The 60948-nt window shown below is 40.1% G+C and overlaps 5 protein-coding genes and 1 long non-coding RNA gene across 12 annotated transcripts in view; 2 read left to right on the forward strand and 4 right to left on the reverse strand.

Annotated features, from left to right (window-relative positions):
• The window catches only part of LOC119483654, a 14604-nt gene extending 8287 nt beyond the window's left edge, over positions 1-6317 (reverse strand). For 2 of the 6 annotated variants that reach the window (XM_037762007.1, XM_037762006.1), the window contains exons 1-5: positions 5958-6314; positions 5328-5762; positions 3565-5173; positions 3034-3297; positions 1305-1736 (exon numbers count right to left, since the gene is read on the reverse strand). In XM_037762007.1, the coding sequence (XP_037617935.1) occupies positions 1305-1736; positions 3034-3297; positions 3565-5173; positions 5328-5715 (2693 nt within the window). In that variant the 5' untranslated portion in view covers positions 5716-5762; positions 5958-6314. Of the gene's footprint in view, positions 383-1304; positions 1737-3033; positions 3298-3564; positions 5174-5327; positions 5882-5957 lie in introns of those variants that run through there. The other 4 variants (XM_037762001.1, XM_037762005.1, XM_037762003.1 and 1 more) reach the window with 4 other exon arrangements.
• Positions 1-22086, reverse strand: part of LOC119483661 (H(+)/Cl(-) exchange transporter 4) — a 46621-nt gene extending 24535 nt beyond the window's left edge. The window contains exons 1-2 of the mRNA XM_037762015.1: positions 21928-22086; positions 21701-21800 (exon numbers count right to left, since the gene is read on the reverse strand). Coding sequence (XP_037617943.1) covers positions 21701-21800; positions 21928-22053 — 226 coding nt within the window. The 5' untranslated portion in view covers positions 22054-22086. The remainder of the gene's footprint in view (positions 1-21700; positions 21801-21927) is intronic.
• LOC119483665 lies at positions 6370-9011 on the reverse strand. Its single transcript, XR_005205765.1, has 3 exons — positions 8984-9011; positions 7870-8071; positions 6370-6400 (listed from the first exon to the last, which is right to left on the reverse strand). It is a non-coding gene; the product is annotated as an uncharacterized LOC119483665 (long non-coding RNA).
• Positions 9056-15982, forward strand: LOC119483657 (bifunctional epoxide hydrolase 2-like). Its single transcript, XM_037762011.1, has 18 exons — positions 9056-9271; positions 10097-10175; positions 10447-10609; positions 10810-11000; positions 11131-11253; positions 11527-11598; positions 11838-11933; positions 12022-12100; positions 12519-12553; positions 12819-12845; positions 13031-13116; positions 13226-13337; positions 13812-13886; positions 13981-14023; positions 14098-14200; positions 15088-15157; positions 15624-15704; positions 15814-15982. The coding sequence occupies exons 1-18, from the start codon at positions 9081-9083 to the stop codon at positions 15958-15960; spliced, it is 1773 nt and encodes a 590-aa protein (XP_037617939.1). The 5' UTR covers positions 9056-9080; the 3' UTR covers positions 15961-15982.
• A 12495-nt stretch (positions 22087-34581) lies between the features above and the next one.
• Positions 34582-51998, reverse strand: LOC119483655. 2 transcript variants are annotated; one of them, XM_037762008.1, is made up of 17 exons: positions 51767-51998; positions 50653-50854; positions 49173-49241; positions 48169-48603; positions 46404-48012; positions 45870-46133; positions 44140-44571; positions 42517-42957; positions 39527-39970; positions 38915-39178; positions 38569-38823; positions 38227-38472; positions 37836-38093; positions 36590-36883; positions 36227-36496; positions 35712-35795; positions 34582-35596 (listed from the first exon to the last, which is right to left on the reverse strand). In XM_037762008.1, the coding sequence occupies exons 4-17, from the start codon at positions 48554-48556 to the stop codon at positions 35530-35532; spliced, it is 5316 nt and encodes a 1771-aa protein (XP_037617936.1). In that variant the 5' UTR covers positions 48557-48603; positions 49173-49241; positions 50653-50854; positions 51767-51998; the 3' UTR covers positions 34582-35529. The 2 variants fall into 2 exon arrangements, with proteins under 2 accessions (XP_037617936.1, XP_037617937.1); XM_037762009.1 differs by lacking the exon at positions 39527-39970 and having other exon boundaries at positions 51767-51891.
• LOC119483658 (bifunctional epoxide hydrolase 2-like) lies at positions 51837-58689 on the forward strand. Its single transcript, XM_037762012.1, has 18 exons — positions 51837-52053; positions 52880-52958; positions 53253-53415; positions 53616-53806; positions 53936-54058; positions 54332-54403; positions 54563-54658; positions 54747-54825; positions 55244-55278; positions 55544-55570; positions 55756-55841; positions 55944-56055; positions 56541-56615; positions 56702-56744; positions 56819-56921; positions 57811-57880; positions 58353-58433; positions 58543-58689. Exons 1-18 carry the CDS (start codon positions 51863-51865, stop codon positions 58687-58689), a joined length of 1773 nt encoding a protein of 590 aa, XP_037617940.1. The 5' UTR covers positions 51837-51862.
• Positions 58690-60948: the final 2259 nt, after the last annotated feature.

Below are 60948 nucleotides of genomic sequence, written 5' to 3' on the forward strand. Positions count from 1 at the left end.
CAGCTCCACTGGTTTCTTCTCTGGTTGGAGTTTCAGCACTTCCAGGAGGATGGAGGTCTTTCTCTCTGAGAGGTTTATGAGCCAGACTGCAGGAGCTGACTGGAAAACTGACTGTAATGATGGAAGGACACTCAGGCCTGTTCTAGTCTCATAGTCCTTCAGGTGGGAGTACAGATCCAGCAGGACATCACACTGATATACCTCGTCATCTTCATCATAAAACATGTATCTCTCATTTAAAGGGAATGTTGTGTATCTGCACACTGATGATAGCAGCTCTAGTATCTTCTCTCCTGTCTGCTGTTCTCTCTCTGCTGCTGCACAGAACAGATTCACAAAGAACCTGACTCGTTTTGAATGATGTGACCATCGAGGATCAAAACTGAAATAATAAAGGAAACATTTAGTGATGATCTGATCTCAGCTGCATAAACACAACAACACACTACTGATGGACTCCATCTTGTACATGCCTGTCCTGTATAAAATCTAATGACATCTTGACTGAACATCATTTTCTGACTTGTACTGACTCACAACACAAACACTAATCCTGTGTGTGAAATCACTGCATATTAGCTTCCTAGTGGTGATGTTCCCTTTATGTCATTTTACTGTGTGTGAGTTTAAAATGTTAAATATATTCACAATATATAAATATACATAGTGGAAGAAGAAAATCTAGAGTCACTATCATGTACAACAGTTACAGAAAATCCCATCATGCAATGCTTCACTTTGCTCCTGAGATCACAGACGTGTAAATTACAGTTATGCTACATTACATCTGTCAGTGATGATGAATCAGATGTCTGAATTCACAATCTGCTGCTCTCTATACAGTTGGTAGAGTTTTCATCACAGTCAGTAAAGTTCCCTCCAGTCTTCAGTTCAAAAGGCAGATCAATGCAGAATTCACTGTTGGTCATTTCTTTTTATGTTTCTACAGTTTATTTTTAGGCTGCTGAGACATTAAAAGTCCATTACCAGTTTTAACTGCAGTTTGTTTTTCACTTGTGTATGATGTGTTTATATGTCTGTATGAGGAGGTATTAGCAGGGCTGCGTTGTTGTTCTTATTATTATTCACATTATTTAATTATTCTCATACAGGTAGAGGGCTGTGATACTAAATAATAACTGAACTGAGAAATTGTATTCATCTTTATCTACACTGTGTTGTTCATTTGAGAACAACAATCTACTCTTTTGGAAACACCGGCGACTGTAAGATGAATTTTTTTAAACAAACCTCTTCTGAAGGAAGCCACATATTATTAAATAAACTGTATTTGTCTGACTTACCTGAGCTGTGAGATATAAGGCAGACACTGTAGGAAACTCCTCACTTCACTCTCTTCATCTGAGAAGCCTGTCAGCACCACTGGTTTCTTCTCTGGTTGGAGTTTCAGCACTTCCAGGAGGATGGAGGTCTTTCTCTTTGAGAGGTCTATGAACCAGACTGCAGGAGCTGACTGGAAAAGTGACCTCAGTTTTGGAATGACACCTGAAAACCCTCTACTCTGGACGTGTTGATAAAAATCAAGGATGGAGTTTAAGTCAGTGTTAACAGAAAACAAAGAGAGCAGCCTATTCACTACATTGTGAGAGCTTCCTCCCTCGTCAAGTGCTGCTTTCAGGCATAAATCCATTAGCAGCTGCTTTTTGTTCCTCTCCAGTGTCTCGTGGCATTGCTTCTGGTCCTGTGATCCTGGATCTCTGTAGGACATCCTTAAGCTGCATGATAACAAACAGATGTATCAGACAGTGTATGTACTGTAAAACCTCATCAAATGAAAATCTAAACACATACAGTGTTAACACTGTGCTCATGTTAGATATGAAGTGCAACTGCAATATTTATTTTTCTACATCTTTAGCAGAGTTTATGAAAAGAGTGTATTATAGAAAAAGGGGGAAATCATCTGGGTGACAACGCAAGTTCAGAAGTTTAATAATTAACTTTATTAGTAGTTTATGATTCCAGACTAACCTGATCACTGCATAGCCATGTGAACTCTGCTAGCTCCCAACTTTAAACAGGTTTAGTACTTTAAACTGCTGAAATCTAAAATCGGAGATGTTTACAGAAAGGTATGAAATGGAATTTAACTCTGAGGTTGGTACTTCTTCTATTTGTGCAGTTTTTACATGATATGTGTCAGCAGTATTCCCACAGTGTATGGAGGCTGTTAGAAGCTGTGACATCAATTGAAGGACTTTCTTTAAAACAGACTAAACAAACTGCTGGTTAACCCTATTTACATGCTGGTTGTTATACCTATTCCACTGTGTCTTTAGAGGTGCTGACCACTGAGTGTTAAAAGTCAACCAGCTTTAATGCATTAGCCAGTGTTTTGAATTATTGGGGAGCCAAAACAAACCTGAGTTCACCCAGAGGCAACAACATTTGGATTTTGGGGGGTCTTGAAAAACTCATAAATATTAATTAGCATTTGTAATGCTGCAATAAGTGATATAAGAAATACATCAAAGTTTACTTTTCTCTGCTGATCCACATATCAGCATGCAGTTAAGACTTCAGATAAGGATTTTCATTTCAACATTGACGGTTTTACTAAATGATAAAAGTTTAAAGATTTTAGAATAATTTTTCGTTATTCTCATTACATCCTGATAACGATCTACCTGCGTGCACTCTGCCCGTGCACTCATTGCACATCACCTGAGTCTTCCACAGCTGCTAGCATGCCAGCTGTGAGTACTAACAACAGCCATGTTCACCATTCATGTTCATTATGATATGTTTCTGTTCATAATGATAATAGTTGGGGAGTGTCTCTGGATGGAGGCCTGAAGCGACGGACTGTCAGCATTGCTGACTTGGTGACTTTCTCTCTAGATTTAGGGACTTTTGGAGCTTGTGCTGCGAGCTACTTTCATTGGAAAAGAGTTGGCAACACTGGTCTTTTTAAAAATCCAGTGTACTCTTGCTAGTGTCTCGAGATGGCCCACCCTGCCTTTAAGTCTGTGGAAGTGGAATCAGCATCACACAAAAACAAAAGCTACATACCTGAGTGAGCTGATGTGTGGCAAAGCCTCCAAGAGAGACTCGCACAGATTCTGGCAGACGGGAGTTTCCCTTTCCCAGTGGAGGCAGACGTTAACCTTTGTGGTAATCTTCTGCATGATGTTTACTGCTCTTTCAAACAGCTGTTTTTTACCCTCAACTGGGAGGTGCAACTGATTTCCATCAAGGTCAAGTAAGCTCATGTGGTCCATCTGCCCTTCACTGAGGAGCAAGATCTTCGACAGCTGCTGTGGCAGAGGGTCACACCTATAATGTGAAGAATAACCAGAGATCATTTCCTCATTATAGAAGTAATAGAGTAGAAAATAGTAAAGTATAAAAAGTGTTAAGGCAAAGAAGCTACTGCAAAAGTACTACTTCTATTCTCTGATTCTATTCCTATTCTAATTTGTCATCCTAATTACATCTTGGATTTATAAATAGAAATTAGTGGTTACACATTAAATTCTACTTAATTAGATGTGTTGTAGCCTTAGCTGTAATTTGACACTTAAAACACGTTTTCACTCATACCATTGGACGTTTTCAAGACATCCAAATAGTCGTCTCATTCCTTGTTCTGATACCGTGACGTCCTCAAGGTCCAGGCTTATCTTCCTCTCCTTCGACTGACTGACCACATAGGCCACAGCACAGCAAGGGTATGAATGGAGACTCTCTCCACTGAGATCAAGATGGTAGTCCAGCTTGTCCAGAAGGTAGATGCATGCTTCAGGACACTGGGACTCATACATGCACTGGCATAAGAACAGTACACTGAACAGCTCACTGTTGAGAAATGTGGAAATCATTTCCCCAAAGAACCAGCTGGATATATTCTTGAGCTCCTCAGCTGGTATCAGACACTTCATCAAACTGGGGCTCTTGTCAGTCAACAACCTACACATGAAAGGGATCAGATGCTTCATGTGTTTCTTCTCCTCAGTGAGGCATTGCTGAAAAACATCCTTGATTTGATCTGGATTCTTCAAGAGCCACAGTGCTGCAAAAAACTCCTGCATTGTGTAATGGAGAAATGCATGTGTGGTTATTGTCTCAGTAGGGGCGACTCTGATAACAAGCTGTTTCAGGAAGGAGAGGACACAGCTGTCTTCACAGGGACTTTCAGTCAAGTTCACAGTCTTTTCTTCAGTTGCATGAAAAGCAACTTCAGCCAAAGACAGTATTTCATTTCTCTTGTTGCTGATGAAGGAATTTAGATCTTTGATTTTTGTTTTGCTGTTTATTTGAAGGCAATGACGAACAATATTGATGTAGATTTCAGTTATACTGCATGGCTGTGGAGAGTCTTCTGGTGTCTCAAATGAAGAGCAGGCAGCCACCATCAGTGCATACATTGGGACATGGCAAAGAGTCAACAGCTCCACGTTGCTCAAAACATTCTTCTGTTTGTCGCCTAGCATTGCAGATAAGTATGTTTTTATGGTCTGCTCACTAAAGCCTTTGACTTCCATTCTGAGAAAGTCGGCAGAAAGAAACTCTTCTTCGTCATCAGGTCTGCAAGTCACGATGACCTTGGCATCAGGTAGGAGGTCCTTCTTTACAAGTCTCTGCACCACTGGTGGGTGGACAGACAGATCGGTGAGTCCATCAAAAATGAGTGTAACACTGTCAGAGTTCTTTATGTCCTGTAAGACCTCTTCTTTGCCTTCATCTGGCTCACTGAACACACCGAAGAGAAGATCCTCCAAGCTCAGGGCCTTCATGATGTGGGATGTTTCTCTCATGTCAAAGTAAAACATGTAATCAAGGTCCTTGTTGTCTCTTTCTGCCCAGAGTTTCAACATTTCGTGAGTGAGTGCTGTCTTTCCAATCCCAGGCTTACCAACCAAGAGTATGTTTTTATCTGTTTTCAGCAGGTCACTGGGGGACGTTTCTGCTTTGTCCTCAGGGATGTATGTTCTTAGCTTTTTAGATCGACTCTTCTTGATTTTCTTGCTCTTAAATTTCTTTACTTTAGAGAGACTACCCCTTTTTTCTGTGTCTAATACAAGTGACATGTACGACAGATTGTTCTTCTTGTTTTCATCAAACAGATTTTTGTTTGCCATCCAAAACTGATTTGATATGTTTTGTGCTTTTGACTTCAACTTTGCCTGATATCGGTAGCACGGGCTTGTTCCTAAAATAGAAATAACAATGAGTAAATAAATACACCATGAATTAAGTGCTGAGACCTTTCACTAAATAATAGATCAATATTTGCACAGACACAATAAATGCATTATATAAAATCAGCACATCAAAGGTGCTGATCACACTATCAATCAAAATACCTTGTAAGTAGTTTGTATCCATTTGTGTGTCTTCCTTGAAAGAAAAGCAGCTGATCCAGTTGTGCAGGTCAAACTCCTTGGTCTCAATAGAAGCTACAGTCTTTCTCTTAGGGAGAGATGTCCTCCCTAAGGTCTTCTTCCTCGTCGTGTAAATAATCCTGAGGAACTCGTAGCAGGCATCTTCACCCTTTCTCATGACAGAGTCCAGTATTTTTCTGCTTTTATTGAAGTCATTTTTCTCTGCCTCTATTTCACTGACCTCCTCATTACCCAAAACTCTTATATGATTCAAGTTGACCAGAATCACTGAGTGATTTTTTAATCCATTCACAAGGTGAATTCTGGCCTCCTTGACGTAATTTAAGGCAGACCGTGTTGAACAAGCCATGTGTCCGTACTTCTGTATGTTCTGCACACAGACCCAACTTCAATGATCTGGGGAATCAAATAAAAGGTTAAATAAAATGTAAATTACAACAATTATTCTGCCTGTGATGTATTAACTATTACGTACATCTTTCAGAGTAACAGGAATGTTTTTGCAGAATTGTCTAAACATCATGCAGCTGATGCAACATTTAACAGTTTAACATTGATTCTAATGGTCTTTATCAATTTCAACATGGATACCTGTGTCCTTCTGAAGAATGTGAGACCCAAAATGAGACGGTAGGGAATCCAAACAGTCATGTCTCATATTTCCAGATCTATCTCCACACTACATTCATACTGTCTGCAGAACAGGAAAAAGGCCTGGCTGAACCCAGACGTGTTCTCAATGCTGAGCCTTTAACTGAAACACGCTTAAAGAAATGTGTGCCAGACTGATATGTAAAATAGATCAAATATATTCAGGGCAGACAACAGGAGTGGAGGAAGAGTTGGCATCAATGTCAAATCATGCTGCATGTGTAATTTATTGAATAGCATTTCTCGACCAAGCAATAATGACTTTCCTAGACCACATCGTACACAGACACATGCAGACTGTATATCACACTTACACAGAGGCCTCAAAGTCTCCACTGATGATAGACTCCATCAGCTGTTCAGTAACTTTGGTGGTGATTTACCTGATGACAGAAAAACAAAAGATACCATAGAGTCACTCTACAGAGACTCTACTGGAGGCTGGAAAAGTACTTTCACCTATTATGCATGTTCTTCAGGTGAAGAAAACAACCTAAAACGTTGTTTAAAGTTATTATTCTCTTAAAAGGACACTAGTATTGAACATCAACCAACAATAAGACAGTACAGGACAATGCTCTCTTTAATAAAGCTGCAAATATACAACATTATTTATTCCATGGGTCTCTGTCAATGCAACTAAACATTTTAGGTGTGATTAGTACATTAATACTATACATTTACACAGCATTGTATTTTTATACATCCATATTTATGGAAGGCACTATAATAAGTTTCATTTTGTCCTTATGTATGTATTTATTTATTTGGTGGAAGAACCTCTAACTTCACTGCTTACTCCTGAAAACGAACAAGCTACGTTGCTAAGATAGTTTAAGATGCTATAACAGTTAGTCACAAGCTCCCCATAACCGTTACTAGTACAAACTAGGATCATATTTACTTTAATTACCCCTAAAAATGGAATATTTCATTGTTTTGTTCCTCAAAACGTATTTAAACCAACATCGGAGCTGGACATAAAGAAATGATATATATATCCGTGTTGTATATATCCATCTGTCGTTCATCTCCGTACATACAACACAGTTCAACATTGTATAAAGCTAAAATGCTGTGTGTACTATATTTACACTGTATCCCAAAAACATGCATCATTCTGTGACATTTGATGTTTTTGCACAAATTGATGATGTCACTATCATCTCCTCTCTCTGTAATCCTCCAGAGGTGTAACCCCCCATCCATTTCTAACACCTGAGCTCATTGGTATGCATTGCTCCCGGGTCTGACCCAGGTTGTATCTGAATTGTCCTGACCAGGGTTCAACCCGGGTTGACTGGCTTGGTTTGAATTGACAAAAGGAGGGTTGGACCAGGGTAGGTTAACCCTGGTCACACCTTGGTCATTGGTGTGAAAAGGGTATAAGTCACATCCGACTGTTCCTTTCAAAATAAAACCCAGCCACACTTACAGGAAATAACAAAATTAAAAGCCATCAAACAAAATTCACCTAATGCCATTTTTTTTTTTTTTTTACATATCCTTCACAAAACTAACGACATGGGTGATTTTACAGTTTTGATCGTGGATTAACGCTCTGCCATGCTGTCTGAACAGACATGAATATTTCTTTCATATAGTGAGAAGCACTTTGGGAAGAGCTGGGATGTTAGTTAACTGAAAAAGTCCTAAATCTTAAATAGGTGAGCTACTAAAGTAATGAAATAAGATACTGGAGGCCTATTTATAACCATATCATCCACAGGTATATTTCCTTTAAAGTCTTTGTACAATGATAAGTGGAAACAAAGGGTTAAGCCTGCATGGTCTCTTCCTCTTAATCTACCTTAAAGCACTGTTTTGTTCTTCTCTTCTTCCTTGTTCTTACCTGTATGGCACAGTGACAGCTTCTTATCCTTCAGTGAAGTTTAGTGGGTTTCTCTCTGTGTTGGGAGGTTGATGTTTTCATAAATCCAACAGTCCAGCCTCACGCACAATGTCTCAGCGTTTCCTGGTCTGTCTTACTTTCACTTTAGCTGCAGAAGCACACATCCTGTATGAAGAAGAGCTCTCACATCCACAAGATGCCACTATTGGACCAGAAGACACAAACCGAGAGATGAAATCCAGACTCACAACAGGACTACAATCTAAAACAGAAGTTATCCTTTAGTTAATATTGTGTGTTTTAAATGACTAAATTCATTTAAAGTTCAATAAATGCTGTTTCTTATGTAAGAAATCAACCACTTCCTGTTGGTTTATTCAAGTGTGCTACTAGTATACTTCTTTAAACCTAAAATAAGAGAGTATACTTTCAGTTGACTTTTTATGTATTCATCAGATATACTTAACAAAAGTATACTTAAGTATACTTGGCTCATGCTGACAAGAATACAGAAAAGTCTAAGTATATTTGGCTTATAGGCCAACTTGTATTTAATCTTCTGATCGAGATATACTTACAGTAAGTATAATTCAGTATTCTTGAGTCATAGACTTGAGTCCCTGTCTGTGATAAAAAGTGGGCTAAAAGTGTACTTGCAGTATAAAAACTATGAAACTAGTAGTTTACTGAGAGTATACTTTACAGTGTACTTTCATAAACCTTAAAGTGGGCTACAAGTATAAAACTAGTAAACTATCAGTATACTTATAGTATAGTTGCAGTACAAAATAAAACGTAGGTGTAAACTAGTTGTGTACTCAAAGTTTACTATTCATACACTTAAAAGTACACTTAAAAGTATACTTTTATAAACTAAAAAGTGGCCAATTTAGTCCCAAGAAGTATTCAACAAGAAGTAATCAACATGTGTATGTCCAACAAGCCACTCTTTACTGTTATAAATGACATAAATGTTTCTTCTGTACTTTTACTATGGAGTCAAACTTTTCCCCCCAACAGACAATACTGTGAATTAAAGTATCAGTGATCTTCTAGATTGTTTTTAGTGACATAAATTCCTATTCTAACTATTTTTGTGCATCATGAAACTTACAGATATTTGCACGTCCACACAGAGGAGGTGTTCCCTTTAGACAAGTGGGCGGTCCTGCTGTGTTAGTGTGTTCAGAGGTTAAAGCTTCCTCTCACACATGTCAGCACCAGAAGCAGAGGAAACACATTCCTGTTGGAAGACAGAGGCAGACAAATTAAAGATCCTTTCACTCAGGTCAGAGGAGATGGCTGAGAAGAAAGCCATCTTGTTCAACTTCTGGGGAGTTGCTGTCTCTTCCAGACCTCATGACGTTTTCCACAAGTTGGAGGAGTTGCATAACCTGCCAGGGTAAGGAGAGAGACGGCTGTTACGCAACATCTGTGCACTGTTAAAAAAACCTTACCAAAAAGTAGTACACTTCAAGTTTATTTATTAAGTATACTTAAGTAAACTTCAAGTATATATTTACCAAGTATACTTTATGTAATAAGTATACTAGTATACCTTTAAGTATACTACTTTAATACTTCTTTGGACTAAATTGACCCACTTTTTAATTTATAAAAGTATACTTTTATGTGTACTTTAAGTGAAAACTAAACTATAAAGTAAATTAATAGTTTACTGAGAGTATATTTTACAGTGTACTCATAAGCTAAAAAGTGGGCTACAAGTATAAAACTAGTAAACTATCATTATACTTATAGTATAGTTGCAGTACAAAGTAAAACTTAGTTGTAAACTAGTTGTGTACTCAAAGTTTACTATTCATACACTTAAAGTACACTTAAAGTACACTTAAAAGTACACTTAAAAGTATACTTTTATAAACTAAAAAGTGGCCAATTTAGTTCCAAGAAGTATTAACTACTACATAAAGTATACCTGGGAAATATATACTTGAACTTTACTTAAGTATACTTCATAAAATAAACTTGAAGTATACTAGTTTTTCGTGAGGGTAACTATATGCAACCCATGTCCCACATTGTCCCACATTGTCCCACATTGTCCCACATTTGGTTTGTCTGGATCCGGTCAGCCTAGTGACACCCTATGAGACTAGGGTTTGTTCGTTTATGTTTAACTTCCCTTTAATGTCACCATGTAGACTCGTATTACAGACGTATTCATGTTTAAATGTCTTTAATCATGTCTCTCTGTGCTTTTCAGTGGTTTTCTGTCCGGCGTGGCGTCCCAGAAGGACGGCGCCATGAGCCGGGCAGAGAGAGGTCAGATGACCCTTTCTCAGGTGGGTCATGTCATGAGCTATAAAATAATCTACTTTTGATTTACTGCTTCACTTCACTTGTTTCTGTCACTGATGGTGGCTGAATATGAAACCTTTCCTGGGCCCCTTTACTGCCTCCTTCATCCTTGAATCTGTGTTTATCTGTGTGTGTGTGTGTGTGTGTGTGTGTGTGTGTTTGTGTGTGTGTGTGTGTGTGTGTGTGTGTGTGTGTGTGTGTGTGTGTGTGTGTGTGTGTGTGTGTGTGTGTGTGTGTGTGTGTGTGTGTGTGTAGATGATCCCAGCCTTCGGGGCAGAGTGTGTGAAGGAGGCCGAGGTCAAGGGTGTGACCCTGCCGTCTGATTGGTCAGTGAGAGGCCTGCTGGAGGAGCTCAGAGCGGTGATGATGGACGTCCAACCAGCCGTGCTGAAGACCGCTGCCAGCCTGCGTCACAGTGGTACACACGTGCAATCACTGAATCTGTACACAAAACACATAGAGCAGTGGAAGCGGCCCGTGGGCCTCTAACTAAATCTTTTAGCAGACTTACGAAAGCTGAAGTTTTCCTTTTAATTGTTTGCATCAAAACCTTTTACATGATTCTTCATAAATCTATAGATAATGTAAATACAAGGCTTTTTCCTCCCGTCCCATCAGGGCTACTGACAGCTGTTCTGGCCAATCACTGGCTAGATGACGGCGTGGCTGGAGACGGTCCAGCCCGCCTCCTCTCTCTGCTGGGCGGCCACTTTGACCTGGTCCTCCAGTCCTGCCGCTCAGGTCACATGGTCCCAGAGCCTGCCATGTTCAGCTCCGCTCTGCAGCACCTGGGAGTGACATCACAACAGGTAGGACTGTATATCGTACTGTCCCCACAGTGTTGCATGATGGGAGAATACTGTTGAACTTGGATGTTGAATTAGACTAGAGGTAAACTCCAATCAGAACAGTATGTCCAGCATGTCCGTCTCCTTTCAGGCTCTGTGGTTGGATGCAGATGAGGAAGGTGTGAAGGCAGCAGAGGGAGCGGGAATGAAGGCCATCTTGGTGGAAAATCTGGATGACGCTCTGAACAAACTGGCCAACTTTACTGGAGTTCAGGTGTGGACCAGAACAGTTTTATCTTTTACTTCTGGACGTTGGATACAAACAAAAACAAATAAAAAACATTGCATCCAAAATGATGAATAAATGCAGCCTTGAATGTAATTTATAAAATATAAAAATAAAGCTAACATTGTGGTGATGCAGGAAAAGAATATGAACTAAACATCAGCTGGTGCTGGAGGAAAGGTCATGTTGTTACCTAAATCCTCAGACAGCTGTTGGGCTAACATTAGCAAGGTAACATCCAAACGTGAATATGTGTTTCAGGCTGTTGGAGCAGAGAGTCCTCCAGCATCCTGCAGACCTGATGAAGTGTCTCATGGATACGTCACCATCAGGGTAATAATCTGCATCAGTGTCAACACCTGATATCTCTTTAGGAAATCATGGAAGTAACACACAGTTTAAATGGGATTTTCTTGAGACATTAGTAATAATAATTCCTCTTTGTGTGTGTGTGTGTGCGTGTGCGTGTGTGTGTGCGTGTGTGTGTGTGTGTGTGTGTGTGTGTGTGTGTGTGTGTGTGTGTGTGTGTGTGTGTGTGTGTGTGTGTGTGCGTGTGTGTGTGTGTGTGTCAGCCTGGTGTGAGGACTCATTATGTTGAAATGGGCTCAGGTCCACCAGTTGTGCTGTGTCACGGCTTCCCTGAGAGCTGGTACTCCTGGAGGTACCAGGTAACATCCCAACACTGCTAAAGACAAATACTACATTCATGCTCACAGTTATTTTTAAGATGAACGTCCTCCTCTCTGTCTCTGGAAGATCCCAGCCGTGGCAGCAGCAGGATTCAGGGTGTTGGCTCTGGACATGAAGGGATACGGAGAGTCCACAGCACCCCCAGGTGAGCTACCAAACAAAGAGCACCGTAATAATTATTTAGAAATAATCAAGAGATAAACTACATTGGGTACATACTCAAAGGAATACGGAAGAGTATTATAGGGCCAGGCATAAACGAGAGGAGGAGGATTTTATTTATTTATTTAGCATTTCGAGAGTTAAGTTGAAATGTCAAGAATAAAGTCAAAATACCATTTCAAGATTAAGTCAAAGTGTTGAGAATAAACTGGGATTATAATAATAATACTACTTTTACTTAAGTAAGGTTTTGAATGCAAGACTTTAACTTGTGTGGTATCAGTACTTTTACTGAAGTAAAGGATCTGAATACTTCTTCCCCTGCTGCATTTTAACACGTGTTTTTCATGGAAGAATGAAACAGTAAATTCATACTTTAACGGTTGTGTTTCCACTCACAGACATAGAGGAATATTCTCAGGAGCAGCTTTGCAAGGTAAAAACTACTCAGATATTTAAAGAAACAGACATTAGGTGTTGAGGATGATTGTGCTCCCTACACTTTACATCCTCATCAAGGATAACAAACCATCTCCCAAAGGCATACCATCATGAAGACAGTTTGAATTATATTTAAGCTGACTTGCTACCAATGTTTGTTATTGTTACAGTCATGCAACTTAATTTGCAGTAAGACATGTACTATTTAATTATGTTTACATAGAATAATATTAAATGCCATAAAACATGTTTTTCTCCAGGATTTAATCACATTTATGGACAAAATGGTGAGTAAATAACATACAACACACAGTAATTCATGTTAGATTAAATGATGAAACATTGGCATTATTTAATAATGTAATATATAATAATGTATGTACGTTTCTATGTAGTTCATTGCAATTTGACAACAAACTTCAGATTGCAGATGCAGATGGTTTTCTCACTTTATTTGTTGTCCATGTTGCAGTCGATGCCACAGGTCACCCTGGTGGGTCACGACTGGGGCGGTGCTCTGGTGTGGACCATGGCTCAGTATTACCCTGAGAGAGTCAGGTGAACACACACACACACACACACACACACACACACACACACAGAGATATTCAGTGGTACTCAGATACTTTATAGGTGTAGTACAACGTGTTTGTTGTTGTGTGTGAAGGGCTGTGGCGTCTCTGAACACTCCTCTGTTCCGTGCGGATCCTTCTGTAAGTCCAGCAGAGAAACTGAAGGCTGTTCCCATATTTGATTACCAGCTCTACTTCCAAAAACCTGTAAGTCTGCCTGCAGCATGCTTACACGCTAACATGCTTATACAGGTGATCTTTCAGGTGCAGCTTCATACTCATTTACTCTCATACTCCACTACATCTCAGAGTTAAGTACTGAACTGTTTACTGCAGTACATTTTTACAGATTACAGTTTTATATACTCTTCCTGTCCAGCGAAAAACATGTATCTCCAGATGTGTTGATTTTCACTGTAGTAAGGTTCTGGATGCAGTACTTTTACTTGTAGTGGAGTATCCTCACAGTGTGGTATTAGTACTTTCACTTGATGGTTTTGAATGCAGTACTTTTAGTGAAGTATCCTCACAGTGTGGGATAAGTACTTTTACTTGTGTGCTTTAAATAAACACATAAGTGAACCACTCCTTCAAGTATTTCTTGTTTCTCTGTGCACGTGACAATAAAGCATAATACAAACTGTAAACGTGTGTGTGTGTGTGTGTGTGTGTGTGTTGCAGGGCGTAGCAGAGGCCGAGCTGGAGAAAGACTTGGAGAGGACGTTCAAGATTTTCTTTTTCAGCAGTGCTGAAGCGGTGAGGACACACACACACACACACACACACACACACATGATATCCAGCGCGTAGCGGTAGAAAACAGACTAATAAATCCATGTTTTTCTCTCAGGAGAGGCGTCCTGCTATCAGCACTGCAGGAGTCTGTGCTCGAGGTGAATATCACGTCTTAAAGGCACTTTTGAGAGTAAAGTGACCACTGACCTGTGCTGTCTGTGTGGTGTCACAGGTGGTCTTTTTGTGGGTCTGCCGGAGCAGATTCCCCGCAGCTGCATGCTGACGGAGGCCGACCTGCAGTACTACGTCAGCCAGTACAAAGAGCGAGGCTTCAGGTCGCACACCTAACACACTATTTCATTCACACCAAAACTCAACCCTCTCACTAACATTTTAAGCTTCCAGGTGTGAAAATGTTTAAGTTGGTCTAAAACCTTAGCTCTGAGTTCATGCATTGGTTTTCTTATTGATTACCAAGATAGATTCACCGTGATGGATAACAGATACTGACTGTTTGTGCAATACTGTCATTATTGCCTTTAAACTATACTTTTCACAAAATATTATTATTTAATTCTTATTTTACCATTTTGGCATTTAACATTTAATAGATCCCACTTCTCAGCATTCTTTATTTACTTATTTGCACTCTGGTTATTTATGTATTTTGCAAGTTTTCATGCAAATATTTGTACATATTTCTTAATATTCTCATTTTCTTATTTTTATTTTAGTACTTACTTATATTTCTTTAAATATATTGTGTTTATATTGTAGCATTATATATATATATATATATAATTTACATGCTACATACTCCTTTATTTCTATTTTCTTACAAGAGCAACTGTATTTCTGATTCTGATCAGGGGATCTATCTATTGTATAATCACCTGAAAATACCAATCGTGTGTTTTCGTTACCTTAGAATGAGCCGTTTATATTTATATAGTATACAGAGCCGATCATCTTCACGGGTGGCCAAATCCAACGTACAGCTTCTGTTAATATTATATCTAAATTATGTAACTTATCTTATGTCACCTTCTATTTCCACCAAAATAATCAAAAAAAGACAATAATCATTAGGTGCAGCCGGATTTTGACCGATGTAGTCAACATTTTGGGTGTTTTTGTGCAAAAAACGACAAGGAATTGTATCATTATGAGAATGAGAATTACTCTCCAGTGAGTCAATAATCATCTTTGGTTCGTTTCACAGGAGGCCGTTGAATTGGTATCGAAACGGGGATTTGAACTGGAGGTGGATGTGCTCTCGTCCCACCGGAAAGGTTCGTTACAGAGCACAAAAAGCTACATGTACACTAAAACCTGGTTTATACACATCCTGGGAAAATATTCAGTAAAAACCTTCAGAATATAGACAGGAATGAAACTGGAAAGTTTGGTGGATGTAAGTGTAAGATTTCTGGCTCAAAGTATGAGAGAAAAACTCACTTTGAGAAAACGGCCTTTAAAGATATAGATTGTATAGACACTACAGGTGAATAAGATAAAACATTTAACTAATAGATATCACCATGAAACTTCCCCAGTTGATTACTGACATTATGTATTACAAGTTTTCTCAAATGTTATGTTTAAATATGTAAATGAGGCGTTATCTAATACTAACTTTTGGTGAATTTAGCAGAAATCTATTTAGCAGACTATTTTCAGCGGCGGATTAATCCACATAAATGATGTAAGCTTTTAAGGTTGACTTTGTGTGTGTGTGTGTGTGTGTGTGTGTGTTAGCTGCTGATGCCTGCTCTGATGGTGACGACAGGTAAAGACCAGGTGCTGCTGCCGGCCTTCTCCAAGGGGATGGAGGACCTGGTGAGAAAAACAAAAACAGCAGCATGATTATCAATCAGTCCTTCCTGAAGACAGTAGTGATGGTAGATGTACTGGAAATGAATCTGACGTCTCTGTTTATGGACTGCAGATCCCGAACCTGAGCAGAGGACACATTGAGGAGTGTGGACACTGGACTCAGATGGAAAGGCCAGCCGAGACAAACGGCATCCTGATATCGTGGCTCAAAGAAACACTGACGAAGGCCGGAGGCGTTGCCGTGGCACCCAAACTGTGAAGGCGGGAGGATGAAGTCAGAAGAATAAATGATAAATTAAAGAGCTTTTGTGTCTGATTTGAGCAAAATTAAAAACTTTTGTCAAAAACTGAAACAATGAATGAATTATTATATTAGTCAATTAATAGAGAGCTACAGGAATGAGGCATTTCCTGTTCCCACGTCTCAAAGTCGATGGGTTCATTGAATGGGTTTTTAGTTAGATGCCTGAAATAAGTTCTGTGGTTAACACAAGCTGAAGAGATTTAAACATTTTGTTCTACGATATAAAATACCCCACTTGTGAGTTTTGAAGCCTTTACGTGTCTTTAAAAAGGCGGTTACTAACAAGTGTCTAAATGAGACTACTAACGCCAACTCGTCCTCCTTTACAGCCTCGTTGTGTTTACTCACGCTCATGTGACCGTGGTGTAGTTGGTTTATTGCCTAACGTTAGCTTTTAACTTCTGGTGATTGCATTCACACTTCAAGAATCATAAAAGTGGTGTCCATTTGTGGAGATTATCTTAATGAACAAAACGTGTAAGTATCATAAACGTGTGTTTGCCACAGAGATCATTTTCTGCAATAATCCAAAATCCATTGATAAAAATCCCATTGGCTTTTTGTGGAGGGAACCAGGGAGATGCTAACCTCCTGTTGGCCTCAAAACAGCCAAAACCCAAGATGGAGACGGTCTGTTGGTCAGACAAAATAACACATTTGAAGATTTCCTCTTTGAATTATGATGAACATTTTCACTATTTTCTAACATTTATTTTAAAGAAAACAATAATCAATAAATCAGGTATCTAATTGCAGCGAAGGAGCTCGTTGTTGTTTCTGGATTTTTAACAATGAAGACATTTTTTTTTCAGAAAACCCAAACAGAAGACAATGTAAGACAAAAGATTGTACGACCGCTCCCAATAACTTTATTTGTAAAGTAAAGATTGACAATAAAAAGTTGTTAAACTTCTTTTTTTTTTATAATAATGAAATAATAAGAAAAGGAACAGTGAGATGATAAAATGATAATTAAAACTGAAATAAATGAAACCAAGAAGTTGTTTAATTATGAACTATAGCTTCTTTAGTTCAAAGTTTAGCAGGCAGCATTTATCTTTGGCTGAAAACAATTTGATTAAATATGCAGCAATTACAAATACATGCAAAAATTACAGAGGAACATATAAAATAAAATCCTAAAAAGGACAAAGATGTGGATATTTAGGATTTCTACAATACAGTCTAAATATTTTGAGAAAAAAGTCACAATATATACAGAGATTATCTTGTTAAATCATGACTTTATCCTTTTCTTGTCAAATTAATTTATGTAAAATATTACGACTTTTTCTTGTAATATGACCTTTTCTCAGAATCATTACTTTTACATTTTTTCTCAACAGTAGCACTAATACCCAGTTGAATTATTCTGGAAATAAAGTTTAACATTAGCAACTAATCCACCCAATCCAAACATTTATTTTCCTATATATACGCAAACTTTTTCTTGAATTATTATTAAAAAAATATGTCTTTTTCTCTTAATCACGTAACCTTCTTCTTGAAATCAGGAGAACGATGTCGCCCTCCTGTGGTCGAGATGGGAACTGAACATAAAGCAGTTTTCACAGTTTTTTCTCCTCAAACAGTTTCTTCCAGGCCGGCATGATGTGTTCATAAATCCTCTCTATCTGGAACACACAGACACACATTTAAACAGACGTATACACAGCGACCAAAGACTGATCGCCAGTTTTTATTTGAACAGTTTTTAGAATCCCACAGAAGTAAAAGTCTAATTTAGTTCTTTAAAAACTAAAGATTTGATCAAGTTTTTCTTCTTCTTTTCCAACTTGTTCCTGAACTGGTTCTCCACAGACACACAGATGTTTTCACAGCTCACTGAGCCTCTGAGCATTCTGGTTGTTTAGGCATTTATGGGTGAATTTAATCCTGTCAAATTTAACCCTCTGAGACCCACAGTAGAGCCGTTTTAGTCTTTCTTAAGGAGGTACAGGGTCTTTAGGGGGAGATAGCAGGTCAGCAGTAGATGTCACATAGTAGTGGTGTACATCATCTGAAAGCTGGGAACCTGAAGATTAATTTAAGATGCAGCTCAGCACTGTGTGTCAAGATGTTCTGGTGTATAAGGGCTAAGAACATAATAATAGAAGTATACGATGTCCATCCCCATGCTCTATTATGTCTCATACGTTGTTGCAGCAATTTTGGGGTTGATACCATTTGTTACACAGATTCTGTGCTAAATTTAACAATTCTTTACCACTGGAGAATTGATAAAAATGATCAATAATCCCTCCAAAATACCACATTAAGACACCTAGAGCTTGAGGAACACCAGAGAAAAAGACATGCTGTGATTTGGGATCAAAAACGGTTTATAAAATTATTTAAAGTCATATATTTTACTTATAAAATGATCTTAAGTCATATATCTTTTACTAATAACATTATAAAAAGTCATATTTTGTACTTATAAAATTATAAAAAGTCATTTTCTACTTATAAAATTGGCTTGTAACCGGAAGTTCGGCTGACATGCAATAAGCCCAGTTTCCGGTTACATCCTACAAAATAAAACTTATAAAAGACGTGATTGTCGTTTTATTTCAGTTTGAATGCTTCGCTGACAGAATTACGATAAGATTTACTCTGACTTCACTGTAGTGCAGTTAAACTTTCTTCTCCTACTAACCAAAAGTGAGAGAACATTCATTTAGGAGGAAAGTAGCTTTAGCTTCGTTAGCTTCTGCTCATAATGTAAACTAATTGTGACGTACTACGGCGGCCCTGAAGACTCAACAGACTGAAAACACAAACGCTAATCGATAGAGTCGATGGACTGAGAGAAGATGATCGTCGGGTTTAGCTGAGCCTGCTATCTTCTAATATTAGCTCTGATTATTTACTTTATGTAATATCAGTAATATTAAATGTAAAGGTAAACTAGCTACAGCCTCAGGTAAATCTAAATAATATCATTTAGAAAAGGAGTTTTAACGCCCTCCAGTGGACACGGTCGGTAACTACAACTGCATTAATATCAAGTTAGAGGAATTACATATAGGCTATTACTTCCGGTTACATCCTACAAAATAAAAGAGAAAGCGATGTAGTTACGCACTTTGTCCACAGGAGGGCAGTGTGGTTATGATTTTAATTATATCTTTTATAAGTTTTATTTTGAATGATGATCAGAAGTCTTGTAGTTTACCTATACAATGATCTTAAGTCATATTTCTTACTTAAAACATTATTTAAAGTCATATTTTTTACTTATAAAATGATATAGTCATATTTTTTACTTAAAAAATGATCCAAAGTCATATTCTTCACTTATAAAATTATCTTAAGTCACATTTTCTACCTATAAAATTATGTAAAGTCATATTTATTTACTTATAAAGTGATCTAAAGTCATATTTTCTACTTATAAAATTATCTAAAGTCATATTTTGTACCTATAAAGTGATCTAAAGTCATATTTTCTACTTATAAAATTATCTAAAGTCATATTTTGTACCTATAAAGTGATCTAAAGTCATATTTTCTACTTATAAAATTATCTAAAGTCATATTTTGTACCTATAAAGTGATCTAAAGTCATATTTTCTACTTATAAAATTATCCAAAGTCATATTTTTTACTTATAAAATTATCTTAAGTCATATTTTCTACCTATAAAATTATGTAAAGTCATATTTCTTTACTTATGAAGTGATCTAAAGTCATATTTTCTACTTATAAAATGGTCTAGTCATTTTCTTTTACCTATAAAAGTGATCTAAAGTCATATTTTTTACATATAAAATTTTATAGTTATATTTTTTACTTAAAAAATGATTTAGTCATATTTTTTTACTTATAAAGTGATATAAAGTCATATTTTTACTCATAAAATGATTTAAAGTCATATTTTGTACCTATAAAGTGATCTAAAGTCATATTTTCTACTTATAAAATTATCCAAAGTCATATTTTTTACATATAAAATTTTATAGTCATATTTTTTACTTACAAAATTATATAGTCATATTCTTTTACTTATAAAATGATTTAAAGTCGTATTTTTTACTTATAAAATTATATTAAGTCATATTTTTTACTTATAAATTGATTTAAAGTCATATATCTTTTACTAATAAAATTATAAAGTCATATTTTTTACTTATAAAATTATAAAAAATCATATTTTCTACTTATAAAATTATCTAAAGTCATATTTTTTTTACCTATAAAGTGATCTAAAGTCATATTTTCTACTTATAAAATTATCTAAAGTCATATTTTTTTACCTATAAAGTGATCTAAAGTCATATTTTCTACTTATAAAATTATCCAGTCATATTTTTTACTTACAAAGTGATCAAAAGTCATATTTTTTACTTATAAATTGATTTAAAGTCATATTTTTTTTACTAATAACATTATAAAAAGTCATATTTTTTACTTATAAAATTATAAAAAGTCATATATTTTTTACTTATAAAATTATAAAAAGTCATATTTTTTACTTATAAAATTGGCTTGTAACCGGAAGTTCGGCTGACATGCAATAAGCCCAGTTTCCGGTTACATCCTACAAAATAAAACTTATAAAAGAAGTGATTGTCGTTTTATTTCAGTTTGAATGCTTCGCTGACAGAATTACGATAAGATTTACTCTGACTTCACTGTAGTGCAGTTAAACTTTCTTCTCCTACTAACCAAAAGTGAGAGAACATTCATTTAGGAGGAAAGTAGCTTTAGCTTCGTTAGCTTCTGCTCATAATGTAAACTAATTGTGACGTACTACGGCGGCCCTGAAGACTCAACAGACTGAAAACACAAACGCTAATCGATAGAGTCGATGGACTGAGAGAAGATGATCGTCGGGTTTAGCTGAGCCTGCTATCTTCTAATATTAGCTCTGATTGTTTACTTTATGTAATATCAGTAATATTTAAATGTAAAGGTAAACTAGCTACAGCCTCAGGTAAATCTAAATAATATCATTTAGAAAAGGAGTTTTAACGCCCTCCAGTGGACACGGTCGGTAACTACAACGACATTAATATCAAGTTAGAGGAATTACATATAGGCTATTATTTCCGGTTACATCCTACAAAATAAAAGAGAAAGAGATGTACTTACGCACTTTGTCCACAGGAGGGCAGTGTGGTTATGATTTTAATTATAATGATTGTGTCTAACTACAGCTGTTTAGGGTTATCAATAGATCTGATTATTACAGGAGATGCTTGGACAGATTCAGTAGAGACGGTGAATATATTTTATCGGTACATTTGATCAGTAATCTGAGCCGCGCTGTTATTTCCTTGTTTTTTTAAAGGGAGTTCTGCTGATAGAGTCACCAGCTCAGAGCAGGACTGTGGTTCATCACCTGCTTTAATCGTAATTTGTTGACTCCATCCTTCTGGTTATCACCACAGTTTATTTTGTAACCGCCTGCTCCCGCGGGATCCCAGTCCTGATGGCGTCCTCTAAAGCCGACCGCTGCACACATCGACGCAACTCACGGCTCGTATTAAGACATTGTCATTCTTAAAGTAACGGTACTAATAAAACGGGGTGTCGTACCGTTTTTAATGGCAGGGTATCGCCATACCTTTCTAGTATCGGTGTACCGTGCAACGCTACCGCTGACTTGAATCGACAGCTTCAACAACAACAGAACAATAAAGACATATTTCAGGTGTCTTTTGAGTGGGATCAGCTGCTCCTGACTGACCTGAGAGGAGTCCGATGAGCAGCATCACCACCCATCCCGACCAGGCGTCCAGCAGGCTCTTGATCAACTCCCACATGGACTCTTTACTCTTACTGGTGATCTGGTAGACAAACAACACGGAGAGTTTGCATTGCCTAGCTGAGAAGATTTTGTAAGAATCACAGGCCAAATACAGAGACAAAAGAGAGCTTTTTAAACATAGTGAAGTTTTAATGTGCTGCCCAGACCTTGCGGTGGCGGTCCGTGTCTCTGGATTTCTCCCTCAGCCAGTCGATGGTGTGGAAGTCTTCATACGTGCCCACGTCAGGAAAAGGCTCGTCCAGGAAGTCCATCAAGTTTCCAGCTCCGTTCATCTCCTCTGTGGGCGTGGCGCTGGTGACTCCTGGTAGAGAGAGCGAACATCTGAACATCAGTACAACCCTGTTTACTGTAATCAAATGATGTCAGCCTCTAACTTAACTCTGAAATATAGATTTCCCTTCACTCTTCCACCTCTCTAAAGAGGGAAAGCATGTTGGATGTGATTTCTCCATCAGTCTAATCAGTCCACCTCTCCACCATTGAAGAAACTGGAAGATTTGGCTGTTTGTTATTGTTGTTTTCTTATGTTTTGCAGAAATTGTTGCAGGATAATTTCCAGACAGATAAAGAAGAATACAACATGCAACTATTTTGATATTCGATTAATCATTAAAATAATGTTTAAATGGCGTTTCCAGCCTGTTTATATCATATTAAACTGAATATCTTTGGAGTTAAGTTACCATCCTCTCCTCTAGCTGAGTTAGCATCCTCTCCTCTAGCTGAGTTACCATCCCTCCTCTAGCTGAGTTACCATCCTCTCCTCTAGCTGAGTTACCATCCCTCCTCTAGCTGAGTTACCATCCTCTCCTCTAGCTGAGTTACCATCCCTCCTCTAGCTGAGTTAGCATCTTCACCTCTAGCTGAGTTACCATAGTTAACATCCTCTCCTCTAGCTGAGTTAGCATCCTCTCCTCTAGCTGAGTTAACATCCTCTCCTCTAGCTGAGTTACCATAGTTACCATCCTCTCCTCTAGCTGAGTTACCATCCTCTCCTCTAGCTGAGTTACCATAGTTACCATCCTCTCCTCTAGCTGAGTTACCATCCTCTCCTCTAGCTGAGTCAACATAGTTACCATCCTCTCCTCTAGCTGAGTTACCATCCTCTCCTCTAGCTGAGTTAACATCCTCTCCTCTAGCTGAGTTACCATAGTTACCATCCTCTCCTCTAGCTGAGTTACCATCCTCTCCTCTAGCTGAGTTACCATAGTTAACATCCTCTCCTCTAGCTGAGTTACCATAGTTACCATCCTCTCCTCTAGCTGAGTTACCATCCTCTCCTCTAGCTGAGTTAACATCCTCTCCTCTAGCTGAGTTAACATCCTCTCCTCTAGCTGAGTTACCATCCTCTCCTCTAGCTGAGTTACCATCCTCTCCTCTAGCTGAGTTAGCATCCTCTCCTCTAGCTGAGTTACCATCCTCTCCTCTAGCTGAGTTAACATCCTCTCCTCTAGCTGAGTTAACATCCTCTCCTCTAGCTGAGTTAGCATCTTCACCTCTAGATAAGTTACCATAGTTACCATCCTCTCCTCTAGCTGAGTTACCATAGTTAACATCCTCTCCTCTAGCTGAGTTACCATAGTTACCATCCTCTCCTCTAGCTGAGTTAGCATCCTCTCCTCTAGCTGAGTTAACATCCTCTCCTCTAGCTGAGTTACCATAGTTACCATCCTCTCCTCTAGCTGAGTTAACATCCTCTCCTCTAGCTGAGTTACCATCCCTCCTCTAGCTGAGTTAGCATCTTCACCTCTAGATAAGTTACCATAGTTACCATCCTCTCCTCTAGCTGAGTTACCATAGTTACCATCCTCTCCTCTAGCTGAGTTAACATCCTCTCCTCTAGCTGAGTTAACATCCTCTCCTCTAGCTGAGTTAACATCCTCTCCTCTAGCTGAGTTACCATAGTTACCATCCTCTCCTCTAGCTGAGTTACCATCCTCTCCTCTAGCTGAGTTACCATCCCTCCTCTAGCTGAGTTAGCATCTTCACCTCTAGATAAGTTACCATAGTTACCATCCTCTCCTCTAGCTGAGTTACCATAGTTACCATCCTCTCCTCTAGCTGAGTTAGCATCCTCTCCTCTAGCTGAGTTAGCATCCTCTCCTCTAGCTGAGTTAACATCCTCTCCTCTAGCTGAGTTACCATAGTTACCATCCTCTCCTCTAGCTGAGTTACCATCCTCTCCTCTAGCTGAGTTAACATCCTCTCCTCTAGCTGAGTCAACATAGTTACCATCCTCTCCTCTAGCTGAGTTACCATCCTCTCCTCTAGCTGAGTTAACATCCTCTCCTCTAGCTGAGTTACCATCCTCTCCTCTAGCTGAGTTAACATCCTCTCCTCTAGCTGAGTTACCATCCTCTCCTCTAGCTGAGTTAACATCCTCTCCTCTAGCTGAGTTAACATCCTCTCCTCTAGCTGAGTTACCATCCTCTCCTCTAGCTGAGTCAACATCCTCTCCTCTAGCTGAGTCAACATAGTTACCATCCTCTCCTCTAGCTGAGTTACCATCCTCTCCTCTAGCTGAGTTAACATCCTCTCCTCTAGCTGAGTTACCATCCCTCCTCTAGCTGAGTTAGCATCTTCACCTCTAGATAAGTTACCATAGTTACCATCCTCTCCTCTAGCTGAGTTACCATAGTTACCATCCTCTCCTCTAGCTGAGTTAACATCCTCTCCTCTAGCTGAGTTAACATCCTCTCCTCTAGCTGAGTTAACATCCTCTCCTCTAGCTGAGTTACCATAGTTACCATCCTCTCCTCTAGCTGAGTTAACATCCTCTCCTCTAGCTGAGTTACCATCCTCTCCTCTAGCTGAGTTACCATCCCTCCTCTAGCTGAGTTAGCATCCCTCCTCTAGCTGAGTTACCATCCTCTCCTCTAGCTGAGTTACCATCCCTCCTCTAGCTGAGTTAGCATCTTCACCTCTAGCTGAGTTACCATAGTTAACATCCTCTCCTCTAGCTGAGTTACCATCCTCTCCTCTAGCTGAGTTAGCATCCTCTCCTCTAGCTGAGTTAACATCCTCTCCTCTAGCTGAGTTACCATAGTTACCATCCTCTCCTCTAGCTGAGTTACCATCCTCTCCTCTAGCTGAGTTACCATAGTTACCATCCTCTCCTCTAGCTGAGTTACCATCCTCTCCTCTAGCTGAGTCAACATAGTTACCATCCTCTCCTCTAGCTGAGTTACCATCCTCTCCTCTAGCTGAGTTAACATCCTCTCCTCTAGCTGAGTTACCATAGTTACCATCCTCTCCTCTAGCTGAGTTACCATCCTCTCCTCTAGCTGAGTTACCATAGTTAACATCCTCTCCTCTAGCTGAGTTACCATAGTTACCATCCTCTCCTCTAGCTGAGTTACCATCCTCTCCTCTAGCTGAGTTACCATCCTCTCCTCTAGCTGAGTTAACATCCTCTCCTCTAGCTGAGTTACCATCCTCTCCTCTAGCTGAGTTACCATCCTCTCCTCTAGCTGAGTTAGCATCCTCTCCTCTAGCTGAGTTACCATCCTCTCCTCTAGCTGAGTTAACATCCTCTCCTCTAGCTGAGTTAACATCCTCTCCTCTAGCTGAGTTAGCATCTTCACCTCTAGATAAGTTACCATAGTTACCATCCTCTCCTCTAGCTGAGTTACCATAGTTAACATCCTCTCCTCTAGCTGAGTTACCATAGTTACCATCCTCTCCTCTAGCTGAGTTAGCATCCTCTCCTCTAGCTGAGTTAACATCCTCTCCTCTAGCTGAGTTACCATAGTTACCATCCTCTCCTCTAGCTGAGTTAACATCCTCTCCTCTAGCTGAGTTACCATCCCTCCTCTAGCTGAGTTAGCATCTTCACCTCTAGATAAGTTACCATAGTTACCATCCTCTCCTCTAGCTGAGTTACCATAGTTACCATCCTCTCCTCTAGCTGAGTTAACATCCTCTCCTCTAGCTGAGTTAACATCCTCTCCTCTAGCTGAGTTAACATCCTCTCCTCTAGCTGAGTTACCATAGTTACCATCCTCTCCTCTAGCTGAGTTACCATCCTCTCCTCTAGCTGAGTTACCATCCCTCCTCTAGCTGAGTTAGCATCTTCACCTCTAGATAAGTTACCATAGTTACCATCCTCTCCTCTAGCTGAGTTACCATAGTTAACATCCTCTCCTCTAGCTGAGTTAGCATCCTCTCCTCTAGCTGAGTTAGCATCCTCTCCTCTAGCTGAGTTAACATCCTCTCCTCTAGCTGAGTTACCATAGTTACCATCCTCTCCTCTAGCTGAGTTACCATCCTCTCCTCTAGCTGAGTTAACATCCTCTCCTCTAGCTGAGTTACCATCCTCTCCTCTAGCTGAGTCAACATAGTTACCATCCTCTCCTCTAGCTGAGTTACCATCCTCTCCTCTAGCTGAGTTAACATCCTCTCCTCTAGCTGAGTTACCATCCTCTCCTCTAGCTGAGTTACCATCCTCTCCTCTAGCTGAGTCAACATCCTCTCCTCTAGCTGAGTCAACATAGTTACCATCCTCTCCTCTAGCTGAGTTACCATCCTCTCCTCTAGCTGAGTTAACATCCTCTCCTCTAGCTGAGTTACCATCCTCTCCTCTAGCTGAGTTAACATCCTCTCCTCTAGCTGAGTTAACATCCTCTCCTCTAGCTGAGTTACCATCCTCTCCTCTAGCTGAGTCAACATCCTCTCCTCTAGCTGAGTCAACATAGTTACCATCCTCTCCTCTAGCTGAGTTACCATCCTCTCCTCTAGCTGAGTTAACATCCTCTCCTCTAGCTGAGTTACCATCCTCTCCTCTAGCTGAGTTAACATCCTCTCCTCTAGCTGAGTTACCATCCCTCCTCTAGCTGAGTTAGCATCTTCACCTCTAGATAAGTTACCATAGTTACCATCCTCTCCTCTAGCTGAGTTACCATAGTTACCATCCTCTTCCTCTAGCTGAGTTAACATCCTCTCCTCTAGCTGAGTTAACATCCTCTCCTCTAGCTGAGTTAACATCCTCTCCTCTAGCTGAGTTACCATAGTTACCATCCTATCCTCTAGCTGAGTTAACATCCTCTCCTCTAGCTGAGTTACCATCCTCTCCTCTAGCTGAGTTACCATCCCTCCTCTAGCTGAGTTAGCATCTTCACCTCTAGATAAGTTACCATAGTTACCATCCTCTTCCTCTAGCTGAGTTACCATAGTTAACATCCTCTCCTCTAGCTGAGTTAGCATCCTCTCCTCTAGCTGAGTTAGCATCCTCTCCTCTAGCTGAGTTAACATCCTCTCCTCTAGCTGAGTTACCATAGTTACCATCCTCTCCTCTAGCTGAGTTACCATCCTCTCCTCTAGCTGAGTTAACATCCTCTCCTCTAGCTGAGTCAACATAGTTACCATCCTCTCCTCTAGCTGAGTTACCATCCTCTCCTCTAGCTGAGTTAACATCCTCTCCTCTAGCTGAGTTACCATCCTCTCCTCTAGCTGAGTTAACATCCTCTCCTCTAGCTGAGTCAACATCCTGTCCTCTAGCTGAGTTAACATCCTCTCCTCTAGCTGAGTTACCATCCTCTCCTCTAGCTGAGTTAGCATCCTCTCCTCTAGCTGAGTTAACATCCTCTCCTCTAGCTGAGTTACCATAGTTACCATCCTCTCCTCTAGCTGAGTTAACATCCTCTCCTCTAGCTGAGTTAACATCCTCTCCTCTAGCTGAGTTACCATCCTCTCCTCTAGCTGAGTTACCATCCCTCCTCTAGCTGAGTTAGCATCTTCACCTCTAGATAAGTTACCATAGTTACCATCCTCTCCTCTAGCTGAGTTACCATAGTTAACATCCTCTCCTCTAGCTGAGTTAGCATCCTCTCCTCTAGCTGAGTTAGCATCCTCTCCTCTAGCTGAGTTAACATCCTCTCCTCTAGCTGAGTTACCATAGTTACCATCCTCTCCTCTAGCTGAGTTACCATCCTCTCCTCTAGCTGAGTTAACATCCTCTCCTCTAGCTGAGTCAACATAGTTACCATCCTCTCCTCTAGCTGAGTTACCATCCTCTCCTCTAGCTGAGTTAACATCCTCTCCTCTAGCTGAGTTACCATCCTCTCCTCTAGCTGAGTCAACATCCTCTCCTCTAGCTGAGTCAACATAGTTACCATCCTCTCCTCTAGCTGAGTTACCATCCTCTCCTCTAGCTGAGTTAACATCCTCTCCTCTAGCTGAGTTACCATCCTCTCCTCTAGCTGAGTTAACATCCTCTCCTCTAGCTGAGTTACCATAGTTACCATCCTCTCCTCTAGCTGAGTTACCATCCTCTCCTCTAGCTGAGTTACCATCCTCTCCTCTAGCTGAGTTAGCATCCTCTCCTCTAGCTGAGTTACCATCCTCTCCTCTAGCTGAGTTACCATCCTCCTCCTCTAGCTGAGTTACCATCCTCTCCTCTAGCTGAGTTAGCATCCTCTCCTCTAGCTGAGTTACCATCCCTCCTCTAGCTGAGTTACCATCCCTCCTCTAGCTGAGTTAGCATCTTCACCTCTAGATAAGTTACCATAGTTACCATCCTCTCCTCTAGCTGAGTTACCATAGTTAACATCCTCTCCTCTAGCTGAGTTACCATAGTTACCATCCTCTCCTCTAGCTGAGTTACCATCCTCTCCTCTAGCTGAGTTACCATAGTTACCATCCTCTCCTCTAGCTGAGTTACCATAGTTACCATCCTCTCCTCTAGCTGAGTTACCATCCTCTCCTCTAGCTGAGTTAACATCCTCTCCTCTAGCTGAGTTACCATCCCTCCTCTAGCTGAGTTAGCATCTTCACCTCTAGATAAGTTACCATAGTTACCATCCTCTCCTCTAGCTGAGTTACCATAGTTAACATCCTCTCCTCTAGCTGAGTTACCATCCTCTCCTCTAGCTGAGTTACCATCCCTCCTCTAGCTGAGTTAGCATCTTCACCTCTAGATAAGTTACCATAGTTACCATCCTCTCCTCTAGCTGAGTTACCATAGTTAACATCCTCTCCTCTAGCTGAGTTAGCATCCTCTCCTCTAGCTGAGTTAGCATCCTCTCCTCTAGCTGAGTTAACATCCTCTCCTCTAGCTGAGTTACCATAGTTACCATCCTCTCCTCTAGCTGAGTTACCATCCTCTCCTCTAGCTGAGTTAACATCCTCTCCTCTAGCTGAGTCAACATAGTTACCATCCTCTCCTCTAGCTGAGTTAACATCCTCTCCTCTAGCTGAGTTACCATCCTCTCCTCTAGCTGAGTCAACATCCTCTCCTCTAGCTGAGTTAACATCCTCTCCTCTAGCTGAGTTACCATCCTCTCCTCTAGCTGAGTTAACATCCTCTCCTCTAGCTGAGTCAACATAGTTACCATCCTCTCCTCTAGCTGAGTTACCATCCTCTCCTCTAGCTGAGTTAACATCCTCTCCTCTAGCTGAGTTACCATCCTCTCCTCTAGCTGAGTTAACATCCTCTCCTCTAGCTGAGTTAACATCCTCTCCTCTAGCTGAGTTACCATCCTCTCCTCTAGCTGAGTCAACATCCTCTCCTCTAGCTGAGTCAACATAGTTACCATCCTCTCCTCTAGCTGAGTTACCATCCTCTCCTCTAGCTGAGTTAACATCCTCTCCTCTAGCTGAGTTACCATCCTCTCCTCTAGCTGAGTTAACATCCTCTCCTCTAGCTGAGTTACCATCCCTCCTCTAGCTGAGTTAGCATCTTCACCTCTAGATAAGTTACCATAGTTACCATCCTCTCCTCTAGCTGAGTTACCATAGTTACCATCCTCTCCTCTAGCTGAGTTAACATCCTCTCCTCTAGCTGAGTTAACATCCTCTCCTCTAGCTGAGTTAACATCCTCTCCTCTAGCTGAGTTACCATAGTTACCATCCTCTCCTCTAGCTGAGTTAACATCCTCTCCTCTAGCTGAGTTACCATCCTCTCCTCTAGCTGAGTTACCATCCCTCCTCTAGCTGAGTTAGCATCTTCACCTCTAGATAAGTTACCATAGTTACCATCCTCTCCTCTAGCTGAGTTACCATAGTTAACATCCTCTCCTCTAGCTGAGTTACCATCCTCTCCTCTAGCTGAGTTACCATAGTTACCATCCTCTCCTCTAGCTGAGTTACCATCCTCTCCTCTAGCTGAGTTACCATCCTCTCCTCTAGCTGAGTTACCATAGTTACCATCCTCTCCTCTAGCTGAGTTAACATCCTCTCCTCTAGCTGAGTTAACATCCTCTCCTCTAGCTGAGTTAACATCCTCTCCTCTAGCTGAGTTAACATCCTCTCCTCTAGCTGAGTTAACATCCTCTCCTCTAGCTGAGTTACCATAGTTACCATCCTCTCCTCTAGCTGAGTTACCATAGTTACCATCCTCTCCTCTAGCTGAGTTACCATCCTCTCCTCTAGCTGAGTTAACATCCTCTCCTCTAGCTGAGTTACCATCCTCTCCTCTAGCTGAGTTAACATCCTCTCCTCTAGCTGAGTTACCATAGTTACCATCCTCTCCTCTAGCTGAGTTACCATCCTCTCCTCTAGCTGAGTTACCATAGTTACCATCCTCTCCTCTAGCTGAGTTAACATCCTCTCCTCTAGCTGAGTTACCATAGTTACCATCCTCTCCTCTAGCTGAGTTACCATCCTCTCCTCTAGCTGAGTTAACATCCTCTCCTCTAGCTGAGTCAACATAGTTACCATCCTCTCCTCTAGCTGAGTTACCATCCTCTCCTCTAGCTGAGTTAACATCCTCTCCTCTAGCTGAGTTACCATCCTCTCCTCTAGCTGAGTCAACATCCTCTCCTCTAGCTGAGTCAACATAGTTACCATCCTCTCCTCTAGCTGAGTTACCATCCTCTCCTCTAGCTGAGTTAACATCCTCTCCTCTAGCTGAGTTACCATCCTCTCCTCTAGCTGAGTTAACATCCTCTCCTCTAGCTGAGTTACCATAGTTACCATCCTCTCCTCTAGCTGAGTTACCATCCTCTCCTCTAGCTGAGTTACCATCCTCTCCTCTAGCTGAGTTAGCATCCTCTCCTCTAGCTGAGTTACCATCCTCTCCTCTAGCTGAGTTACCATCCTCTCCTCTAGCTGAGTTACCATCCTCTCCTCTAGCTGAGTTAGCATCCTCTCCTCTAGCTGAGTTACCATCCCTCCTCTAGCTGAGTTACCATCCCTCCTCTAGCTGAGTTAGCATCTTCACCTCTAGATAAGTTACCATAGTTACCATCCTCTCCTCTAGCTGAGTTACCATAGTTAACATCCTCTCCTCTAGCTGAGTTACCATAGTTACCATCCTCTCCTCTAGCTGAGTTACCATCCTCTCCTCTAGCTGAGTTACCATAGTTACCATCCTCTCCTCTAGCTGAGTTACCATAGTTACCATCCTCTCCTCTAGCTGAGTTACCATCCTCTCCTCTAGCTGAGTTAACATCCTCTCCTCTAGCTGAGTTACCATCCCTCCTCTAGCTGAGTTAGCATCTTCACCTCTAGATAAGTTACCATAGTTACCATCCTCTCCTCTAGCTGAGTTACCATAGTTAACATCCTCTCCTCTAGCTGAGTTACCATCCTCTCCTCTAGCTGAGTTACCATCCCTCCTCTAGCTGAGTTAGCATCTTCACCTCTAGATAAGTTACCATAGTTACCATCCTCTCCTCTAGCTGAGTTACCATAGTTAACATCCTCTCCTCTAGCTGAGTTAGCATCCTCTCCTCTAGCTGAGTTAGCATCCTCTCCTCTAGCTGAGTTAACATCCTCTCCTCTAGCTGAGTTACCATAGTTACCATCCTCTCCTCTAGCTGAGTTACCATCCTCTCCTCTAGCTGAGTTAACATCCTCTCCTCTAGCTGAGTCAACATAGTTACCATCCTCTCCTCTAGCTGAGTTAACATCCTCTCCTCTAGCTGAGTTACCATCCTCTCCTCTAGCTGAGTCAACATCCTCTCCTCTAGCTGAGTTAACATCCTCTCCTCTAGCTGAGTTACCATCCTCTCCTCTAGCTGAGTTAACATCCTCTCCTCTAGCTGAGTCAACATAGTTACCATCCTCTCCTCTAGCTGAGTTACCATCCTCTCCTCTAGCTGAGTTAACATCCTCTCCTCTAGCTGAGTTACCATCCTCTCCTCTAGCTGAGTTAACATCCTCTCCTCTAGCTGAGTTACCATAGTTACCATCCTCTCCTCTAGCTGAGTTACCATCCTCTCCTCTAGCTGAGTTACCATCCTCTCCTCTAGCTGAGTTAGCATCCTCTCCTCTAGCTGAGTTACCATCCTCTCCTCTAGCTGAGTTACCATCCTCTCCTCTAGCTGAGTTACCATCCTCTCCTCTAGCTGAGTTAGCATCCTCTCCTCTAGCTGAGTTACCATCCCTCCTCTAGCTGAGTTACCATCCCTCCTCTAGCTGAGTTAGCATCTTCACCTCTAGATAAGTTACCATAGTTACCATCCTCTCCTCTAGCTGAGTTACCATAGTTAACATCCTCTCCTCTAGCTGAGTTACCATAGTTACCATCCTCTCCTCTAGCTGAGTTACCATAGTTACCATCCTCTCCTCTAGCTGAGTTACCATCCTCTCCTCTAGCTGAGTTAACATCCTCTCCTCTAGCTGAGTTACCATCCCTCCTCTAGCTGAGTTAGCATCTTCACCTCTAGATAAGTTACCATAGTTACCATCCTCTCCTCTAGCTGAGTTACCATAGTTAACATCCTCTCCTCTAGCTGAGTTACCATCCTCTCCTCTAGCTGAGTTACCATAGTTACCATCCTCTCCTCTAGCTGAGTTACCATCCTCTCCTCTAGCTGAGTTACCATCCTCTCCTCTAGCTGAGTTACCATAGTTACCATCCTCTCCTCTAGCTGAGTTAACATCCTCTCCTCTAGCTGAGTTAACATCCTCTCCTCTAGCTGAGTTAACATCCTCTCCTCTAGCTGAGTTAACATCCTCTCCTCTAGCTGAGTTAACATCCTCTCCTCTAGCTGAGTTACCATAGTTACCATCCTCTCCTCTAGCTGAGTTACCATAGTTACCATCCTCTCCTCTAGCTGAGTTACCATCCTCTCCTCTAGCTGAGTTAACATCCTCTCCTCTAGCTGAGTTACCATCCTCTCCTCTAGCTGAGTTAACATCCTCTCCTCTAGCTGAGTTACCATAGTTACCATCCTCTCCTCTAGCTGAGTTACCATCCTCTCCTCTAGCTGAGTTACCATAGTTACCATCCTCTCCTCTAGCTGAGTTAACATCCTCTCCTCTAGCTGAGTTACCATAGTTACCATCCTCTCCTCTAGCTGAGTTATATATATATTTATATATCTATATATCTATATATATAGCTGAGTTCGGATTAGGGTGTTATTGTAGATAAAGTGGTCTCTTACCTTCTCCAGCCTCCATCATGTTTCAGTCCGTCCTGACGGTCTCTGCTGGAGAATGTTTCTATTGAATTCAGACCTTATTGAATGTCTTCCTTGTTGATCATTGGAGCTGATATATAGATATATATCTCTATATATAGATATATAGAGATATATATAGAGAGAGAATAAAGTGTTGTTAGATGTCAAGAAATAAACAGACAGCGTCAGAGACTGCTTCCCACAATGCACCTTCTCCTTCTTCTCCTCCTTCTTTAAGGTTTATTGGCAAACAATGATTTGGTGCATTACCGCCACCAGCTGGTCTGGAGTGTGGATCATTCTGGCTAATAATTACTATAGCCCAAAAAATGAAGAAAACAAAACAAAACAAACAACCTCATATTTTCCCAATCATATTAATTTGTCTAAGATACTGAACTAATGTTCTATAACACTCATCTAGTGAGTTCTTTTGTAGAATATCCATTAAATCAAAGTGTACTTTAATCTCTTTGAGGCCTTTCTTCCTCATATCTCCCACAATGCAACACAACATGCTCCACCGTTTCCTCTTGTCCACAGTAATCACATCTACCTGAGTCATGTTTACCTGTTTTAAATAGTGTGCTGTTTAGTCCAGTGTGTCTAATCTAAGTCTTGATAGGATTGTCTCATCTCTCCTGTTCCTTCCTACACACCTCATTTCTCCCACTTTCCTCTGAACTCTGTCAAACCACCGTCCTTTCCACAATGCACCTGTTCACAATGCACCTGTTCACAACTCACCTGTTCACAACTCACGTGTTCACAACTCACGTGTTCACAACTCACCTGTTCACAACTCACCTGTTCACAACTCACGTGTTCACAACTCACGTGTTCACAACTCACGTGTTCACAACTCACCTGTTCACAACTCACCTGTTCACAACTCACGTGTTCACAACTCTCCATTATTCCTGTTGCCCTTCAGTAATTAATTAGAAGGTTGTGTACTTTCTTAAACGTCTTTCCTAGCAGATTGTAATATTTCCATCATCTACTCCTGATAGCAATTCCCTTCTTTCTTTGTCATATTTGTTGCACTCTATAAGAACATGCTTGACAGTTTCTGGTTTATTACAGTGCGTGCATAGTCCTTTGGGTGCTTGCCTATTCTCTGGAGTGTTTGGTTTAATCCTGTATGTCCTATTCTCAGACGGGTAATGACCATCTCTTCCCTTTGGGCTCCTACATGTTTCTGAATACTGTACAGATGTCTCCCTGGGTCACTTAAGTCCCAGTATTCTTGCCAGGCTACAGGCGTTGGACTGATAAATATCAGATATCAATAAATATCGAGTATTTATTGAGCATATTTACAGCTGTACATTTCACAGTATTTTAGAACAGTTATTGGATTTACAGAAAATACTAAATTGGGTCACTCAGCTGGTGAACTCATCTTGTATTCTATGCAACCACAAGTCAAGAAAACACTGATTACTGCAGTTTACAGTAAACGAGGTATTTTAATGAGGAAAAGAGAAGGAACAGACACTCATATTTACATTTCAAGATCATTCCCTTGAGATAATTCACTGTCATCTCAACGTATCAAACATGTTTTATGAACTAAACATTCATAGTTACCACAAAATACAAAAATATGAATTATCCCAACAGAACATTATCTCAGGCTGTCAATGCTAAATATGAGCAGCATAAAATAATAATCTACAGCACCTCCAGAACAAGAGAGGAGTCATGATCTCCAGATGATTATCATCAAACACTGCTGAGCTCTGTTTCAGAAAGAGAAAGAGGATTAGTAAAAACTTTGAGTTAGTTAAACCTGAGATGATGTAAACTCTGGATTTTCTCTTCCAGAAAGAGAGATAACTTAAACTCTGGGTCAGTTACCATGGTAACAGAGTCAGTCGCCACGGTAACTCGACCTGCTCCCTGTTACAGAGCCAGACACGCTGCTTTATTTCCTCCTTCATTCAGCGCGCATCGAAGCGGAGGATTAATTAATTAGCGGAGGATGGACAACAATGGACAACACTGAATTAAACTTTAATGTGTTATTGACACTTCTCCCAGCTCTGACTTTTTTAAAGATAAATGTGCGCAGTCAGCATATACATGTACTAATATCTCTACGTTGACTGGATTAAAACGGAGGCCATGTTGCCATGGTGAATCGTGGTATCAGAGCTCTATTGATGATGGCTCAGAGTAGATTGATCGGACTCTGATCAGCTGTTCTGAGTTTCCCTCCTCAGGATGAGTCCACTCAGAGTTCAGGCTTTGTTAAAGCTGAGACCTGAAACGAGGCCCTGGCTGCTCTTGACCTCCATGTGAACAGACCACCTCAAACACAGTATTAGTAGTTGCACTACACTAACATTTTCATCTAATGGTCATCAGACAGAAAACACCACACTGACGACCGCTTCACCATATTTCAAACTTCTTGTCCTTCTTAAAGGACGTTGTGTCCACAATGTTGTTCCTGAAGAGTCTAGAAAAACAGCGAAGCAGAGAGAGCAGACGTCACTCAGCCAGAATAACATGTGAATCATTGAAGTGATGTCAGCCGATGAGCACAGCTGGTGCACTAATGAATGGATGCTCACCGCACGGTGTCAATGGAGGGGTTGGTGGAGACCAGCTGGAGCAACGCGCCGGTTGAAGCATCGGTGATGTTATTGTGACTCAGACTGGAACATGAACACAAACAGAGACACAGAGGAACATTTATTACAGTACATGATATCAGATCAGCCGGCTGCTGCTGGAGGCCGTAGAGGTGACTCAGACTACAACAATAAAAGCTTTAACTTCCTTCTACTTCCACACAGACTCAAATGAAGAGAATAAATCGATTCTGCCATTAAAAAAACTTAAAAAATAAATAAATCATGATAATAAATGAATTCATATAATTGTGGGAAGCCAAAATCATGATGAATATTTGCTGATTAATTGTGCAGCCCAACCTCTCAGCTCATTAAACTGTGAGGAGCTGACATTACTGGCTCTTTTTGAACCTCACACAGACTCCACCTGTTGCTGTGGTATATCTATATATAGACAACACTGCATTAGATGGGTTCTAGGCACATGAAGACATTTACAGTTTGCCACTCACTCCAGGACTTGTACTTTGTGCAGATGTGAGCTGAGTGTGAGCAGCAGCTGGTCAGTGAGCTGACAGTGACTGAGGTCCAGCTCTGTCAGCTCTTCAGAGGAGTCCAGCATCCAGGCCAAAGCTCCACAGACCCTCTGATCCAGTGTGGTGTGACTGAGGTCCAGCTCTCCATCCAGGGCTCTGCAGAGGGACACTGCCCGTCTCACTCTGTCCCTCTCACTGTTCACAGGAACCAGGGACACCAGCTGGAGGAGGACAGCTTTACTGGCTCTAAACAGAGCAGAGAGAAGACCGTTACGCTGCAGAAACATGAATGAAAACAAGCTTCTTCTCAGGTTTCAGTCATGTTGTGGTCTTTCCCACCTGAGGCGGACTCTGTCGAGGACAGGAAACAGCAGGTCCAGTCCGCCGTCCTCCACCTCACAGTCCTGCAGGTTGAGCTCTGTGTCCCGGCTGCTGCGTCTCAGGATGGTGGAGACGGCCCTGCAGTCGTCACCAGTCAGACGGAGAGTGTCCCTCTGATCCAGATCCACACAGGAGGAGCAGGACAGATCCAGCCTGTGCTGCACAGTCCTGAGCAGGCTGACTGCTGCCCCCTGCTGGGCCTCAGAGGCAGCACAGCAGTGGACCAACCTCAGCAGCTGATTCCTGTCAACACTGGGAGGAAACTTCATCTATAGATTAAACTAATATAACCATGTGGTTTCATTGATCAGTCACCAATATGATCTGCAGATTCACATTTACTCCAAACAAAAACTATTAAATACAATAATATTAATTAAAGCCCCCTCCAGTTTATCTTGGCATTTCTATATTTCATATTTATTTGAGTCATTTCCTGACTAACTTGATTAGCCACACTGTTTGCCCAATAACTTAATTTTGTGCTCAAAGTAAAAAAAAAAGAAGGTTGTTAAAATGTGAATATGACGTCTGACTATAGTAGAGGCTGCAGGTCAAAGGTCATCCTCCAAACTGCAACTTATTATCGTAGTTGTGTCCTTCATTTCTACCAGTAATAATAGCATAGAGCCCATCACGTTAATAGCTAAGATCTGGGAACACGGTGACATCACTGATAAGCATTCTGATTGGTCGAGAAACAGAAGCGTCAGACAGGTTGGAAACAAACCTCCTACTTGTGTTAAAGAGACACTAAACAGTAGATTTATGACACAAACAGTCAGCATCACAGTTTAAAGACCAGCTTCCTGCTTCAGCTTGGTCCCACTGTACTGACTGGAGTTTCCTCTGAGGGATCATTACTGACATCTTCTTTCATCACTTTCAGTGTGACCTCCACATAAAGTGGTTTAGAGGATCTGGAAAAGCTGTTGGTTTGTTTCCAACCTGTGTGATCGCTCATGTGATTCCTGATCAGACTTGTTTTCAGCACCGTGCTCACAGATCTCGGTGAGTATGATGTGATTATTACTGATAGAATGATGGACAAAACTACTAAGAACCGATGTGTAATGAACCTCAATGATCCTGTGATGTCATGTATACATTAATACATGTTTTCCAGGGATAGGTGAAGTATATCCTGTGTGGTGGGGCGTACTGATACAGCTACAGCATTGAGACACCATCACTACTGTCTGACCTGAGTTGAGAAACTTTGTCCAGCATAAAGAGGATGGACTCTATTTCCCCTGCTGGGATGGAGGTCCACTGGAGGTCCAGTTTAACTCTGTCACTGTGTTTGAGGGTGAAGAGCAGAGCGGCACAGTCCACCGAGTCCATCTCTCTGCAGGTCAGGCTGATCACATGATCCAATGACCTCAGTAAACTGGGTATAATGGGACCAGCTCCAGCTCTATAGATCTCTCTGATGGCGGTCAACACAAAGCTGGGACAGGGTCTGAAAGCATTAAGTGTATTCACCAGGACACTTTGTTTAGTGAAAACAAGCCTCAACAACACATGTGGAAGTGATTCAAAAAGATAAACTGCATGTCTGTATCTGGTAAAATGTAACAAAATGAATTGATCACCTTTTAAACACAATCCTGTCCAGAAAGGGAAGCAGACGTGCGATGCTCCCCTGTAAGAAGCTGTTCTTCCTCACGTTCACGGTGAAGGTCTGAGCTGATGACTGCAGCAGATAGTGAAGAAGCTCCCAGTTCAGACAGCAGGAGGTCAGGTCTCCACCTACCTTACTCAAGAAGGACCAGGTCAAGTCCTTGTCCTGGACTTCATAAAGGAGGGAGAGTAGCTGATGGAAAGTCTTCTTACTCAGTCTGCAGATAGAAATGTATGAATATATGTTAGAACAGTCAATTATTACCACATTTAGATTCATTAGTGTGTTTATGAGGCTCAGGAAACACTTGTACTTGATTGTTAGAGGGCCATCATGCAGCAGCAGTGGAATGAGACCCTGAACAGGAACACAGAACTCAGTCAGGTCTAACCGACTGACTGTCCAGTATCTCAGCAGGGACGCCAAACTACTGACAAGCTTCAACAGTACTCTTAGTGATGGTGGGGCCGTCTGAGGAGAGAGAGAAAGCTCTTCAATAGTCACCCGACAGTTCTCTCTCTCTCTTCTTACCCATCGACACAGTAGCAAGGCCATGCCGTTAGAAAGCCTGAAAATAAAAGAGCAGCCGTGACATAACTAACTGGAGAAGATGGTGTCACAAGAACAAAAGCCAGTAATTCTATTAAGTAAGTGCGTACCTCAGACTGTGTAGTTGTGTTGTTCGTCTAAAGAGGAGGAAGACTCCTTTGAAAGACATCTTTCTGGGTGTGAGGATGAGATCCACATCAGAGCCACAACGTCTGAGAACTGTCCCCACAGAGCGGCAGCTTGTCCTGGGTAACTCTCCTGTTAACAGCAGGGTGAACCCCAGCAGCTGCAGCAGAGAGGACAGCTGCTCGGCCTCCTCTCTGGATCTCACAGAGATGCATGAACACACTCTCTGGAAGAACTCTGGATCACAGCTGGAACACGACAAGGTGGATCGAGTGTGAAAACAGCAACGGTAAAGACACACTGCATTACAAACCATGTTATGTACAACGTCTTTCATCAAGGGTGGAATTTAGAGAACACACAAACAGTAGGATGAAGTTTTAGTTGTGATGTCACACTATATTAAAATACTGCGTATTAATAAATAATTACTGAACTGAACAATGGCATTCATCTTTATCTACATTATGTTTATGTAACTGAAATGATGAGTTCACTTTTGACAAAACACTGGTGATTATGAGCTGGATCTTTGACGAACCTCTTCTGAAATAAATATACAGTATAATTAAATAAACTATATTTGTCTGATTTACCTGAGCTGTGAGATATAAGGCAGACACTGTAGGAAACTCCTCACTTCACTCTCTTCATCTGACCAGCCTTTCAGCTCCACTGGTTTCTTCTCTGGTTGGAGTTTCAGCACTTCCAGGAGGATGGAGGTCTTTCTCTCTGAGAGGTCCATGAACCAGACTGCAGGAACTGACTGGAGAACTGACTGTAATGATGGAAGGACACTCAGGCCTCCTTTAGTCTCATAGTCCTTCAGGTGGTAGTACAGATCCAGCAGGAAAACACACTGATAATCCTCATAGTCATCATAATAAATGACATTTAAAGGGAATGTTGTGTATCTGCACACTGATGATAGCAGCTCCAGTATCTTCTCTCCTGTCTGCTGTTCTCTCTCTGCTGCTGCACAGAACAGATTCACAAAGAACCTGACTGCTTCTGAATGATCTGACCGTCCAGGATGAAAACTGAAATAATAAAGGAAACATTTAGTGATGATCTGATCTCAGCTGCATAAATACAACAACACACTACTGATGGACTCCATCTTGTACATGCCTGTCCTGTATAAAATCTAATGACATCTTGACTGAACATCATTTTCTGACTTGTACTGACTCACAACACAAACACTAATCCTGTGTGTGAAATCACTGCATATTAGCTTCCTAGTGGTGATGTTCCCTTTATGTCATTTTACTGTGTATGACTTTAAAATGTTAAATATATTCACAATATATAAATATACATAGTGGAAGAAGAAAATCTAGAGTCACTATCATGTACAACAGTTACAGAAAATCCCATCATGCAATGCTTCACTTTGCTCCTGAGATCACAGACGTGTAAATTACAGTTATGCTACATTACATCTGTCAGTGATGATGAATCAGATGTCTGAATTCACAATCTGCTGCTCTCTATACAGTTGGTAGAGTTTTCATCACAGTCAGTAAAGTTCACTCCAGTCTTCAGTTCAAAAGGCAGATCAATGCAGCATTCACTGTTGGTCATTTCTTTTATTAGTTGCTGTGAAATTAAATTGAAGGAGATGCTACTTATTTTATCAGTGCAACAATATTTGTTTTTATATTTCAACTGTATATTTTTAAGCTGCTGAGACATTAAAAAAGACAATACCAGTTTTAACTGCAGGTTGTTTCATTTTAGTATGATGTGCTGTTATGTCTGTCTGAGGAGGTTTTAGCAGAGCTGTGTTGTTCTTCTTATTGTTATTCACATCATCTCTTTATTCTCACACAGGCAGAAGACTGTGACATGTTTCCAAATAGTTGCAGTTCAATATTTCAAATAAGAAGCTGTGTACTCCCACACTCTTTCCTCTGCTTCACTGGGTCGGTCAGACAGTGACCTTCATTAAGACTAGTTAGCTTAACTTCCAGTTAGGTTTCATATTACAAGTCAGAGGACTAAAAACAAGAGTGAGTGGTTTGGCACACAGTGCACTGGAGTAAGAGCATGAAAATACTGCCCCTTTCTACTTATTGAATCCAGAATTATTAATAAATAAAAGAAATCAACAATAATCATGACACCAAATATTGTTAAAAGCAACAGTGAGTTACTGTAGATGTAAGAACTCAACTCCACAAATGTACACTGAAGTCATGTGAAGAACAATTCATTTACCTGAGCTGTGAGATATAAGGCAGACACTGTAGGAAACTCCTCACTTCACTCTCTTCATCTGAGCAGCCTGTCAGCTCCACTGGTTTCTTCTCTGGTTGGAGTTTCAGCACTTCCAGGAGGATGGAGGTCTTTCTCTTTGAGAGGTCTATGGACCAGACTGCAGGAACTGACTGGAGAACTGACTGTAATGATGGAAGGACACTCAGGCCTGTTTTAGTCTCATAGTCCTTCAGGTGGGAGTACAGATCCAGCAGGAAATCACACTGATAATCCTCATCATTATAGTCAACATTAAGAGGGAATGTTTTGTAACTGCACACTGATGATAGCAGCTCCAGTATCTTCTCTCCTGTCTGCTGTTCTCTCTCTGCTGCTGCACAGAACAGATTCACAAAGAACCTGACTGGTTCTGAATGATCATCTGACCACCAAGGAGGAAAACTGAAATAATAAAGGAAACATTTAGTGATGATCTGATCTCAGCTGCATAAATACAACAACACACTACTGATGGACTCCATCTTGTACATGCCTGTCCTGTATAAAATCTAATTACATCTTGACTGAACATCATTTTCTGACTTGTACTGACTCACAACACAAACACTAATCCTGTGTGTGAAATCACTGCATATTAGCTTCCTAGTGGTGATGTTCCCTTTATGTCATTTTACTGTGTATGACTTTAAAATGTTAAATATATTCACAATATATAAATATACATAGTGGAAGAAGAAAATCTAGAGTCACTATCACGTACAACAGTTACAGAAAATCCCATCATGCAATGCTTCACTTTGCTCCTGAGATCACAGACGTGTAAATTACAGTTATGCTACATTACATCTGTCAGTGATGATGAATCAGATGTCTGAATTCACAATCTGCTGCTCTCTATACAGTTGGTAGAGTTTTCATCACAGTCAGTAAAGTTCCCTCCAGTCTTCAGTTCAAAAGGCAGATCAATGCAGCATTCACTGTTGGTCATTTCTTTTTATGTTTCTACAGTTTATTTTTAGGCTGCTGAGACATTAAAAGTTCATTACCAGTTTTAACTGCAGTTTGTTTTTCACTTTTGTATGATGTGTTTATATGTCTGTATGAGGAGGTATTAGCAGGGCTGCGTTGTTCTTCTTATTATTATTCACATCATTTAATTATTCTCATACAGGTAGAGGGCTGTGATACTAAATAATAACGGAACCGAGAAATTGTATTCATCTTTATCTACACTGTGTTGTTCATTTGAGAACAACAATCTACTCTTTTGGAAACACCGGCGACTGTAAGATGGATTTTTTTAAACAAACCTCTTCTGAAGGAAGCCACATATTATTAAATAAACTTTATTTGTCTGACTTACCTGAGCTGTGAGATATAAGGCAGACACTGTAGGAAACTCCTCACTTCACTCTCTTCATCTGAGCAGCCTCTCAGCTCCACTGGTTTCTTCTCTGGTTGGAGTTTCAGCACTTCCAGGAGGATGGAGTCCTTTCTCTTTGAGAGGTTTATGGACCAGACTGCAGGAGCTGACTGGAAAACTGACTGTAATGATGGAAGGACACTCAGGCCTGTTTTAGTCTCATAGTCCTTCAGGTGGGAGTACAGATCCAGCAGGAAATCACACCGATATTCCTCGTCATTATAGTCGACATTAAGAGGGAATGTTTTGTAACTGCACACTGATGATAGCAGCTCCAGTATCTTCTCTCCTGTCTGCTGTTCTCTCTCTGCTGCTGCACAGAACAGATTCACAAAGAACCTGACTGGTTCTGAATGATCATGTGACCACCAAGGAGGAAAACTGAAATAATAAAGGAAACATTTAGTGATGATCTGATCTCAGCTGCATAAACACAACAACACACTACTGATGGACTGCATCTTGTACATGCCTGTCCTGTATAAAATCTAATTACATCTTGACTGAACATCATTTTCTGACTTGTACTGACTCACAACACAAACACTAATCCTGTGTGTGAAATCACTGCATATTAGCTTCCTAGTGGTGATGTTCCCTTTATGTCATTTTACTGTGTATGACTTTAAAATGTTAAATATATTCACAATATATAAATGTACATAGTGGAAGAAGAAAATCTAGAGTCACTATCATGTACAACAGTTACAGAAAATCCCATCATGCAATGCTTCACTTTGCTCCTGAGATCACAGACGTGTAAATTACAGTTATGCTACATTACATCTGTCAGTGATGATGAATCAGATGTCTGAATTCACAATCTGCTGCTCTCTATACAGTTGGTAGAGTTTTCATCACAGTCAGTAAAGTTCACTCCAGTCTTCAGTTCAAAAGGCAGATCAATGCAGCATTCACTGTTGGTCATTTCTTTTATTAATTGCTGTGAAATTAAATTGAAGGAGATGCTACTTATTTTATCAGTGCAACAATATTTGTTTTTATATTTCAACTGTATATTTTAAGCTGCTGAGATATTAAAAAAGACAATACCAGTTTTAACTGCAGGTTGTTTCATTTTCGTATGATGTGCTTTTATGTCTGTCTGAGGAGGTTTTAGCAGAGCTGTGTTGTTCTTCTTATTGTTATTCACATCATTTCTTTATTCTCACACAGGCAGAAGACTGTGACATGTTTCCAAATAGATGCAGTTCAATATTTCAAATAAGAAGCTGTGTACTCCCACACTCTTTCCTCTGCTTCACTGGGTCGGTCAGACAGTGACCTTCATTAAGACAAGTTAGCTTAACTTCCAGTTATGTTTCATATTACAAGTCAGAGGACTAAAAACAAGAGTGAGTGGTTTGGCACACGGAGCACTGGAGTAAGAGCATGAAAATACTGCTCCTTTCTACTTATTGAATCCAGAATTATTAATAAATAAAAGAAATCAACAATAATCATGACACCAAATATTGTTAAAAGCAACAGTGAGTTACTGTAGATGTAAGAACTCAACTCCACAAATGTACACTGAAGTCATGTGAAGAACAATTCATTTACCTGAGCTGTGAGATATAAGGCAGACACTGTAGGAAACTCCTCACTTCACTCTCTTCATCTGAGCAGCCTCTCAGCTCCACTGGTTTCTTCTCTGGTTGGAGTTTCAGCACTTCCAGGAGGATGGAGGTCTTTCTCTTTGAGAGGTCTATGGACCAGACTGCAGGAACTGACTGGAAAAGTGGCCTCAGTTTTGGAATGACACCTGAAAACCCTCCACTCTGGACGTGTTGATAAAAATCAAGGATGTAGTTCAAGTCATTGTTAACAGAAAACAAAGAGAGGAGCCTATTCACTACATTGTGAGAGCTTCCTCCCTCGTCAAGTTCTGCTTTCAGGCATAAATCCATTAGCAGCTGCTTTTTGTTCCTCTCCAGTGTCTTGTGGCATTGCTTCTGGTCCTGTGATCCTGGATCTCTGTAGGACATCCTGAAGCTGCATGATAACAAACAGATGTATCAGACAGTGTATGTACTGTAAAACCTCATCAAATGAAAATCTAAACACATACAGTGTTAACGCTGTGCTCATGTTAGATATGAAGTGCAACTGCAATATTTATTTTTCTACATCTTTAGCAGAATTTATAAAAAGAGTGTATTATAGAAAAAGGGGGAAATCATCTGGTTGGCAACGCAAGTTCAGAAGTTTAATAATTAACTTTATTAGTAGTTTATGATTCCAGACTAACCTGATCACTGCATAGCCATGTGAACTCTGCTAGCTCCCAACTTTAAACAGGTTTAGTACTGTTAACTGCTGAAATCTAAAATCGGAGATGTTTACAGAAAGGTATGAAATGGAATTTAACTCTGAGGTTGGTACTTCTTCTATTTGTGCAGTTTTTACATGATATGTGTCAGCAGTATTCCCACAGTGTATGGAGGCTGTTAGAAGCTGTGACATCAATTGAAGGACTTTCTTTAAAACAGACTAAACAAACTGCTGGTTAACCCTATTTACATGCTGGTTGTTATACCTATTCCACTGTGTCTTTAGAGGTGCTGACCACTGAGTGTTAAAAGTCAACCAGCTTTAATGCATTAGCCAGTGTTTTGAATTATTGGGGAGCCAAAACAAACCTGAAGAAGCCAGAAGAAACAACATTTGGACTTTGGGGGGTCTTGAAAAACTGATAAATATTAATTAGCATTTGTAATGCTGCAATAAGTGATATAAGAAATACATCAAAGTTTACTTTTCTCTGCTGATCCACATATCAGCATGCAGTTAAGACTTCAAAGAAGGATTTTCATTTCAACATTGACGGTTTTACTAAATGATAAAAGTTTAAAGATTTTAGAATAATTTTTCGTCATATTCTCATTACATCCCGATAACGATCTACCTGCGTGCACTCTGCCCGTGCACTCATTGCACATCACCTGAGTCTTCCACAGCTGCTAGCATGCCAGCTGTGAGTACTAACAACAGCCATGTTCACCATTCATGTTCATTATGATATGTTTCTGTTCATAATGATAATAGTTGGGGAGTGTCTCTGGATGGAGGCCTGAAGCGACGGACTGTCAGCATTGCTGACTTGGTGACTTTCTCTCTAGATTTAGGGACTTTTGGAGCTTGTGCTGCGAGCTACTTTCATTGGAAAAGAGTTGGCAACACTGGTCTTTTTAAAAATCCAGTGTACTCTTGCTAGCGTCTCGAGATGGCCCACCCTGCCTTTAAGTCTGTGGAAGTGGAATCAGCATCACACAAAAACAAAAGCTACATACCTGAGTGAGCTGATGTGTGGCAAAGCCTCCAAGAGAGACTCGCACAGATTCTGGCAGACGGGAGTTTCCCTTTCCCAGTGGAGGCAGACGTTAACCTTTGTAGTAATCTTCTGCATGATGTTTACTGCTCTTTCAAACAGCTGTTTTTTACCCTCAACTGGGAGGTGCAACTGATTTCCATCAAGGCCAAGTAACGTCATGTGGTCCATCTGCCCTTCACTGAGGAGCAAGATCTTCCACAGCTGCTGTGGCAGAGGGTCACACCTATAATGTGAAGAGTAACCAGAGATCATTTCCTCATTATAGAAGTAATAGAGTAGAAAATAGTAAAGTATCATAAAAGGTGTTAAGGCAAAGAAGCTACTGCAAAAGTACTACTTCTATTCTCTGATTCTATTCCTATTCTAATTTGTCATCCTAATTACATCTTGGATTTATAAATAGAAATTAGTGGTTACACATTAAATTCTACTTAATTAGATGTGTTGTAGCCTTAGCTGTAATTTGACACTTAAAACACGTTTTCACTCATACCATTGGACGTTTTCAAGACATCCAAATAGTCGTCTCATTCCTTGTTCTGATACCGTGACGTCCTCAAGGTCCAGGCTTATCTTCCTCTCCTTCGACTGACTGACCACATAGGCCACAGCACAGCAAGGGTATGAATGGAGACTCTCTTCACTGAGATCAAGATGGTAGTCCAGCTTGTCCAGAAGGTAGGTGCATGCTTCAGGACACTGGGACTCATACATGCACTGGCATAAGAACAGTACACTGAACAGCTCACTGTTGAGAAATGTGGAAATCATTTCCCCAAAGAACCAGCTGGATATATTCTTGAGCTCCTCAGCTGGTATCAGACACTTCATCAAACTGGGGCTCTTGTCAGTCAACAATCTACACATGAAAGGGATCAGATGCTTCATGTGTTTCTTCTCCTCAGTGAGGCATTGCTGAAAAACAGCCTTGATTTGATCTGGATTCTTCAAGAGCCACAGTGCTGCAAAAAACTCCTGCATTGTGTAATGGAGAAATGCATGTGTGGTTATTGTCTCAGTAGGGGCGACTCTGATAACAAGCTGTTTCAGGAAGGAGAGGACACAGCTGTCTTCACAGGGACTTTCAGTCAAGTTCACAGTCTTTTCTTCAGTTGCATGAAAAGCAACTTCAGCCAAAGACAGTATTTCATTTCTCTTGTTGCTGATGAAGGAATTTAGATCTTTGATTTTTGTTTTGCTGTTTATTTGAAGGCAATGACGAACAATATTGATGTAGATTTCAGTTATACTGCATGGCTGTGGAGAGTCTTCTGGTGTCTCAAATGAAGAGCAGGCAGCCACCATCAGTGCATACATTGGGACATGGCAAAGAGTCAACAGCTCCACGTTGCTCAAAACATTCTTCTGTTTGTCGCCTAGCATTGCAGATAAGTATGTTTTTATGGTCTGCTCACTAAAGCCTTTGACTTCCATTCTGAGAAAGTCGGCAGAAAGAAACTCTTCTTCGTCATCAGGTCTGCAAGTCACGATGACCTTGGCATCAGGTAGGAGGTCCTTCTCTACAAGTCTCTTCACCACTGGTGGGTGGACAGACAGATCGGTGAGTCCATCAAAAATGAGTGTAACACTGTCAGAGTTCTTTATGTCCTGTAAGACCTCTTCTTTGCCTTCATCTGGCTCACTGAACACACCGAAGAGAAGATCCTCCAAGCTCAGGGCCTTCATGATGTGGGATGTTTCTCTCATGTCAAAGTAAAACATGTAATCAAGGTCCTTGTTGTCTCTTTCTGCCCAGAGTTTCAACATTTCGTGAGTGAGTGCTGTCTTTCCAATCCCAGGCTTACCAACCAAGAGTATGTTTTTATCTGTTTTCAGCAGGTCACTGGGGGACGTTTCTGCTTTTGCCTCAGGGATGTATGTTCTTAGCTTTTTAGGGCGACTCTTCTTGATTTTCTTGCTCTTAAATTTCTTTACTTTAGAGAGACTACCCCTTTCTTCTGTGTCTAATACAAGTGACATGTACGACAGATTCTTCTTCTTGTTTTCATCAAACAGATTTTTGTTTGCCATCCAAAACTGATTTGATATGTTTTGTGCTTTTGACTTCAACTTTGCCTGATATCGGTAGCACGGGCTTGTTCCTAAAATAGAAATAACAATGAGTAAATAAATACACCATGAATTAAGTGCTGAGACCTTTCACTAAATAATAGATCAATATTTTCACATAGACACAATAAATGCATTATATAAAATCAGCCCATCAAAGGTGCTGATCACACTATCAATCAATATACCTTGTAAGTAGTTTGTATCCATTTGTGTGTCTTCCTTGAAAGAAAAGCAGCTGATCCAGTTGTGCAGGTCAAACTCCTTGGTCTCATCAGAAGCTACAGTCTTTCTCTTAGGGAGAGATGTCCTCCCTAAGGTCTTCTTCCTCGTCGTGTAAATAATCCTGAGGAACTCGTAGCAGGCATCTTCACCCTTTCTCATGACAGAGTCCAGTATTTTTCTGCTTTTATTGAAGTCATTTTTCTCTGCCTCTATTTCACTGACCTCCTCATTACCCAAAACTCTTATATGATTCAAGTTGACCAGAATCACTGAGTGATTTTTTAATCCATTCACAAGGTGAATTCTGGCCTCCTTGACGTAATTTAAGGCAGACCGTGTTGAACAAGCCATGTGTCCGTACTTCTGTATGTTCTGCACACAGACCCAACTTCAATGATCTGGGGAATCAAATAAAAGGTTAAATAAAATGTTAAAAACAACAATTATTCTGCCTGTGATGTATTAACTATTACGTACATCTTTCAGAGTAACAGGAATGTTTTTGCAGAATTGTCTAAACATCATGCAGCTGATGCAACATTTAACAGTTTAACATTGATTCTAATGGTGTTTATCAATTTCAACATGGATACCTGTGTCCTTCTGAAGAATGTGAGACCCAAAATGAGACATTAGGGAATCCAAACAGTCATGTCTCATATTTCCAGATCTATCTCCACACTACATTCATACTGTCTGCAGAACAGGAAAAAGGCCTGGCTGAACCCAGACGTGTTCTCAATGCTGAGCCTTTAACTGAAACACGCTTAAAGAAATGTGTGCCAGACTGATATGTAAAATAGATCAAATATATTCAGGGCAGACAACAGGAGTGGAGGAAGAGTTGGCATCAATGTCAAATCATGCTGCATGTGTAATTTATTGAATAGCATTTCTCGACCAAGCAATAATGACTTTCCTAGACCACATCGTACACAGACACATGCAGACTGTATATCACACTTACACAGATTCCTCAAAGTCTCCACTGATGATAGACTCCATCAGCTGTTCAGTACCTTTGGTGGTGATTTACCTGATGACAGAAAAACAAAAGATACCATAGAGTCACTCTACAGAGACTCTACTGGAGGCTGGAAAAGTACTTTCACCTATTATGCATGTTCTTCAGGTGAAGAAAACAACCTAAAACGTTGTTTAAAGTTATTATTCTCTTAAAAGGACACTAGTATTGAACATCAACCAACAATAAGACAGTACAGGACAATGCTCTCTTTAATAAAGCTGCAAATATACAACATTATTTATTCCATGGGTCTCTGTCAATGCAACTAAACATTTTAGGTGTGATTAGGACATTAATACTATACATTTACACAGCATTGTATTTTTATACATCCATATTTATGGAAGGCACTATAATAAGTTTAATTTTTGTCCTTATGTATGTATTTATTTATTTGGTGGAAGAACCTCTAACTTCACTGCTTACTCCTGAAAACGAACAAGCTACGTTGCTAAGATAGTTTAAGATGCTATAACAGTTAATCACAAGCTCCCCATAACCGTTACTAGTACAAACTAGGATCATATTTACTTTAATTACCTCTAAAAATGGAATATTTCATTGTTTTGTTCCTCAAAACGTATTTCGTCGTTCATCTCCGTACATACAACACAGTTCAACATTGTATAAAGCTAAAATGCTGTGTGTACTATATTTACACTGTATCCCAAAAACATGCATCATTCTGTGACATTTGATGTTTTTGCACAAATTGATGATGTCACTATCATCTCCTCTCTCTGTAATCCTCCAGAGGTGTAACCCCCCCCCGCCCCATTCTAACACCTGAGCTCATTGGTATGCATTGCTCCCGGGTCTGACCCAGGTTGTATCTGAATTGTCCTGACCAGGGTTCAACCCGGGTTGACTGGCTTGGTTTGAATTGACAAAAGGAGGGTTGGACCAGGGTAGGTTAACCCTGGTCACACCTTGGTCATTGGTGTGAAAAGGGTATTAGTCACATCCGACTGTTCCTTTCAAAATAAAACCCAGCCACACTTACAGGAAGTAACAAAATTAAAAGCCATCAAACAAAATTCATCTAATGCCATTTTTTTTTTTTTTTTACATATCCTTCACAAAACTAACGACATGGGTGATTTTACAGTTTTGATCGTGGATTAACGCTCTGCCATGCTGTCTGAACAGACATGAATACTTCTTTCATATAGTGAGAAGCACTTTGGGAAGAGCTGGGATGTTAGTTAACTGAAAAAGTCCTAAATCTTAAATAGGTGAGCTACTAAAGTAATGAAATAAGATACTGGAGGCCTATTTATAACCATATCATCCACAGGTATATTTCCTTTAAAGTCTTTGTACAATGATAAGTGGAAACAAAGGGTTAGGCCTGCATGGTCTCTTCCTCTTAATCTACCTTAAAGCACTGCTTTGTTCTTCTCTTCTTCCTTGTTCTTACCTGTATGGCACAGTGACAGCTTCTTATCCTTCAGTGAAGTTTAGTGGGTTTCTCTCTGTGTTGGGAGGTTGATGTTTTTATAAATCTAACAGTCCAGCCTCATGCACAATGTCTCAGCGTTTCCTGGTCTGTCTTACTTTCACTTTAGCTGCAGAAGCACACATCCTGTATGAAGAAGAGCTCTCACATCCACAAGATGCCACTATTGGACCAGAAAACACAAACCGAGAGATGAAATCCAGACTCACAACAGGACTACAATCTAAAACAGAAGTTATCCTTTAGTTAATATTGTGTGTTTTAAATGACTAAATTAATTTAAAGTTCAATAAATGCTGTTTCTTATGTAAGAAATCAACCACTTCCTGTTGGTTTATTCAAGTGTGCTACTAGTATACTTCTTTAAACCTAAAATAAGAGAGTATACTTTCAGTTGACTTTTTATGTATTCATCAGATATACTTAACAAAAGTATACTTAAGTATACTTGGCTCATGCTGACAAGAATACAGAAAAGTCTAAGTATATTTGGCTTATAGGCCAACTTGTATTTAATCTTCTGATCGAGATATACTTACAGTAAGTATAATTCAGTATTCTTGAGTCATAGACTTGAGTCCCTGTCTGTGATAAAAAGTGGGCTAAAAGTGTACTTGCAGTATAAAAACTATGAAACTAGTAGTTTACTGAGAGTATACTTTACAGTGCACTTTCATAAACCTTAAAGTGGGCTACAAGTATAAAACTAGTAAACTATCAGTAAACTTATAGTATAGTTGCAGTACAAAATAAAACGTAGGTGTAAACTAGTTGTGTACTCAAAGTTTACTATTCATACACTTAAAAGTACACTTAAAAGTATACTTTTATAAACTAAAAAGTGGCCAATTTAGTCCCAAGAAGTATTCAACAAGAAGTAATCAACATGTGTATGTCCAACAAGCCACTCTTTACTGTTATAAATGACATAAATGTTTCTTCTGTACTTTTACTATGGAGTCAAACTTTTCCCCCCAACAGACAATACTGTGAATTAAAGTATCAGTGATCTTCTAGATTGTTTTTAGTGACATAAATTCCTATTCTAACTATTTTTGTGCATCATGAAACTTACAGATATTTGCACGTCCACACAGAGGAGGTGTTCCTTTAGACAAGTGGGCGGTCCTGCTGTGTTAGTGTGTTCAGAGGTTAAAGCTTCCTCTCACACATGTCAGCACCAGAAGCAGAGGAAACACATTCCTGTTGGAAGACAGAGGCAGACAAATTAAAGATCCTTTCACTCAGGTCAGAGGAGATGGCTGAGAAGAAAGCCATCTTGTTCAACTTCTGGGGAGTTGCTGTCTCTTCCAGACCTCATGACGTTTTCCACAAGTTGGAGGAGTTGCATAATCTGCCAGGGTAAGGAGAGAGACGGCTGTTACGCAACATCTGTGCACTGTTAAAAAAACCTTACCAAAAAGTAGTACACTTCAAGTTTATTTATTAAGTATACTTAAGTAAACTTCAAGTATATATTTACCAAGTATACTTTATGTAATAAGTATACTAGTATACCTTTAAGTATACTACTTTAATACTTCTTTGGACTAAATTGACCCACTTTTTAATTTATAAAAGTCTACTTTTATGTGTACTTTAAGTGAAAACTAAACTATAAAGTAAATTAATAGTTTACTGAGAGTATATTTTACAGTGTACTCATAAGCTAAAAAGTGGGCTACAAGTATAAAACTAGTAAACTATCATTATACTTATAGTATAGTTGCAGTACAAAGTAAAACTTAGTTGTAAACTAGTTGTGTACTCAAAGTTTACTATTCATACACTTAAAGTACACTTAAAAGTACACTTAAAAGTACACTTAAAAGTATACTTTTATAAACTAAAAAGTGGCCAATTTAGTTCCAAGAAGTATTAACTACTACATAAAGTATACCTGGGAAATATATACTTGAACTTTACTTAAGTATACTTCATAAAATAAACTTGAAGTATACTAGTTTTTCATGAGGGCAACTATATGCAACCCATGTCCCACATTGTCCCACATTGTCCCACATTGTCCCACATTTGGTTTGTCTGGATCCGGTCAGCCTAGTGACACCCTATGAGACTAGGGTTTGTTCGTTTATGTTTAACTTCCCTTTAATGTCACCATGTAGACTCGTATTACAGACGTATTCATGTTTAAATGTCTTTAATCATGTCTCTCTGTGCTTTTCAGTGGTTTTCTGTCCGGCGTGGCGTCCCAGAAGGACGGTGCCATGAGCCGGGCAGAGAGAGGTCAGATGACCCTTTCTCAGGTGGGTCATGTCATGAACTATAAAATAATCTACTTTTGATTTACTGCTTCACTTCACTTGTTTCTGTCACTGATGGTGGCTGAATATGAAACCTTTCCTGGGCCCCTTTACTGCCTCCTTCATCCTTGAATCTGTGTTTATCTGTGTGTGTGTGTGTGTGTGTGTGTGTGTGTGTGTGTGTGTGTGTGTGTGTGTGTGTGTGTGTGTGTGTGTGTGTGTGTGTGTGTGTGTGTGTGTGTGTGTGTGTGTGGTGCGTGCGTGCGTGCGCGCGCGCGCGTGTGTGTGTGTGTGTAGATGATCCCAGCCTTCGGGGCAGAGTGTGTGAAGGAGGCCGAGGTCAAGGGTGTGACCCTGCCGTCTGATTGGTCAGTGAGAGGCCTGCTGGAGGAGCTCAGAGCGGTGATGATGGACGTCCAACCAGCCGTGCTGAAGACCGCTGCCAGCCTGCGTCACAGTGGTACACACGTGCAATCACTGAATCTGTACCCAAAACACATAGAGCAGTGGAAGCGGCCCGTGGGCCTCTAACTAAATCTTTTAGCAGACTTACGAAAGCTGAAGTTTTCCTTTTAATTGTTTGCATCAAAACCTTTTACATGATTCTTCATAAATCTGTAGATAATGTAAATACAAGGCTTTTTCCTCCCGTCCCATCAGGGCTACTGACAGCTGTTCTGGCCAATCACTGGCTAGATGACGGCGTGGCTGGAGACGGTCCAGCCCGCCTCCTCTCTCTGCTGGGCGGCCACTTTGACCTGGTCCTCCAGTCCTGCCGCTCAGGTCACATGGTCCCAGAGCCCGCCATGTTCAGCTCCGCTCTGCAGCACCTGGGAGTGACATCACAACAGGTAGACTGTATATCGTACTGTCCCCACAGTGTTGCATGATGGGAGAATACTGTTGAACTTGGATGTTGAATTAGACTAGAGGTAAACTCCAATCAGAACAGTATGTCCAGCATGTCCGTCTCCTTTCAGGCTCTGTGGTTGGATGCAGATGAGGAAGGTGTGAAGGCAGCAGAGGGAGCGGGAATGAAGGCCATCTTGGTGGAAAATCTGGATGACGCTCTGAACAAACTGGCCAACTTTACTGGAGTTCAGGTGTGGACCAGAACAGTTTTATCTTTTACTTCTGGACGTTGGATACAAACAAAAACAAATAAAAAACATTGCATCCAAAATGATGAATAAATGCAGCCTTGAATGTAATTTATAAAATATAAAAATAAAGCTAACATTGTGGTGATGCAGGAAAAGAATATGAACTAAACATCAGCTGGTGCTGGAGGAAAGGTCATGTTGTTACCTAAATCCTCAGACAGCTGTTGGGCTAACATTAGCAAGGTAACATCCAAACGTGAATATGTGTTTCAGGCTGTTGGAGCAGAGAGTCCTCCAGCATCCTGCAGACCTGATGAAGTGTCTCATGGATACGTCACCATCAGGGTAATAATCTGCATCAGTGTCAACACCTGATATCTCTTTAGGAAATCATGGAAGTAACACACAGTTTAAATGGGATTTTCTTGAGACATTAGTAATAATAATTCCTCTTTGTGTGTGTGTGTGTGTGTGTGCGTGTGTGTGTGTGTGTGTGTGTGTCAGCCTGGTGTGAGGACTCATTATGTTGAAATGGGCTCAGGTCCACCAGTTGTGCTGTGTCACGGCTTCCCTGAGAGCTGGTACTCCTGGAGGTACCAGGTAACATCCCAACACTGCTAAAGACAAATACTACATTCATGCTCACAGTTATTTTTAAGATGAACGTCCTCCTCTCTGTCTCTGGAAGATCCCAGCCGTGGCAGCAGCAGGATTCAGGGTGTTGGCTCTGGACATGAAGGGATACGGAGAGTCCACAGCACCCCCAGGTGAGCTACCAAACAAAGAGCACCGTAATAATTATTTAGAAATAATCAAGAGATAAACTACATTGGGTACATACTCAAAGGAATACGGAAGAGTATTATAGGGCCAGGCATAAACGAGAGGAGGAGGATTTTATTTATTTATTTAGCATTTCGAGAGTTAAGTTGAAATGTCAAGAATAAAGTCAAAATACCATTTCAAGATTAAGTCAAAGTGTTGAGAATAAACTGGGATTATAATAATAATACTACTTTTACTTAAGTAAGGTTTTGAATGCAAGACTTTAACTTGTGTGGTATCAGTACTTTTACTGAAGTAAAGGATCTGAATACTTCTTCCCCTGCTGCATTTTAACACGTGTTTTTCATGGAAGAATGAAACAGTAAATTCATACTTTAACGGTTGTGTTTCCACTCACAGACATAGAGGAATATTCTCAGGAGCAGCTTTGCAAGGTAAAAACTACTCAAATATTTAAAGAAACAGACATTAGGTGTTGAGGATGATTGTGCTCCCTACACTTTACATCCTCATCAAGGATAACAAACCATCTCCCAAAGGCATACCATCATGAAGACAGTTTGAATTATATTTAAGCTGACTTGCTACCAATGTTTGTTATTGTTACAGTCATGCAACTTAATTTGCAGTAAGACATGTACTATTTAATTATGTTTACATAGAATAATATTAAATGCCATAAAACATGTTTTTCTCCAGGATTTAATCACATTTATGGACAAAATGGTGAGTAAATAACATACAACACACAGTAATTCATGTTAGATTAAATGATGAAACATTGGCATTATTTAATAATGTAATATATAATAATGTATGTACGTTTCTATGTAGTTCATTGCAATTTGACAACAAACTTCAGATTGCAGATGCAGATGGTTTTCTCACTTTATTTGTTGTCCATGTTGCAGTCGATGCCACAGGTCACCCTGGTGGGTCACGACTGGGGCGGTGCTCTGGTGTGGACCATGGCTCAGTATTACCCTGAGAGAGTCAGGTGAACACACACACACACACACACACACACACACAGAGAGATATTCAGTGGTACTCAGATACTTTATAGTGTAGTACAACGTGTTTGTTGTTGTGTGTGAAGGGCTGTGGCGTCTCTGAACACTCCTCTGTTCCGTGCGGATCCTTCTGTAAGTCCAGCAGAGAAACTGAAGGCTGTTCCCATATTTGATTACCAGCTCTACTTCCAAAAACCTGTAAGTCTGCCTGCAGCATGCTTACACGCTAACATGCTTATACAGGTGAGCTTTCAGGTGCAGCTTCATACTCATTTACTCTCATACTCCACTACATCTCAGAGTTAAGTACTGAACTGTTTACTGCAGTACATTTTTACAGATTACAGTTTTATATACTCTTCCTGTCCAGCGAAAAACATGTATCTCCAGATGTGTTGATTTTCACTGTAGTAAGGTTCTGGATGCAGTACTTTTACTTGTAGTGGAGTATCCTCACAGTGTGGTATTAGTACTTTTACTTGAGGTTTTGAATGCAGTACTTTTAGTGGAGTATCCTCACAGTGTGGGATAAGTACTTTTACTTGTGTGCTTTAAATAAACACATAAGTGAACCACTCCTTCAAGTATTTCTTGTTTCTCTGTGCACGTGACAATAAAGCATAATACAAACTGTAAACGTGTGTGTGTGTGTGTGTGTGTGTGTGTGTGTGTGTGTGTTGCAGGGCGTAGCAGAGGCCGAGCTGGAGAAAGACTTGGAGAGGACGTTCAAGATTTTCTTTTTCAGCAGTGCTGAAGCGGTGAGGACACACACACACACACACACACATGATATCCAGCGCGTAGCGGTAGAAAACAGACTAATAAATCCATGTTTTTCTCTCAGGAGAGGCGTCCTGCTCTCAGCACTGCAGGAGTCTGTGCTCGAGGTGAATATCACGTCTTAAAGGCACTTTTGAGAGTAAAGTGACCACTGACCTGTGCTGTCTGTGTGGTGTCACAGGTGGTCTTTTTGTGGGTCTGCCGGAGCAGATTCCCCGTAGCTGCATGCTGACGGAGGCCGACCTGCAGTACTACGTCAGCCAGTACAAAGAGCGAGGCTTCAGGTCGCACACCTAACACACTATTTCATTCACACCAAAACTCAACCCTCTCACTAACATTTTAAGCTTCCAGGTGTGAAAATGTTTAAGTTGGTCTAAAACCTTAGCTCTGAGTTCATGCATTGGTTTTCTTATTGATTACCAAGATAGATTCACTGTGATGGATAACAGATACTGACTGTTTGTGCAATACTGTCATTATTGCCTTTAAACTGTACTTTTCACAAAATATTATTATTTAATTCTTATTTTACCATTTTGGCATTTAACATTTAATAGATCCCACTTCTCAGCATTCTTTATTTACTTATTTGCACTCTGGTTATTTATGTATTTTGCAAGTTTTCATGCAAATATTTGTACATATTTCTTAATATTCTCATTTTCTTATTTTTATTTTAGTACTTACTTATATTTCTTTAAATATATTGTGTTTATATTGTAGCATTATATATATATATATATATATAATTTACATGCTACATACTCCTTTATTTCTATTTTCTTACAAGAGCAACTGTATTTCTGATTCTGATCAGGGGATCTATCTATTGTATAATCACCTGAAAATACCAATCGTGTGTTTTCGTTACCTTAGAATGAGCCGTTTATATTTATATAGTATACAGAGCCGATCATCTTCACGGGTGGCCAAATCCAACGTACAGCTTCTGTTAATATTATATCTAAATTATGTAACTTATCTTATGTCACCTTCTATTTCCACCAAAATAATCAAAAAAAGACAATAATCATTAGGTGCAGCCGGATTTTGACCGATGTAGTCAACATTTTGGGTGTTTTTGTGCAAAAAACGACAAGGAATTGTATCATTATGAGAATGAGAATTACTCTCCAGTGAGTCAATAATCATCTTTGGTTCGTTTCACAGGAGGCCGTTGAATTGGTATCGAAACGGGGATTTGAACTGGAGGTGGATGTGCTCTCGTCCCACCGGAAAGGTTCGTTACAGAGCACAAAAAGCTACATGTACACTAAAACCTGGTTTATACACATCCTGGGAAAATATTCAGTAAAAACCTTCAGAATATAGACAGGAATGAAACTGGAAAGTTTGGTGGATGTAAGTTTAAGATTTCTGGCTCAAAGTATGAGAGAAAAACTCACTTTGAGAAAACGGCCTTTAAAGATATAGATTGTATAGACACTACAGGTGAATAAGATAAAACATTTAACTAATAGATATCACCATGAAACTTCCCCAGTTGATTACTGACATTATGTATTACAAGTTTTCTCAAATGTTATGTTTAAATATGTAAATGAGGCGTTATCTAATACTAACTTTTGGTGAATTTAGCAGAAATCTATTTAGCAGACTATTTTCAGCGGCGGATTAATCCACATAAATGATGTAAGCTTTTAAGGTTGACTTTGTGTGTGTGTGTGTGTGTGTGTGTGTGTGTGTGTTAGCTGCTGATGCCTGCTCTGATGGTGACGACAGGTAAAGACCAGGTGCTGCTGCCGGCCTTCTCCAAGGGGATGGAGGACCTGGTGAGAAAAACAAAAACAGCAGCATGATTATCAATCAGTCCTTCCTGAAGACAGTAGTGATGGTAGATGTACTGGAAATGAATCTGACGTCTCTGTTTATGGACTGCAGATCCCGAACCTGAGCAGAGGACACATTGAGGAGTGTGGACACTGGACTCAGATGGAAAGGCCAGCCGAGACAAACGGCATCCTGATATCGTGGCTCAAAGAAACACTGACGAAGGCCGGAGGCGTTGCCGTGGCACCCAAACTGTGAAGGCGGGAGGATGAAGTCAGAAGAAAAAATGATAAATTAAAGAGCTTTTGTGTCTGATTTGAGCAAAATTAAAAACTTTTGTCAAAAACTGAAACAATGAATGAATTATTATATTAGTCAATTAATAGAGAGCTACAGGAATGAGGCATTTCCTGTTCCCACGTCTCAAAGTCGATGGGTTCATTGAATGGGTTTTTAGTTAGATGCCTGAAATAAGTTCTGTGGTTAACACAAGCTGAAGAGATTTAAACATTTTGTTCTACGATATAAAATACCCCACTTGTGAGTTTTGAAGCCTTTACGTGTCTTTAAAAAGGCGGTTACTAACAAGTGTCTAAATGAGACTACTAACGCCAACTCGTCCTCCTTTACAGCCTCGTTGTGTTTACTCACGCTCATGTGACCGTGGTGTAGTTGGTTTATTGCCTAACGATAGCTTTTAACTTCTGGTGACTGCATTCACACTTCAAGAATCATAAAAGTGGTGTCCATTTGTGGAGATTATCTTAATGAACAAAACGTGTAAGTATCATAAACGTGTGTTTGCCACAGAGCTCATTTTCTGCAATAATCCAAAATCCATTGATAAAAATCCCATTGGCTTTTTGTGGAGGGAACCAGGGAGATGCTAACCTCCTGTTGGCCTCAAAACAGCCAAAACCCAAGATGGAGACGGTCTGTTGGTCAGACAAAATAACACATTTGAAGATTTCCTCTTTGAATTATGATGAACATTTTCACTATTTTCTAACATTTATTTTAAAGAAAACAATAATCAATAAATCAGGTATCTAATTGCAGCGAAGGAGCTCGTTGTTGTTTCTGGATTTTTAACAATGTAGACATTTTTTTTTCAGAAAACCCAAACAGAAGACAATGTAAGACAAAAGATTGTATGACCGCTCCCAATAACTTTATTTGTAAAGTAAAGATTGACAATAAAAAGTTGTTAAAACTTCTTTTTTTTTTATAATAATGAAATAATAAGAAAAGGAACAGTGAGATGATAAAATGATAATTAAAACTGAAATAAATGAAACCAAGAAGTTGTTTAATTATGAACTAGAGCTTCTTTAGTTCAAAGTTTAGCAGGCAGCATTTATCTTTGGCTGAAAACAATTTGATTAAATATGCAGCAATTACAAATACATGCAAAAATTACAGAGGAACATATAAAATAAAATCCTAAAAAGGACAAAGATGTGGATATTTAGGATTTCTACAATACAGTCTAAATATTTTGAGAAAAAAGTCACAATATATACAGAGATTATCTTGTTAAATCATGACTTTATCCTTTTCTTGTCAAATTAATTTATGTAAAATATTACGACTTTTTCTTGTAATATGACCTTTTCTCAGAATCATTACTTTTACATTTTTTCTCAACAGTAGCACTAATACCCAGTTGAATTATTCTGGAAATAAAGTTTAACATTAGCAACTAATCCACCCAATCCAAACATTTATTTTCCTATATATACGCAAACTTTTTCTTGAATTATTATTAAAAAAATATGTCTTTTTCTCTTAATCACGTAACCTTCTTCTTGAAATCAGGAGAACGATGTCGCCCTCCTGTGGTCGAGATGGGAACTGAACATAAAGCAGTTTTCACAGTTTTTTCTCCTCAAACAGCTTCTTCCAGGCCGGCATGATGTGTTCATAAATCCTCTCTATCTGGAACACACAGACACACATTTAAACAGACGTATACACAGCGACCAAAGACTGATCGCCAGTTTTTATTTGAACAGTTTTTAGAATCCCACAGAAGTAAAAGTCTAATTTAGTTCTTTAAAAAACTAAAGATTTGAACAAGTTTTTCTTCTTCTTTTCCAACTTGTTCCTGAACTGGTTCTCCACAGACACACAGATGTTTTCACAGCTCACTGAGCCTCTGAGCATTCTGGTTGTTTAGGCATTTATGGGTGAATTTAATCCTGTCAAATTTAACCCTCTGAGACCCACAGTAGAGCCGTTTTAGTCTTTCTTAAGGAGGTACAGGGTCTTTAGGGGGAGATAGCAGGTCAGCAGTAGATGTCACATAGTAGTGGTGTACATCATCTGAAAGCTGGGAACCTGAAGATTAATTTAAGATGCAGCTCAGCACTGTGTGTCAAGATGTTCTGGTGTATAAGGGCTAAGAACATAATAATAGAAGTATACGATGTCCATCCCCATGCTCTATTATGTCTCATACGTTGTTGCAGCAATTTGTGGGTTGATACCATTTGTTACACAGATTCTGTGCTAAAT

Source organism: Sebastes umbrosus, chromosome 24 (genome assembly GCF_015220745.1).
Source record: "Sebastes umbrosus isolate fSebUmb1 chromosome 24, fSebUmb1.pri, whole genome shotgun sequence".
NCBI lineage: Eukaryota > Metazoa > Chordata > Actinopteri > Perciformes > Sebastidae > Sebastes > Sebastes umbrosus.

What these genes read in the sequence shown, in the direction of transcription:
- LOC119483657 (XM_037762011.1), top strand. Translation starts at nt 9,081, where the DNA reads ATGTCAGCACCAGAAGCAGAGGAAACACATTCCTGTTGGAAGACAGAG. An exon ending in CCAACTTTACTGGAGTTCAG is followed by an intron (nt 11,254 to 11,526) that starts GTGTGGACCAGA and finishes TATGTGTTTCAG; the next exon opens with GCTGTTGGAGCAGAGAGTCC. An exon ending in AGCTCTACTTCCAAAAACCT is followed by an intron (nt 13,338 to 13,811) that starts GTAAGTCTGCCT and finishes TGTGTGTTGCAG; the next exon opens with GGCGTAGCAGAGGCCGAGCT.
- LOC119483658 (XM_037762012.1), top strand. Translation starts at nt 51,863, where the DNA reads ATGTCAGCACCAGAAGCAGAGGAAACACATTCCTGTTGGAAGACAGAG. An exon ending in GAGTTGCATAATCTGCCAGG is followed by an intron (nt 52,054 to 52,879) that starts GTAAGGAGAGAG and finishes TGTGCTTTTCAG; the next exon opens with TGGTTTTCTGTCCGGCGTGG. An exon ending in GGTACTCCTGGAGGTACCAG is followed by an intron (nt 54,659 to 54,746) that starts GTAACATCCCAA and finishes TGTCTCTGGAAG; the next exon opens with ATCCCAGCCGTGGCAGCAGC.
- LOC119483655 (XM_037762008.1), bottom strand. Translation starts at nt 48,556, where the DNA reads ATGGCTTGTTCAACACGGTCTGCCTTAAATTACGTCAAGGAGGCCAGA. An exon ending in TGTCTTGAAAACGTCCAATG is followed by an intron (nt 46,134 to 46,403) that starts GTATGAGTGAAA and finishes TTCACATTATAG; the next exon opens with GTGTGACCCTCTGCCACAGC. An exon ending in GACAGGATTGTGTTTAAAAG is followed by an intron (nt 38,094 to 38,226) that starts GTGATCAATTCA and finishes TAATGCTTTCAG; the next exon opens with ACCCTGTCCCAGCTTTGTGT.